This window comes from Trematomus bernacchii, unplaced genomic scaffold (genome assembly GCF_902827165.1).
Source record: "Trematomus bernacchii unplaced genomic scaffold, fTreBer1.1, whole genome shotgun sequence".
Lineage (NCBI taxonomy): Eukaryota > Metazoa > Chordata > Actinopteri > Perciformes > Nototheniidae > Trematomus > Trematomus bernacchii.
Genome location: NW_022987619.1, coordinates 3545 through 67738, shown reverse-complemented (window position 1 = coordinate 67738; position 64194 = coordinate 3545). Strand labels below are relative to the sequence as shown.

The window sequence follows — 64194 nt, the reverse complement described above, 5'->3', positions numbered from 1 at the left end:
ACGTCATAAGCTTCTCACGTATCTGTAAACACTACGATCAACTAGACCTTCATTTAATATTCAGCAGTAATAATATCTTAACGTCTATCGATGTAGTGTTAAAGTCCGTACGTTTGTGTGTAACACTCCAAGTCATTTTCACTTTACATTCAGAAAACGCAACATTAGTCACAAGCTAACCGGATAAAGGATTTTTCAAAATAAAAGCTTGGCATTGATTTCCTGAGAACTTCCGGGCTTTTCCACAATAAAACAGCTTTAAACTAACGATATGTTTTAGACTGAATTATGCTGTTTAACATTGATTTTAATTTCTAACAATCCCTCCTTTCACACTATTTAAGGTGTGAACACAATACTAAAAGTAATAAGTTCTTCATCTGACTGCTTTTAAACTGACGGTATGTTTTAGACTAAATCATGCCATAAAACATTGAATTTTAATTTCTAACAATCCCTCCTTTCACACCTTTTAAGGTGTGAACACAATACTGAAATCAATGAGTTCTTCATCTGAACTTTGCATAGTACATAACTCATATCAAAAACATACTATCAAAATGGAATGGTTCAAATAACCGTCATCAAAAATACAAACAATACATTGGTTGGTCTTCTGGTGTAAAAGTTTTCCATTGTGCATAACTTTTAGTTTTAACATTCAATATCACTTTTTAAAATAGCAGCGACTTGTGGTATTAGAACATTTCTTACTCCCTCCTTTCACAGAAACCGTTCCCATACCACATTCAGTGTTAAGGCACTTGTTTTACAAAGTATAAAAACATACTATTTAAAAATCGCATCACTAATAACAGTATAAAACATAAAAGTTAGAAACCTTTTTTGAATAGTGCAAAGTAATACCACTTTGTAGCTGGTTCTTCATTCTAATGATTTCATCATTTGAAATATATTTCATCATTTGAAATATCACATGATTTGGACATTCTTTGAACAATCTCATCATTTATCATCCATATCATTTAACATCATTTACACACTGTCTTCATTTTCATCAATATCTGTATATGGGTTGAGTCGTCTTGTTCTGCTAGCAATTGAAACTGTTCCCTTATGAGAAATTTACCCTCCCCCCTTTCATACTTTTTAAAGTATGAAAGTAATATGTTCTCTAGAAAAGGCCGTGGTGATCAATCGGTATGTTAGGGTGCGGGTACATGGAATGCAACTCCAACATCTAGCACTCCCCTGGGCCCCCCTATGCTATCCTTGTACACTGTCGAGCCTAAACTCCCTCCTTTGACTGGTCTCTTAGCCCTACTGGTTTTGGGGCGTTTCGCCATGTTGATTAACTGCCCCACTGTCATTGGTACTGCATATAAAACATCACTGGCTGTACAAGTGCACAGGTCCTAGTCTAATCCTGTAGCAAGACTGCATACAAGGGTTTAGTTCCATGATACCATCAAACATCTACTCTGGGATACGGCATTTCAGACAGTCATTTCTGGGAGAAGATTTTGGTCAGTTACAACAATTGGAGAATTTCATCACTTATGGTTCCTACTTCAGTACCTTTGGGTGGTCCGTTCTAATGCAGTGATAAAGTTCCTTAAATGGTGTGAAAACCGGTGGAATATCAATAACTCATTTCACTAATTTATCTTCAATTCTAGTCTGTTTAAAGAACTATGCTAACCCCTTTAACAGTGTGTGGAACCTTGGGTGTCCGAGCATGTAACAGTTACTCCCTCCTCTATCAAGGATTTTAAAAACAGTAGTTATTTCATCCATGGTTTGTAGTTCAATTTAGGAATTTTCACTTATGGCGGATATGTTTCTACTTTAAATAACATCTCTAAATTCAGGTCATCCCTGATTAAATGGATGACCATCAGGAGGTGGTGGCGCTTGTCTTTTAAACTCATAATTTGGTGCCGTGCGCTCCCTGTGAAGCTACAAGTAAGATTTAAAACAACTGCTGGGTGGGTTGAGTGACCCCTTCTCTCTAAACGATATGGGTTGTCAAAAATATGCATCATTGCAATGAGTGATCCAAGGCCCCGCATGTATTACTCCCAATTATATTGCTTTTTCCAAAATTAAATTTGCAATCGCTCTTTGCCCAGTGTCCTTTAAAACTCTACATCTTGGACAAACAAATGTTATTTCCACCTTAACAGTTCTCCTATGGTAATAACTATGCTACAATGGCGAAAACAATACTTTAGATTGGGATACTATATTTGGCTTGGTATTAGCTCTCCCTTTAACATTGTCCAACTAACACAGATTTGTCTGTTCTTATAGAGTGGTCACTAAAACTATCCCTTTAGCTGGAGATCAATATTGTAACACATTAGATCTCTACCAAATTCACCCATGAATAAAATCTTTTAGGGAATAATTCATTTACATGATGGAAAGATTGAAAAATATGTTCGACTCCTAAGTCCCACAACACTCACTGCTTAAAGTGTAAAGTGTGGTGAATATTTCCATCATGTCTAGCCCTTTATCTCACAGTACCCTCAGTGTGTTTTAGGATTATTTCCTCATTTTACTTTAACAGTTTCCTCTTTATTACTATTTTAATTTACCAATTTATTAATTCATGGCTAATAAATCTTTTGTCTTACGTATTTATCAAGTCAATTCAAGTTTGTTTGTGAATAAGTGTGTTTATGTATAAACTCACTCACTCCCGTTTTCTTTTTCTCCTCCTCTTGTTGTCTCAAGCCACGACCCCCTCACATTCTGTTAGACCATGCCAACTCCTCTGGTTCCGTCTTCTCCTCAGTCCATCAGCTCTTAAATCCTTTCGCTGGTACTCTTTTCAGTGGCCCAACTGCTTTGCATTTCATCTCCTTCTTTACAGTCTCTTCGCTGTTGTATGGAGGGCGTATTCTGCTTTCATGTCCCACACTCTGCTCTTGTGCCAAATCTCGTGGCTCAGCTTGGAACTTCATGTCCTGGTTAGGGACTGATGAGAGTATGCCTCTTTATGTCAGCATGCTGTTCTGGTTCTGGATGCCGCAGGTGGAGAAGGTTCTGGATGCAGTCTTGTCGTTGTTGGTTCAGCTCTGGTTCTCTGTCTGTTCGATGGAGGAGGAGGAGGAGGAGTCTCCTGTAGTGAGGTCTTTTGTCTGATAGGGGTCGTAGCAGTCTGACAGGCAGAGAGAGAGAGAGAGTCCAGGTCTCGGGACGCATTACCTATGGAAATTCTAACACACTGAGGTAAAGTAAATCTAACCTTCTCCACTCTATCTTCTAATCATACTATCTGTTTTAAATGTTAAATGCCATCTAAACACAATTAATGTCTACTAATAAATGTACTATATCTCTAAACATTGTTTTTTCTCCCACTGTAACACATCTACTCCAAATAACTCTTTCAGGAAACCATTTTCTTCTATAAATTGAAATACTTACATGTTTCAAGCACCACATGTTTCACACACTATAAAAGGACGTCTCCATATATTCTCCAATATGTTAAATCTCACTATTACTTAGAACAATAGTAACTTTTGTGACTGGATACATCTGTGCACAGTCGCCACAATCTGTTGGGGAATTTTGTTCATAGAGTTTGTACATACAGTTGTCCTCGTGGGTTAGTACCCTGTTTCTACTGTAATAACTTTTCAATAATTTTGCTCAGGTCACCAGTCGGTTGTCCATAGTCTTAACGGGGGTGTTTCTGGTACAGACTAAAACATGGATCCAGTGTATTTGGAGATTCCCCTAAATTGTAAATTCCCATCACTTAAATATTCCGATCACTTAAACCCATCTCATCATTTGATACAAGAACTGCATATAGGGGGGGTGAATGATCTTGATTGTAACCTCCTCATCTTTGGGAACGAGTATTTCTAACTCCTCCTCTTGTTGCTCAACTGATCTTTTGGCTCTGGGGATAAGTGAAAGTCTCTGAAACACAGCTGGTGTTTTGTTAGTGATGTGGGCATTTTCTACGAGTGAACTAATGGATCCATGTCTTTCATGATATTGTACTCCCCATCCAACCAGAAAGGTGCCAAGTGTAATGAGCACAATCAACAATGCTATTCTGACTCTTATCCCTAGGGGACCCCATAATTGCTTTGGCTTTGTTCTTGACATTTTATCCATGGTTGTGTCAGTTATAAAATGTAAATGAGTACAAAAATAACGTATACGAAAATGGAAACAAAACGTTGGACTCTTTTTCAGGTGAAAAAAACAAAATAGGTTTTCACTTTAGTGTACAATCTATAAAAATCTAAAGACAATTCGTCTCTTGAGCTGTTGATCTTAATCGTATTTCTATTTATTGTTTTTGTTCCAGCTCTGCCAAATCAGTCCTAGCTTCCAATAACTTTTCTGGAAGTTGCCAGTGAAGGGTGACAATGTGTGAGGTGGTGTCAATTTGCTCCTTTTTCTTTACCTTTAAACCAGAGCGCGTGGGAAGTTCTTTACAACTTGTCACGGTTCCGACCACCGGGGATCAGCCCACTGTGTTTTGGGAACTTTCACCCTCACCCAATCACCTGGCCGAACAGGAGTCTCTTCTGATGTCTCGTCTGGTATCTGTGCAGTCTTTCCTAGCCTGTGTAGACAAAAACTTGGAAAATATTACTCAGAGCTCTGACATATTCATCCACTTCTATTTGTCTAATATCTAAAACTGGACCACTCCCTCCTTGGAGGAGGCCCAAGCTTTGGTATACCTTTTGTTGTTATGCGACCTATTGTTGACAGCATGTTAGTATTTATCAACTACAACGTTACCGAAATCCATTATCTGACTAATCATGACCTTCCCTCCTTTGAGCATAAAATGCTCAATTAATATCGCAATGATTACTCTATTATGAATAGGACATGGAAAACCCATAACGTCGTAGCAAACACATATAAATCCTCTGTGTACCCACAAGGCGTACAAAGATGTTGTGTGATGTATCGTCTTCCAATGGTATAAATGCACATTGACTAAAAATCTGTCATTAGTACAAAAATATAGTTTACTTCTTGTTAGTTCAATAATGGCTTTTGTCATGGTACTATGTATCAGTGTTGCTGCGAAAAAACCACACTGGTGTTGCTAATACGTCTTAATAGCTCTAGTATTAGAGATTGGCTGACACTGTTAAACAAACAAATCATGACAGAATAATATGTCTTTAAACTAGTGGGAAATACGAACTACTCTCACAGAGGGTTGCACGCAGAAGAACATGAAGGGCTGATGTCCCTCACTTAAAAATAGATATTGCTTTATGCACTACTTTATAAATCAACAAATTCACTTGAACATAAATAAATGAAGACTGATTCTTGAAACTGTTGTAAAAAACCCTACAACTTCTTCATCCAAGCTCAGTGTTATGTTATTTAGTTGGCAGCTCATGCCTTAAATCAGAAACTTCAGACCTATTATAAAAATGTGTTTATGAGAGAATGTAATCTGACTCCATATATACCTCAACTTAATAAATGAAGTTCCCCTTTAAACACAGCCCCGGTCTTCTGACGGGGTCTATCTATGGTGGCTGGTAAATGTTGTGCCAGTTTCTGTCACTCTGTCACTGTTCTCCCGCTAACAGTCACTCTCTAGTTCTGCTGGGTTCTTGTTGACTTCTTCACTGGTTTGAGACAAGCGATCTTATTGAAACACCTCCCTTTGTAGCCAGACTTCACCACAGCAGAATCGAGTTTCTGTTTTTTTTCTTAGCAGCTGCACATCAGGTGTAGCCTGTACTGCCCCTTGAACTGCAGTCGATTTAAACAGGAGGACTTGGTAAGGACCCTCCGTCTTGGGCAAGGACTAGGCTTTCATCTTCATCTTTTGGGCGAAAACCATTGTCTTGACCTCTCTAGCTGTGTGGGCACAATAGTTTTCTGTGTGGGGGAACAACATCACTCGTAATCTCTTTCTTTCTCATAATTACAAAAATAGTCTGCTAAATGTTCTACTATGTTTTAATCTTCTTATACTAATCTGTGGATGATTTATATTTAAATGCAATATGCTACTCACTATTGTTAAATAACATTCATGTTTGGAAATACTATTCTTCTTTGCCATCCCTGAGACCCCCTGCCTCTGTTATAGTCATGGAAACCTCCCCTGGGGTAACTTTGTGGAGGGCCGTTGTTTGATGCAATGTTCTGCGGACACTCTCTGGACCAATGTGTCAGCTGACCACATTTGAAGCATCCTTCACTTTGGGAACCTCTTTCTGTTGATTGAAAACGTCCTCCTCTGCCCCTTCGTTGTATGGGAGGGTATACCTGTGCTTGCGGCTGTACTTGGGTAGGCAGATATGCAGGTGTTTGCTGTTGAAGATACTGTGGTGCTTGTGGCTGTACTTGGGTAGGAAGATACACAGGTGCTTGCTGTTGCTGGAGTTGTGTGGGACATGCATTGGACCAATGTGACGTCTGACCACATGTGTAGCAGCCACCATTCTGGAAACGTCTTCCTCTGAAACTTCCTCCTCCGCTTTGTTGGTTCTGCATTTGATTCTCTGGTTCTTCCTGAGTTTGAACTGTTAGAGGTGTTCGCCCTGCCTTCTCTGGTTCTATGGCTATCTCTGAAAGCTTCTCCTCCCTTCTCCTTGTCTTCTTCCTACAAGCCTCAATGTCTTTCTCAGCTACCTGCATCTTCAAAAGTCTTAGTTTTAGTGCTTTCATCACTTCGTCATTTTCCCTCTGTGTTGCCTGGTATGTCATGTCTTGGTGAATGAGATGTTGTCTCCATTCTTCAATGGGTTTAATGTCTAATCCCACCTTGTCTTCCAGGCATGCCTGCACGGATTGGGGAAGGGCTTTAATGACCGCATTCTTCCACAACATCACGACAGCCGGAGAAACGTCATGTCGTTCTCCAGTGCTGTCCTCCCACACTCCTTCACATCTCTTCAAGAAGGCATGCATGTCTTCCTCCGTTCCTTTTTTCAGGCTGGTGAGGGCATGTAAACTGTATGCTGTCGGGTAGATGTGACGAATAGCAGCCCAATAGCTCGACCTGATTTTGTTGAATGAAATGTCATCTGCAGAGTTGGCGCATTTGGCCTCGAAATCTACTGCTCTTGCCTTTAGTCTTCCTTCTATCCGTCCTAGCAGTGCCCTCATGTCTCCCAAGCACAGGTCGTCTTGGACAGTGTACTTCTCCAGATCATCCACCCACTTCTGACCTCCTTTGGTGAGTGGAGGTAGCTTGGACACTAATGTTTCCATGTCCCTGTGAGTCCATGGTTGGTATTGAAATCCTCCTTCTCCAGCTGCTATCACCGGTAACATGTGGATTGTGCAGTTCTTGGGTCTTCCAGCTATAGCTACTGTTGTAGCGTCTTGAGATCCGTCTTCCTCTCTTCTTTTGAGTTCCTCCCTCAGCTGGTTAACTTCACCAGATAGCATCCTTACTTCATACTCCAAGTCTTTGACACGTGTAGCTGTGGGGAGTCCATCCAACTCCAATACTTCTCCTATAGGGGCTTGGTGAAAAGGGTTGTTCTCTGATATGTTGGAAAAAGACACTTCAGTTAGACTTGGATTCTGCTCTTGAGTTTGGATAACTGGAGCCTCTTCTGTTATTCCTGCTGTGTCTTCCTTCACTGGCCGATCTGCCGCTTTTAACACATGTATGCTGTTTGTCAATCCCTGGCTGGCATATTTCAGATGGAGCAGCAGACTTGTAACTGTCGTTTTTCTTTTTTCAGCTTTGTTCATAGCGCTTTGTTCAGGTCCATACCAAAAGGGGTGTCTGGTGTGGATCCATGCTTCTTGCTGGTCTAAGTATCTCTCATTCTCATAAGCAACTACAGCTTTTCTATGGGCTTTTGTTGGGCCAGGTTGATCATCTGCTGGAATCAATCCTCTCGTCTGCCATTGATCAAACAATTCCTGTATCTGTTTCCAGTTCTTTTGTCTGTCTGATGCATGTGTTGTGGCATCTGATCTGACATGTACCTTTGCCTTGATGTCTGCAGTTGACCCTGGCTCTGCGGGTGCTCCTAACTTAGTGTATTTTGGCGACATATTGCTTAAGTAGTTGGATATAGTTATTAAATGTATCCAAGATGAATCACTAATCTTCTGAATAGTACCTTCGCTCCTGATAGAAAATATCCTATGTCATCCGAACTTAACTTCAATACCTGGGTTTTTTTTTTTTTTTTTTTAAAGATTAATAAAAAGTAAAATAAAAATATGCAAAAAAGTTTTTAATTTTTAATTTTTTTTAATTTTTTTAATTTTTTTATTTTTTTATTTTTTTTTAAACCTTGTACAGTGGCTTGGCTTTGAAATATGCAAATAGAAATCTCGTAAAAATCTAGCTTTACTGTGTATAGTGTATTCCAAAGTGCATGAAATTATGCTAATGTCATAAACTATGTTTTTACTTCAATTGTGTGGTGTTTAGGTATTCTACAGTCTAGGTTGAAAGACTTGTGTAAGGTTTCTTATCTTAATATCAGGAACCACCTGTGATTCTATCTATGTGTGATGAAGTACGTGTTCATCTATAATACTTGAAAGTAAACCTTAGCATAATTATAATCAATTGGTGTTGTATTTATACGTTTGTCCTTGTACCCCTATTTCTTGTGCAACAATTCTGTACAACCAGCAGAGTGTGCTGTTGTAATTTTTCAGCTTTTTTCCACCCTTTTTTAGCTCTTCTAAAAACGGACTTCTTTTTAACAAGAAGCTTATTTTCTTAATAACTACCTTTGATATGGGAAAGAAATTGACTTTATGATTAAACAGTCAAACTTAAACCAGCGAATACACTTGCAATCACAATGTTTAGGATTAATGGACAAAGCATAAAAACAGCCATCAGCACACACAATTTTTAGGATTAATCAACAAAGCATATCCCAGCCACACCACATTGCACAGTATAAGCATAAGCAGGTAAAACTCCTTTGCAAGGACTAATATTTCAAAAATCAGATTTGAGCTTTTTAGAAAATACAATAATCTTTTTCTTCAAAAACCAAACTCCAACGGTATAGATAACCTGATTCAGCAAAATGGAATATCTAATTCCAACTTTGACTCAAGAAGAATGATTTTTTTCTACACACTATGGAGGTCATGAATATTGAATTAGCCTCATGTGAGTGAAACTGAATGGATTTCAAAAAGACAACAACTGGTCCTCTGAATTTACATTTCACAGAATGGCGACTGCCATGTCATTGTTTGTCAACATGAGGTCAAAACAAGATGGCAACTGATTTCAAATGCTGACCTGCAGAACAAAGAGTTTTTTGCAAGAAGAATGGCTGTCTCTGATGCGTTGAAATCCTGGAGGTGTTGATCTCAACAAGGAGACCTCATTCCAGGCTAAACTTCAGAGCAGTATAACAGCACGACGCTCTCAATATGCTATACAATTTAAACAAGTTAATACAAAATAGTTAGAGACCATCAAAACTATTTAGCCTATGGTCGTCTGAGCAACTCTCACGCTATTATGCGACCAAATGGGAAGCCAGTCAAACACTATTAGGAGAATATCGTCTATCTAACGCACGAATGCCGCATTTCTTTCCGTAATGCACACGCAATGATTAAAGAGTATACTTCAGACTTCCACAGACTCTTATCACCAATTAAACAAGAGACCATCTCACTTATTTGGGACAATGAAACAAGACGATTCCATCTGATCTTGAGACTAAAAACGAGACGATGCCATCAACTCTCTTTAACAAGAAGATTCCATCTTTAACTTGCTAATAACGAGAAAAGATACCATCTATTTCTCTGTCAAGAAGATACCATCTGTCTTGAGAATATACAAAACGACAAGAGTCCATCTATAAGTCGTCAAACACAATATAATAAGTAGTTGGATATAGTCCTTAAATGTATCAAAGATGAATCACTAATCTACTGAATAGTACCTTCGCTCCTGATAACAAATATCCTATGTCATCCGAACAATATCTGGGATCTATTTATTTATTTTTTATTAATTTTATTTTATTTTTATTTATTTTTTTAATTATTTTTTTTTTTAAAAAGATTATATAAATACCGGCTTAAAAGCACATTAATATATCCGGCTTGGAAAACACACACATTATAATCATGCAGTTGGTTTAAAAAAACATGCAGTTGGTTAATGAATCAAAGAAAGGAAAATAGACTCACCCTGCTTGCTGTAAAACAACGCCACGTGGTTTGGTTTAAATTTATATTTAACATTAAATTAACAGCTGTTCTCAGGATGTCCTGCTCGCCGCAAAACACACAAATCTAAATGGTTCTATATAAGCTATTGAAGAATTTGATATAACTGGCTTCTCCTTACCGTTTGTGTATGGGCCCTTTGTGTGTCTTTTGGTTGGCGGAATCTCCGTCGAAACTAGCGATTTCTCTCCCAGTGTTGATATCACACGTCTGGGTCAGCCAAATGTTGATAATTTGTGATCTTCTCGCTCCCAGGAAAGAAACTTAAAATAACGAGACTAATGGAGTCTCTGAAAAGGTTCAAATGGGTAGTTTAATTAAGTAACGTGGTTAAAGAACAAGCATGGTGAATGGAGAGACAAAGCCGGTGTTGTCTTGAGGGAGGCTGCAGCGAAGGGAAGAGACTGAGTTATCTTTCGTCCTGCCTTTTTATCCACGTCTCGTTGTCCCCCGCTGTGCAAATAGTGGGTGGCCCCCTACTCATTTGCCGGTTCGATATCGCGAGAGCACAGATGATTTCGACATTGATATTCTCTGCCTACTTCCTTAAGCATTTTCTCCTCATTATCTCTGTCATGACTTTCTATTTAATACCTTATAAACAGCTGTAATACTTAGTTTAGAAGTCCTAGTGGTTCCGCTCCGGCACAGTTCTTATTTTACGGAAATTCCCTCTGACGTCATAGCTTCTCACGTATCTGTAAACACTACGATCAACTAGACCTTCATTTAATATTCAGCAGTAATAATATCTTAACGTCTATCGATGTAGTGTTAAAGTCCGTACGTTTGTGTGTAACACTCCAAGTCATTTTCACTTTACATTCAGAAAACGCAACATTAGTCACAAGCTAACCGGATAAAGGATTTTTCAAAATAAAAGCTTGGCATTGATTTCCTGAGAACTTCCGGGCTTTTCCACAATAAAACAGCTTTAAACTGACGATATGTTTTAGACTGAATTATGCTGTTTAACATTGATTTTAATTTCTAACACTTTCCTGTTCTGTTCTGATTAAAGAGCCACAATGGTGACGGCAGCTCGGCCAGCCTCTGTAGCACTGCTGTCACTTTTTGCTTTTGGTTTTGCAGACGCCATTCGAACTTTGAGAGATGGACCAATGATCGATGCTGAAGGAAGGGAATATAAAACTGCTGCATTAGGGTTTGACAGAGAAAGTCAAATCAGTGAACCACAATTCAATGAGGGATCCACTATCAGTGTACAATGCACAGAAGTGTCCATAATCATTGCGGTAAAGGCTGACTTCTTTAAAAATGGACGCCTTTTGTCTCCATGGGATTTTCTTTTGGGAGAAGTCAAGCATTCACAGAGCAGTCAGTGTCGACCTGTTGCTGCTGGTGACTCTGAATATGTATTTGAAGCTGGACTACAAGACTGTGGCTCCAAAGTGACTGTAAGTTGTTGACGATTAATAGAAGATGCTGGATATATAACTGTGGTTGCTTAAGTAGTAGTTTTGATTTGTTGTGTTTTCAGAAGTGTCCCTGATTTTAGTTATTTTTTATTCTCTAGACATCTAAGGACTCTGTGATCTACTCAAACAAGCTGATAATCTTACTAGCTGCCGGGCAACATGGCATTAAAAGAACGACCCATGCTGTTGTTCCTGTTTCTTGTCACTATAAGAGGTGAGATGTTTTTATTGTGTTGTGCAGAGAATCTTTTTTGTGACTTCTTCTTCTCGGCTGACTTTGTTACCTTTCCGGGACAGGACAAAGTTTGATGGCAGTCACTCTCAGCAGCCGCCCCTCTCTCTTCCTGCTGTGTATTCAACAGGTGCTTTCTCTCTAAAGCTGATGACCGGTATGTGAGACCTATTCAGTGTTTCATTGAAGGTTTTTTTTTTAAGTGTGCATGTAGTATGTGGTGGATGAAGTAGTCACACACTTTACCTCAAGGACCAGTGTGTAGGATATAGTGGCATTGAGCAGTGATGTTGCAGATTTTAATTTCCAGGCATGTTGGAGAACTGGAGTTTTTTTTAAATATATAATTGATGTATCTTTTTAAAAGAATCACCCACTAAAGACAATGTGTATCGTCATTAAAGGTAGGGTATGTAAGTTTGAGAAACCGGCTCGAGATCGCTAGAATTTGAAAATACACGACCGGAGAAAATCTGCCACTTTCTTACAGAGCCCCTCCTCCAACAAACATGAACGCGCACGTGACCAATGAGGGCACGAGATAAGTTTGTGCACAGATGGCAGGCTGACAGGCAGGTAGGCCATCCAGTTATTTTAGCCGGGCTGGCTAAAATGATTGGTCGTGCTTTTTACAGTACTACGGCTTCCACAGATGACATTTTTTTAATGGATTTTTTGTCAAAGCACTTAAGATATTCATTGCTATCGGGATGTTAAGAGCATTCCATGAAATATAACAAAAAGTGTATTTCGTGCCGGTTTCTCAAACTTACATACCCTACCTTTAATTCCTTGCGTTGAATTCTCAAATAATACATAAACAGTGTAGTTTTTTTTTTTTTTTTTTTTTTTTAGTAGACTACACTACTGGACAAATGGGTCTTTGATTTTCCTGCACAAGTTTTGTAACACATTGTCAATGGATGTTTTGCTTTTCTTAAAGGTAGGGTAGGTAAGTTTGAGAAACCGGCTCGAGATACACTTTTTGTTATATTCCATGGAATGCTCTTAACATCCCGATAGCAATGAATATCTTAAGTGCTTTGACAACAAATCCATAAAAAAATGTCATCTGTGGAAGCCGTAATACTGTAAAAAGCACAACCAATCATTTTAGCCGGCCCGGCTAAAATAACTGGATGGCCTACCTGCCTGTCAGCCTTCCATCTGTGCACAAACTTATCTCGTGCCCTCATTGGTCATGTTCGTGTGTGTTGGAGGAGGGGCTCTATAAGGAAGTGGCAGATTTTCTCCGGTTGTGTATTTTCAAATTCTAGCGATCTCGAGCCGGTTTCTCAAACTTACCTACCCTACCTTTAAATGCGACCACCGGTCATTGTTTAATACAAAATGAACATTTATATGTGAAGTATTTCTTATAAGTTAGAGCATTTTTTCAACCAATAAAGAAACACTCAATCACAGTTTCAAAAGTCATTACAGAATCATCAAATTCAAAGTTACATGGTTAAATATAGTTGATTATACATTTAAATCTACCTAACTTTATGAGTTAAGTCAGGCAATTTTTGGGGGAAAACAATATATAACTGAGTATAAGCAGAAACACAGAAATATGTTGACTTCAATTACGGTAAGTGACGCTTGTGTTTAATTGTAGAGGACTGGACAGGAGAGACGCTCACCAGTGTCTTCTACACCGGAGACCTCCTGCCCCTCGAGGCCTCTTACAGCAGTCCTGATGCGGGACACAGACGCCTGTTTATCGACGGCTGTGTCGCCGCTCTGTCTCCTGACCCGAGATCAGTCCCCAGATACTACTTTATTGAAAACCATGGGTAAGAGAAGCTCAGATTAAAGTATGATACTGATAATTGGCTCTTAAATTGCATTCAAATTTAATTTGTTTCGTCAGGTGCTTCAATGATGCCAAAGAGGACGGCTCAAATGCACTTTTCAATCCCAGAACAAGATCTTCTTCTCTTCAGCTGCAGCTCGATGCCTTCCTGTTTCCCCAGGACACAAGGAACACAGTGAGCCACTTGTATAACCTGAATGATTTTGTCATGTTTGGAAATGCTTCGAGGTTGTATAATGACATTTATTTGGTCTCTCTTATATTAGATTTTTATCACTTGCCAGCTGAAAGCGACCTCTGAAAAGCAGAAGAGCAGCCCTACCAACAAGGCCTGCAATTATATAAATTCAAGGTGCTTTTATTACTTACTTTGTGAATTGTTGCTCCTTACTGTAATATTGCAAAAGGTTTGTCAGTGTATCATTTACAAAGGCTCATCAGGTTAACAATTCTTTATAAGGTAAAACTGGTTCAAATGTTTGCTATTAAAGGTGGGGTAGGTAAGTTTGAGAAACCGGCTCGAGATACACTTTTTGTTATATTCCATGGAATGCTCTTAACATCCCGATATCAATGAATATCTTAAGTGCTTTGACAAAAAATCCATAAAAAAATATCATCTGTGGAAGCCGTAGTACTGTAAAAAGCACGACCATTCATTTTAGCCGGCCCGGCTAAAATAACTGGATGTCCTACCTGCCTGTCAGCCTTCCATCTGTGCACAAACTTATCTCGTGCCCTCATTGGTCATGTGCGTGTTCGTGTGTGTTGGAGGAGGGGCTCTGTAAGGAAGTGGCAGATTTTTTTCCGGCTGTGTATTTTCAAATTCTAGCGCACTCGAGCTGGTTTCTCCACAATTACCTACCCCACCTTTAATATTTCTTGCTGCTTAAGTAATCAAGTTACTTAATTAAGGAAACATGTAAATATAAGGATAAATACTTTCTAAAATGAATGTTCCATGCTGTGTCTGTACAGCCAGATCAATGTAACAGTGATGCTTACCTCAGCATTTGGACTGAAACAGTACACATGTGAGAGGAATGTGCTAAATGTCAGCTTTAAGAATATTTTAGAATGTTGACGCTGCCCATGGAGTATATGTATACAAATAAATGGCTATTATTTCAACATTGGATTTGGGTGTAAATGCACTCAACTCAAAGCTAAAGGAAAACAATGATTGTTTCTGTATACTAATCATCAGATGGATAAATGTCGATGGCAGTGATGATGTGTGTCGATGTTGCGACGATACATGCTCCAGCAACTCTCCCACCGGTCAAACAAACCTCGGAAGTCTGATCCCTGAAGGTAAACTGTAAATCCTACAGTTGTATAACTTTCATAATCTGTGATCTGTCTGTGAAAACTGTCCCAACTAAATAGGATTTGTCTCTCTCTTTCATTTTTATTCCCGTTTCAGATTTGGTGGCACGTGAAACTGTTACTCTGGGCCCTTTGATGGTTTTGCCCTATAAGTAGGCGAAGCATAACAATCCAGACAATAAAGGATTCAATATTTGTCTATCAATCTCACCCTCCCTGACCAAACTTCAGCGTAATACTTATAGCTTAATACTAGCAAAACGATTATTTTAATGATTGTTTAGTAAGGAATGTTTATACAACATAAACATTAAAGAAACAATGTTTAGTCTTTACTGTTAATACCTAACATGGCTCTAAACAAAGCCACACAACTGGTCTGATGAAACATCCCCGTAAATAAAAACAGATTACACTGTATGAACATTAAATGTTGCTGTCAGGATAGACACGTATCAGTGTTTGAAAGAGGAAAATAAAATGTGAATTTCTCTTACCTTCAAAAAGCTGAATGAAAATAAGAATGCATGTCAAGCTCGTCTTCGTGGCCTTTTCAGTTATGAACTCACTAATAAATACTAAAGTTGACTCACATTGTACTCTTTCCTTCAGTCTTTGTGAGGTTTTGTGGACAGCCTCACTTTATTTATTGTTCTTCACCTCTGAGCAGGAAGGGGAAATCAAAGCAAGAACAGCCGTTGAAACGCTCCAGTTGGTTTTGCACACACTGATGTTTAACTGAATTTGAAATAAAACTCAGGATGTTATGCATCAGACTTTAAAACTTGTATCCACTGGATTAACACCACTAATGTGTACAGTTACACAAACAAACCCTTCTCAAAAAGTTGTTCTCAGTATTTGTTAGCAATATAAACATTGCTCCCCATGAAGTACTTTATATATATATATATATATAACACTTTTTTATAGTATCCTAGTAAGTCTTCTTATAGCGATCCTGTTATTGATATTATCAAGTGAGAAAAGAAGATCTATCACTTTCATGATGTATCACCGGATGTGTCTGCAAGATGAGTGTGAAAGTGCAGGTCAGGAGGAGAGTCATCAGCAGCAAAGGGGTGGATATATATTAGAAGTTATTGTCCTGTAAGCATGTACGCCGGCACAGTCCGATTCAGAAGCTCTCATAAATAATAATAAATATATATTTTTATTTCAAAAAAAGTGCTATTCACATACAAGACAATACAATGTGTCCAAATATAAAGGAGATAATAATAGGAAAGAGTGAAAGAGGTTAGGTCAATAACCCTTGATAAGAATGGGTTCGCCCGATATGTCAGTGGTTAGAGCTGGCAGCCCATTTGCAGTCACCGCTGCCTAGTAAACCAGTTTGAATCCTGAACCAGCCGAACATTTCTGGCATGTCCTCCCCTCTGTCTCCCCCTTTCAACTCTAACATCTCCAATAATGGCCCTCTGGACCAAAAATAACTAAAAAGTATGAACGGAAAAAACAAAATGGATCAATCTAAAATGACAAAAATATTTAGGCAACAGTACAGGGTGAACCTCTGAAATGGATAATTAAGAATAGTTTTGAACTTTATATTTTGTAAGTCATTTTAAATTAGTTGGGATGATTTTAAGTATTTGGAGGTTTTTTCAATACTTTCTTTGTTTGAACTGCATGGATTGATTTTTACATGACATGTCTTATGTTTCAAACATATAGATCAAATTGTATTTATGTAACTCAAAATCACAAGGTTTACATTTGTATGTTATTTTATTTTATTTACAGTCTATACAGATCAACAAAACATGAATGATAGTTTAAAAACATAATAAAATGACACCATAGACCACAATAATAATGTGATAGTGTGTACAAATTAAGGATCCAGGGGGATGTCAAAATGCTTCCTGCATGGTTGTCATGAACTGCAACACTAACATTTTATTTAAAATCCAAAGTAACAAGCAATGAAGCAAATATATGCACATTTTAAACATGTGAAAACGCCCTCTCTCTCAATCAGCCTCATGTCTTGAGGTCAGAGTGTGCAGCCAATTAAGCTGATGGGTGTCTGATTGGACGCAGGTGTGCTGCTCTGATGAGGATAATGATCGGCTAGAGTTTAAAAAGCTCCACCGCTCACACTGAACCATACTGAGTCAGTCAGGAAGACAGAGAGCAGCCGACCAGTTTCCTGTCATCAGTTTCACTTATGGAGGCCTTTCATTTTCAGGTTATCCTCCTTGTAGGACTCCGTGTTGGCTCCTCTTTTGCTTTCCCGCCCACACGTTACACACACGATGCTTCATTCCAGAGCCTTGCGAACACAGGCAGGTCAGAACTCGGGCAGCAGCAGCAGAAGTCTCCGGCTGAGGAACCGCAGCAGGTGAATACCATCAGAGTGACCTGTCATCCAGACTCTTTGGAGATTGTTATCAAAGCCGACATGTTTGCGGTTGGAGTTCCTGTTGATGGAGATGAGCTACGCCTTGGAGTAGAGAACAACAACCAGTACTGCAGAGCTACAGCGTCTTCAGCAGATGAGTACAGTATCAGTGTTGGACTTGTGGAGTGCGGCACCAGACACTGGGTAACTTTAAATATATTTAATTTCAAATATGATTCATTATCGCTTCTAGTTTTAAACACGTCTACTCTCCACAGGTAACTGAGGACTCTCTGATCTACACAAACCTCCTCATATACCAGGGTTGCCAACTTTGGGTACCTGGCTGGAGTGAGATTTTGATATCATGGGTTTAATTACACATATGCGCACGAAATGACTGCTATCGTGTCAGCAGTGGGACCTTAGCATATATATATATATATATAAATACACAATAATGGACACAGGCACACCGTTTCATTCACTAATGAAAGTCAAACATGTTTGTTTCCACTGTTTTATTGTGTGCCTGTCGCGATAAGCAATTAATTGACTTATCGTACGATAAATAAAAATGAACTCGATAAATTGCCATTTACATGAGGATGTGACTAGCAGTTTGAAAGGATGTACTTGAACTATTATTATATATTATCATTATGTCAGTGGTCTAAAATGGTCATACAACGGTGCCGACAATATTATCATTTATCGCAATAATTTCCGGGAAAATGTATCCAACAAAATTAATTATTGTGAGAGGCCTATGAAACACACACACACACAAACAAATCTACAGACTTACTCCAAACTGCCAAATATATTAATTAACACACTCTCACACTCATATACTCTTTGACTCTATTTTGGCCTAGTAGAACAATAAGCAGCAGACTTTTACTTTTTTATCATTTCTACTGGATCTTAGATCTGCGCATGCGCTCCAGAGTATTTTTGTTGGGTAATCTATGGTAGGGCTAACCCATACAGTGGTGGGGCTCAAGTCAGTATTTGCAATGTAATTGCATACACGCTCCCCCTTGACAGTGAAACGCCACGCGTGAGGTTTAGATTATTTCCCGGTCTCAATCCAAATTGAACTGTATGAAATAAAAAGGCACATTTGTCTTGTAGTAAATAAAAAGGGCGACCTGGAGCCAATCCTGCAATTTCCCCACAGGTGAAAGAGTTGACATGCTGAAAACCCAACCCCTGCAGGGGGGTCTGGGGGGATTCTCCCCCAGGAGATTTTTTTTAAATACTAACATAAAATACACATTCTGGTACTCTCTTGAGAAGAAAAATAAATAAATCTATTACTACACATTTAAAAAAATGAATGCCATATTAGTTTTTTGTGACTTTGTTCTGAAAGCTGAACCTGCTGCAGCAGTGCTGCTCCTCACAGAGAGAAGAGGGAAGAGGCTGTGTGAATTACTTTACATTGTGGATAAGGGTGGATAGCCCCCATTGTTCTGTGTGTCAAAATGAAAGACAGCCCACACACCTATCAATCATCAAACCGTGGGGTCTTATTTCATTATGTGTTGATTTCTATCAACACGTAATGTTGTATCGATGTATAGAGATGTACTACCGCAAAAGTATTCTCCGTCGGGACTTCCTGCAACAACACCACGCCATTATCGTGATTCTGATTGGCCAGAAGACATTATCAAAGATGTTCTATTGAGAAGACGATCACTACGTGACAAAAGTTTTAAAAACCGTTTCTAGTCTTCGTATTCTTGTTTTTGGCGTGAGAATAGTTTGGGCAGCGTGAGATTGAGAGTGAAAGCGTGTGTCACACGCCAGATGCGTGAGAGTTGGCAACCCTGATATACTCTCCTGAGGCTTCTCCATATGGTGTTGTTCGAATGGAGGCGGCTGTAATTCCAATTGAATGTCATTACGAAAGGTCTTTGTCTCTTTTTGTTTTTAAAGCTCACATTGTAAAAATCTTTGAATGATGTTTGTCTTTTTTTAAATGCATGTTTTCTGTTTCTTAGGAAGTACAGTTTGTCCAGTTCTTCACTCATGCCTACCTGGATCCCCTTCATGTCGACCCAGGCTGCAGTGGAAATGTTGGAGTTTAACTTGAGAATCATGACAAGTGGGTTTTGGTAATTTTCTCATGTTATGAGTTGTCATGTCTCTATTTGCACTTAGTACTTTTTTCTGTCCGTGTGCAGGTGACTGGCAGTACAAAAGAAGCTCTAATGTGTTTCATCTCGGTGAGCCCATCAGCATCGAGGCCTCTGTCAGACTTGGGCATCACATGGGGCTCCGAGTGTTTGTGAGCAGCTGCGTGGCTACACTGAGCCCTGACATGCACTCTCGCCCCAGGCATGCCTTCATTGAAAATGGGTAAGGCTGCAAATTGCTAAATGGCAAAAAGGAAAGTCTTTTTCTGACCCTAGAGGGAGCTGTTTAATGTGTAAGGCTCTTCAAGTGGTTTAATTCAGACGCAAGCAATGCTGACTCGAGTGACAGGTTAATAAAAGATCAGTCCTTTAGTGGCGTCTTCAAGTTAGCCATTAGCTAAGGCTAGCTGCAGTTTGCTTTTAATCTTTGGTATTCTAGTTCTTCCTTTCTGTACCACTATTGGCAAATGCACAGGTCAGATTTGTGCAGTTCTGACTCTAAATAACTACTTTCAGAACTTGCCTATATGTCTAGAAATGTTAGTGGTGCATTGTGGGTAATGTAGACTCTGGTTATTGTAGTCAATGAGTGCTAATTTAGTGTTGCTCTTTTTGTTTTTCCTCATAGGTGCTTTGTTGACTCTCAGCTTCCAGGCTCAAGGTCTCAATTCTTAGCCAGGACACAGGATGACAAGCTCCACATGTCCATTGATGCCTTCAGATTTTATAATGAGGACAGAGGGGAGGTGAGGCTCTATTCAATTGCCTTCAACATGATTGTGTGTGCATGTTTCCCAACACCTGCTTTTCTCATAGCTCTACATCACATGTCACCTGAATGCTGTGCCAATAAATAACGCAGATGCACCAAACAAGGCGTGCACTTTTGTGAATGGAAGGTAAGTGAGATCCTAAAATATTTCAAATTACACACAAAAAACAAAGTATTGGTGCTGAATGTTTTTTTTATTCATCAGATGGAGGTCCGCTGATGGTAATGACTACTTATGTGGGCAATGCAAAAGACCAATTGGAGTTGAGCAAACTCCCAGTAAGCCCAGCAGCCCGAGCAAGTTTAGGCCTCGAGGGTTTGTGAAGCTAGAAGAGCGTGAACCCCTCTGGAGGAGCGGACTGAAGACCAGTACAGGTGCGGAGCTTGTAGAAACTTGTATGATGAATATTGGCTGCAGATGTCGTCATAATGATCAATTGTTTGTGACGCATGTTTTTGCATAGGTTTTAGACATGATGATGGCTGGGTAACTGAATTAACATGCATTGTGCTGGTTTGTGTTAGTGTGGGAACATCAGGCCAGAGTGGGTCCGATGATGGTCTTGCCAGCCAAGCAGAAAAGCCGGCCCATACCTGCAGAGGAGCGTTCTTCCATTCTTGATCAAATCAGCAGATCTACAATGTATGGCAGCCAGTGGAGGAGTGGAATAAACGGAGTTGGTAAGTCAATACCGGTATTCAATTATTCTTTGTTCATTTGAAGCCTTTAACAATCTCTAAATTGAGATTAAAATGGCCCATAATGAAATCTTAATGTTGAATTGTTTTTCTGTCAAAGATCAGAGGAAAGGACTGCTTCCTGATTCATCATCGACCCAAAACCAGGTGGACTTTCTGATTTTAGCTTCTGAGCAGAATGAAGACGAAGAAGAAAAAAGTGGAACAGAAAAAGGTAAAATGTGAATAGTCTTAACCCTTTTTTTAAATGACACTCCACAATGCACCTTTTACATTAACACATTTATTCTGCAACTACAGATGAAGATGCTGAGGAAATTCCTGAACTTCTAGAAGAAACCTCTCCTGAGGCCCACCTGCAGTTGAAGGCAGTAGTGCTGAACAGTACCGACACAGCGGCGCTCGATGAAGTCTTCCAAACTGCTGCGGTTAATGTGGCTGTGCCCCCACTGTCCAACACCACTGCAACAGAATCTGACCTTTCTGAAACAATGGACTCAAAGAGATAATAAATGATTCAAATTTTTATTTGTTTGCTTTTTAATGTTGCAATACACAAGGAAAACTGATGACCTGCTTACAGCTAAAAACAATTAACAATTGTTTCCTAATTAGCCAAAGTATTCCATATAACGGTAAACATTTAGGGGGGGACCCAAAATTGCAATTTGACATTCATGTTCCATGTCTATTCTTGTGCTTGTCTGCTGCTAAAAATGGTACTACAACATGGCATTTATTTTCTGGGGTGTCATTTGCTTTGGTTGTAACAGCTGTATAAAGGTGATGTATTGGAGGTCAGCCAGTTTATATTTGAACTTCAGTTGCTGCAACAAAGCCTTTGTACATGAGTAGCCCCTTTTTTTTTTGAAAGGGGAGTTACCATGGGGGGCCCTGGCAATATAATGACCTGAACATTAAGATATAAACATGGTCTCATAACTTTGTGTCCAGGCCCATTGGGTTTTTTGACTGGAGACTGAATTCTAATAGAGTACCCAGACCTCTACTAGGGTAGTCAATATGTTTTAGAAGTACAATTTGATGGTTTACAAAGTCCTGAGTTGTTACTTTAGCTTATCAAATCTATTCACTCCAGGGGGGGGGGGGGGGGCAAGAGCTACAACGAGCCGTTTAGTGGAGAGAGTGAATACTGCTGAATACACATACTTTACAAAGATGCTGTATGCGAAACCAATGTGAGTTTGGAAAATTGCACAGTATAAATCTATTTTAGTATACCTCAACAATGGAATTATGATCAGTGGAAATGGCCATGACACCTCTCCTTTAAGTGCTTTGACAAAAAATCCATTTCATCTGTGGAAGCCGTAATACTGTAAAAAGCACGACCAATCATTTTAGCCGGCCCGGCTAAAATAACTGGATGGCCTACCTGCCTGTCAGCCTTCCATCTGTGCACAACTTATCTCGTGCCCTCATTGGTCATGTGCGCGTTCGTGTGTGTTGGAGGAGGGGCTCTATAAGGAAGTGGCAGATTTTCTCCGGTTGTGTATTTTCAAATTCTAGCGATCTCGAGCCGGTTTCTCAAACTTACCTACCCTACCTTTAAGTGGTAGTTTTGATTTGTTGTGTTTTCAGAAGTGTCCCTGATTTTAGTTATTTTTTATTCTCTAGACATCTAAGGACTCTGTGATCTACTCAAACAAGCTGATAATCTTACTAGTGAAGTAAACAGATATGGTTCTAAACTGTATTGAAGTAAACATGTATTATTTTGAATTGTATTTTAGTGAACATGTATTGTTTGAACTGTTTTAAGTAATCACATGTATACATATTGTATTCTCACTTACAACTCACTGACCCAGAGATCCTGTTACACACACATACACCTCCTCCCACCAGCACACACACACACACATATTCTTTTCAAGGTTCTTTCTGGGCATCATTATACCTGTGCACAATGTTTGGTTGTCTGGGAAAGAATAGTTTGTGTGAAATATTCCATGGGAAAGTAAGGGAGTGAATATCGGTGCAGAGATAAGATTGACTCTGCCGTTGTGAACTTCCGAATCTCAGAAGAAAACATACTTTTTCTCAGAGCTCTGATTCGCTGTGTTGGACCCGACCAGAAGTGAATCCAACCAGTAAAAACACCTGGGGGAGTGAGCAGCTCACACAGCTCCTCCACACGGACTCTCTGATTCGCTTCGGAGTAAAATGGGAAGGAAGAAGTCAACAAATCTCCGCCCCAAAATATGAATATGAATACTGTTGTTTATGCATGTAAAATGCTTCCTGTTTGCTGACTGGCTGGTCCCGATACCTGTATCGCACAGCAGTAGAAACCTGAAGTCCGGAGTACTCTGTAAAACTTGTATACGTGTTTTGTTTCTTACCAGTAAAATCAGATTATTGTTATAACCTTTAATTCCGGTGTTTTGAATTCCTTTCTTTATTAACTAGAACCAGCCTCATCTAACGAACGGCGGGTAGCGGAGGGGGGGGGGCTTTAAAGCCACCACCAAGGTGTTTGCTACAACAAATGGTGACCTGCGACGTGATGAGTGCTGATCTCTAGAAAGGAACACCGACAGCCAGCGGACGGAATTCAGTCCAGGGGAGGACACCGAGATACCGTTGACAACTACACCAAGCGCACGATATACAAAAGGTGAGCAGACACCTGTTTTGACTATCAAAAATCTGTGATTGATTATACTACAACATTTTAGAGTTGTCAGCGGCGTTCTCAGTGTTCTTAGTCACGGTAGGAAATACAATACATATTCTAGTTGGGAAAGTGCTTAGAGTCAGGTAGAGCATTCCTGTACCTAAGGCACAAAGTGTTTGTAAGAGGCGGGTAGTGCCTTAACTCACTAGAGAAAGACTGCAAGTACGTAAAAAACAGATGGGTTAAAATCCCCGTAAGTCAAGTAAAGATTGATTAATACGGTTGGCTTGTTAGTGCTTTAATGAAGACTACGAGGGCGTAAAAAACAGATGGGTTAAAGTCCCCGTAAGTCAAGTACAGACTATGCGGTTGTCTCGTAGATGAAAGGTTGTTATAAAGAACTTCCTATTGAATAACAATCGAATGGGCAATCCCTCTTTGAAAATTGCTAGAATTGTTATATTGTGGGTGATACGAGAGGAGAGAGACGCGACCTCCAACTAACCATTTGGAACGACCGAATCTCATCACAACTCTTGCTGTGGGGTTAATCAGGCTCATTAAACGTTACGATAAAGAGATTTTGTTGACTGGGTTCCGACTCCTTGCCTGAAGCCGCAATCGCCGTAAGGGGGTTGTAGAAGCTTGCTTCAGGAAGTCACGCTATCTGTTGAAATATACATCGCACAATAAAAATCTGCCTGCCTGTATGGGGATAAAATGTGTGTAAAACTGCAAACATAATTTAAGAACACCACTCTGTACACAGTACATACTTAGAAAAGAAGTAGTACACAGAGATAGAATTCATATAGTACGAAGTCTGTATAAGGGAATAAACTCTGTGTGATTTTTTAAGTCAAATCTGTGTAATAATTGAGAGAAAAGCATAGATAGGAAAGTTGTGTGGGCGAGTGTGCGGAGCTCCACCAGAGAGGGGAAGCTCATTCGTGGTCAGCTGCTGCCCTCTGGTGGCGAACAGGGTGTGTAACAATATTTGACAAGAATTGTCCAGTATATTAAATAAATACAAACAAACACATATCAACATAGTCAGATAATATAAACGAGGTCAATCATGGAAGGAGATTTTGAAAAAAATGATTAGCGTTCCAATCTCCGGAAGCTTCCGCGAGCAACTGGTCAGGTGCTACCATCTGGTGGCCAATAGGGTGTGGCACAAAACAAACAGAGACTAATGGTAAATTAAGATTTGGCTCCATCTGCTGGACATATGATATATAAGTAATAATAATATATAATATATAACTGATATATAAGGCTCGATATTTCTGAAAATGAGAACACCGTTAACGGCATTCTATTTCAGAAAAAGGGGGGATGTAGATCAGGCAATATGTATGTGAGATTATTACGTTTTTAAGAGAAATTGATAAATTTAAAATAATCTAGTTTTGGTTCTTTTTTGTTTTGTTTTGTTTTGTTTGTTTCTTTTTTGTTCGGTTTTGTTTTATTTCTTTTGTTTATTGTTTTCTGCATAGTCTTTTGTCCACACTCCAGTCTAGTTGGTGGCGGAAATGCACCTACAAGTTGGCTTGCCAACCCCCAATAAACACTAAAGAAGTAGAAGAGATGAGTTCAAAACCATATTTCCAGCAACTTAAGGGCTTGGTATGAGACTTCTCCACACAGGTTGCTGATGCCAAAGGGGGACCCGAGAAACACGAGGCCAACACAGCAGAGTTTGTCTGGCTGAAAGTCATCAGGCCTAAGTGACTCAACCCCAGGTTTTCCGGCCCCTACCGAGTGACCCAAAGGACCTCCCATGCCGTCCGCCTAGAAGGAAAGGGAGACAACTGGTAGCACTGGAGCCAGTGTGCGGTCGGGAAAACACCTGCGAGGACCCTAGACGACATCAGGACAGATCTGGCCCTCGTCAAGGAAGTCGACCCAGGAGGCGCCATCAGCGGACCGGAGGAGGAGGATCGGGACATCTCTCCAGCATCGACCCGGAAGCCACCATCAGCGTGCCGGAGGAGGAGGATCGGGACATCTCTCCAGCATCGACCCGGAAGCCGCCATCAGCGGGCCGGAGGAGGAGGATCGGGACATCTCTCCAGCATCGACCCGGAAGCCGCCATCAGCGGGCCGGAGGAGGAGGATCGGGACATCTCTCCAGCATCGACCCGGAAGCCGCCATCAGCGGGCCGGAGGAGGAGAATCCAGAAGACATCTCTCTAGCAGGCAGCCCAGAAGCCGCCGTCATCGGGCTGGGGGGACAAATACACGGCAAACCAAGACGGCACAGGGAACTCCACTTCCCGCTGAAACAGGTTGATATAGCCGGTGTGGAACTTTGTTTTAACAATCCATTTTTTGAGGAACTCTGAACTTTGTTTTTATATCCCATTGTTTAAGGGATTTGCATATTGTTTGCCCATTGTTTAAGGGATTTGTTTATTTTTATTCTACAGAACTATGTGTTAAAGGTTCCAGGAAATGTTGAAGGGTTCTTTTGGGGCAGACTACTGACATATGTGGGGACCCACATTTACCATTAAAAACCTATCGCTTAAAATCAATCACTAACCAAGGTGGGAGTAACTCCTGTTTTACTTTCCAAATAGGCCCTTTTATCATTACTCAACATCTGGACGAGGGTAGATGTCTATTTAAATACTCCTCGTACTCAAGAGGGTTTTGGCATATCTGGGTCTCAATCTCCCTCAGGGGGCACGTTTTGTATTCTGGGAAACCAAGGTACGATCGCATTGACCATTGGTAATATACGGTTTAAAGATACCAGAAGAATTGGAGCTAACAGCATAATTATGTACGGGCACTGGAGAATGGTAGCAGGCCTGGGCCTCCTACTTACCATTATGGTAACGATAATTTTCATTGTCTGTAAAACTAATGATGTTCTTTCTCCAACTCTCGCCCCAGAGGAAGAGATAGTAAGGACCAAAAGAGGGACTAGAGTAGCGAGCCTTATGTCCCCAAAAAGAACCTTCACTCTCCAAGAAGGTAGCGACGGAATAGTGGACATAGATCTGTGCGCAATCGCCCCATGTTCCAACTCTGACAAATCATACTCAGGTCTCGCTAAATATGTCTGCCTCACCCCAACAGTCTTCTAATTTCTGTGGCTACTTTTATTGCCATTTTAGTGACATGTGGTTGTTGTTGTGTGCCTTGTATCCGCTCATTGTCTGTTAGACTCATCAGTTCCACCATTGAGGGAAAAGCTGCCCCTTCCCCTTCGTACCAAATGCCCTTGTTGGCTTATGCGTCGGAGGGGGAAGAGTACGATGACTCAGCCGACAAGGACGAACTTTTTTAAACATATTTTAGTCTCCCTCCACTGTCATAAGAAGTTGTTGTAGTGGACTGTTCCTACAGGTTTAAAGTGCTCTAAATCCCAGCTTCTGATGGATTTATATAAATGTTGGGACAGACACAGTAGAAAAGAATGACAGTGGTTATATTTCAAATGCTATATGTTGATCTCGTGAGGTGAGATCAAAAGAGGGATTGAAGTAAACAGATATGGTTCTAAACTGTATTGAAGTAAACATGTATTATTTTGAATTGTATTTTAGTGAACATGTATTGTTTGAACTGTTTTAAGTAATCACATGTATACATATTGTATTCTCACTTACAACTCACTGACCCAGAGATCCTGTTACACACACATACACCTCCTCCCACCAGCACACACACACATATTCTTTTCAAGGTTCTTTCTGGGCATCATTATATCTGTGCACAATGTTTGGTTGTCTGGGAAAGAATAGTTTGTGTGAAATATTCCATGGGAAAGTAAGGGAGTGAATATTGGTGCAGAGATAAGATTGACTCTGCCGTTGTGAACTTCCGAATCTCAGAAGAAAACATACTTTTTCTCAGAGCTCTGATTCGCTGTGTTGGACCCGACCAGAAGTGAATCCAACCAGTAAAAACACCTGGGGGAGTGAGCAGCTCACACAGCTCCTCCCCACGGACTCTCTGATTCGCTTCGGAGTAAAATGGGAAGGAAGAAGTTAACACATCTCCGCCCCAAAATATGAATATGAATACTGTTGTTTATGCATGTAAAATGCTTCTTGTTTGCTGACTGGCTGGTCCCGATACCTGTATCGCACAGCAGTAGAAACCTGAAGTCCGTAGTACTCTGTAAAACTTGTATACGTGTTTTGTTTCTTACCAGTAAAATCAGATTATTGTTATAACCTTTAATTCCGGTGTTTTGAATTCCTTTCTTTATTAAATAGAACCAACCTCATCTAACGAATGGCGCGTAGCGGAGGGGGGGGGCTTTAAAGCCACCACCAAGGTGTTTGCTACAACACTAGCTGCCGGGCAACATGGCATTAAAAGAACGACCCATGCTGTTATTCTTGTTTCCTGTCACTATAAGAGGTGATGTGTTTTTATTGTGTTGTGCAGAGAATCTTTTTTGTGACTTCTTCTTCTCGACTGACTTTGTTACCTTTCCGGGACAGGACAAAGTTTGATGGCAGTCACTCGCAGCAGCAGCCCCTCTCTCTTCCTGCTGTGTATTCAACAGGTGCTTTCTCTCTAAAGCTGATGACCGGTATGTGAGACCTATTCAGTGTTTCATTGAAGGTTTTTTTTTAAGTGTGCATGTAGTATGTGGTGGATGAAGTAGTCACACGCTTTACCTCAAGGACCAGCGTGTAGGATATAGTGGCATCGAGCAGTGATGTTGCAGATTTTAACGGAAAACCCCTCCCCTCTCAATTTCCAGGCACGTTGGAGAACTGGAGTTTTTTTTAAATATATCATTTATGTATCTTTTTAAAGGAATCGCCCACTAAAGACAATGTGTACATTAATTCCTTACGTTGAATTCTCAAATAAAACATAAACAGTGTAGTATTCTTTTTTTAGTAGACTACACTACTGGATAAATGGGTCTTTGATTTTCCTGCACAAGTTTTGTAACACATTGTCAATGGATGTTTTGCTTTTCTTAAATGCGACCACCATTTGAATTAGAAAAAAACCCACCTGTCATTGTTTAATACAAAATGAACATTTATATGTGAAGTATTCCTTATTTATAAGTTAGAGCATTTTTTTAACCAATAAAGAAACACTCAATCACAGTTTCAAAACTCATTACAGAATCACCAAATTCAAAGTTACATGGTTAAATATAATTGATTATACATTGAAATCTACCTAACTTTATGAGTTAAGTCAGGCAATTTTTTGGCGGAAAACAATATATAACTGAGTATAAGCAGAAACACAGAAATATGTTGACTTCAATTACGGTAAGTGACGCTTGTGTTTAATTGTAGAGGACTGGACAGGAGAGACGCTCACCAGTGTCTTCTACACCGGAGACCTCCTGCCCCTCGAGGCCTCTTACAGCAGTCCTGATGCGGGACACAGACGCCTGTTTATCGACGGCTGTGTCGCCGCTTTGTCTCCTGACCCGAGATCAGTCCCCAGATACTACTTTATCGAAAACCATGGGTAAGAGAAGCTCAGAATACAGTATGATACTGATAATTGGCTCTTAAATTGCATTCAAATTTAATTTGTTTCGTCAGGTGCTTCAATGATGCCAAAGAGGACGGATCAAATGCACTTGTCAATCCCAGAACAAGATCTTCTTCTCTTCAGCTGCAGCTCGATGCCTTCCTGTTTCCCCAGGACACAAGGAACTCAGTGAGCCACTTCTATAACCTGAATGATTTTGTCATGTTTGGAAATGCTTCGAAGTTGTATAATGACATTTCTTTGGTCTCTCTTAAACAGCGTCCAGTAGTTTCTGGAGTCTCTTGTTCTCTTCTTTGGAAAGAGACAGCTCCTCCTCGTACTCTGCTATCGTTTTTTCAAACAAAGCAAATATATCTTCAGCAGCAGCAGTGAGTCGCTGCTTCTTCAACAACAGCAGCATTTGAACTTATTAGATTTGTATCACTTGCCAGCTGAAAGCGACCTCTGAAATGCGGAAGAGCAGCCCCGTCAACAAGGCCTGCAATTATATAAATTCAAGGTGCTTTTATTACTTATTTTGTGAATTGTTGCTCCTTACTGTAATATTGCAAAAGGTTTGTCAGTGTATCATTTACAAAGGCTCATCATGATAACAATTCTTTATAAGCTAAAACTGGTTCAAATTGTTGCTATTAATATTTCTTGCTACTTAAAGTGGACCTATCATGCTATATTTAAATGATATATTGTAGGGCCATACCTATATAAGGTATATTTATACGTTTCTGTTTTCAAAATACCAAACAGATCATGCATTTTAGCCATGCCTCATTTCACTCTATTTGCTGTTCTCCAGCACTGTTTTTGCAGGGGGCTGATTCTGTGAGCTGCAGCTGACCACGCCCCCCTGCAGGAGAGGGGAGCTGTGCTCTGATGAAGTCAGAAGAGGGGGAGAAAAATAGACCTCCGTCCTCCGTGTTTTATTATATTATTATAGGCCTATAGAGTCGTTATTCATTTGTTTTAAAGCTCAATAAATAACAAAGAAGACCTTTGACCGGCACTTTTCTAATTTTGTCCGGAAGATTTAAACTTTAACGGACATCTTGACCTGCGAAAGAAACTGAAACTGAAACTCTGCCGCCCGGTCCCCTCGTTCCTTGGACGAGGCGGAGAGGTGGGTGTTTGTCATCTGCTGGTGGACTAACCGGAGAGAATTACAGTGCTTGCCTCGACGGGGAGGGATTGCATTGAATTAAAGCAGCGAGAGCAAACGCTTGCCTCGGGGAGGGAGAAAAAAAGCCACAGCGGAGAATAAACAGAAGGGTAACCATGCGCAGGAAGTCTTCTTCGCTGCTTTTGTGGCAGACTACAGCGCCACTTACAGGCCTGGCATATGTACTACAGCGTCTCCAGCGCTTTCGAGTGGCCGGCCGTGGCCCAACCCCACATTCCCCTGATAGGTGGAGAGTTGGCCCAATAGCCGTAGCGCCACTTTCCTGACGTCAGTAAAGTGTTCAAATCTGGATCAGTTTTTATCAGATCCGTTGCAGCCCCTTTTTTAGAGATTTGGGTATGGAGGAAAATAGAGAGGGTTGTGTTTTCTGACACTTGGTGAGTTCCCTGGAACACCGGGGACACATATTCATGTATAAAAGACGTACAAAAGTGCATTTTGCATGATAGGTCCCCTTTAAGTAATCAAGTTACTTAATTAAGGAAACATATATTTGTAATGAGGTCTAACGTTTGCTGTAAATATAAGTGTAAATACTTTCTAAAATGAATTTTCCATGCTGTCTCTGTACAGCCAGATCAATGTAACCGTGATGCTTACCTCAGCATTTGGACTGAAACAGTACACATGTGAGAGGAATGTGCTAAATGTAAGCTTTAAGAATATTTTAGAATGTTGACGCTGCCCATGGAGTATATGTATACAAATAAATGGCTATTATTTCAACATTGGATTTGGGTGTAAATGCCCTCAACTCAAAGCTAAAGGAAAACAATGATTGTTTCCGTATACTAATCATCAGATGGATAAATGTCGATGGCAGTGATGATGTGTGTCGATGTTGCGACGATACATGCTCCAGCAACTCTCCCACCGGTCAAAGAAACCTTGGAAGTCTGATCCCTGAAGGTAAACTGTAAATCCTACAGTTGTATAACTTTCATAATCTGTGATCTGTCTGTGAAAACTGTCCCAACTAAATATTATTTGACTCTCACTTTCATTTTTATTCATGTTTCAGATTTGGTGGCACATGAAACTGTTACTCTGGGCCCTTTGATAGTTTTGCCATACAAATAGGCGAAGCATAACAATCCAGACACGTATCAGTGTTTGAAAGAGGAAAATAAAATGTGAATTTCTCTTACCTTCAAAAAGCTGAATGAAAATAAGAATGCATGCCAAGCTCGTCTTCATGGCCTTTTCAGTTATGAACTCACTAATAAATACTAAAGCTGACTCACATTGTACTCTTTCCTTCAGTCTTTGTGAGGTTTTGTGGACAGCCTCACTTTATTCATTGTTCTTCACCTCTGAGCAGGAAGGGGAAATCAAAGCAAGAACAGCCGTTGAAACGCTGCAGTTGGTTTTGCACACACTGATGTTTAACTGAATTTGAAATAAAACTCAGGATGTTATGCATCAGACTTTAAAACTTGTATCCACTGGATTAACACCACTAATGTGTACAGTTACGCAAACAAACCCTTCTCAAAAAGTTGTTCTCAGTATTTGTTAGAAATATAAACATTTCTCCCCACGAAGTACTTTATATATAACACTTTTTTATAGTATCCTAGTAAGTCTTCTTATAGCGATCCTGTTATTGATATTATCAAGTGAGAAAAGAATATATAATATCACTTTCATGATGTACGCCGGATATGTCTGGTGTCTGCAAGATGAGTGTGAAAGTGCAGGTCAGGAGGAGAGTCATCAGCAGCAAAGGGGTGGATATATATTAAAAGTTATTGTCCTGTAAACATGTACGCCGGCACAGTCCGATTCAGAAGCTCTCATAAATAATAATAAATATATATTTTTAAAGCTTTTTTTTTTCTTCAAAAAAAGTGCTATTCACATACAAGACAATACAATGTGTCCAAATATAAAGGAGATAATAATAGGAAAGAGTGAAAGAGGTTAGGTCAATAACCCTTGATAAGAATGGGTTCGCCCGATATGTCAGTGGTTAGAGCTGGCAGCCCATATGCAGTCACCGCTGCCTAGTAAACCAGTTTGAATCCTGAACCAGCCGAACATTTCTGGCATGTCCTCCCCTCTGTCTCCCCCTTTCATCTCTAACATCTCCAATAACGGCCCTCTGGACCAAAAATAACTAAAAAGTATGAACGGAAAAAACAAAATGGATCAATCTAAAATGAAATATTTAGAGTACAGGGTGAACCTCTGAAATGGATAATTAAGATTATAGTTTTGAACTTTATATGTTGTAAGTCATTTTAAATTAGTTGGGATGATTTTAAGTATTTGGAGGCATTTTCAATACTTTCTTAGTTTGAACTGCATGGATTGATTTTTACATGACATGTCTTATGTTTCAAACATATACTGTAGATCAAATTGTATTTATGTAGCTCAAAATCACAAGCTTTTCAATTTTTATTTGATTTGATTTGATTTAGTCTGTACAGATCAACAAAACATGAATAATAGTTTAAAAACATAATAAAATGACACCATAGACCACAATAATAATGTGATAGTGTGTACAAATTAAGGATCCAGGGGGATGTCAAAATGCTTCCTGCATGGTTTTCATGAACTGCAACACTAACATTTTATTTAAAATCCAAAGTAACAAGCAATGAAACAAATATATGCATATTTTAAACATGTGAAAACGCCCTCTCTCTCAATCAGCCTCATGTCTTGAGTTCAGAGTGTGCAGCCAATTAAGCTGATGGGTGTCTGATTGGACGCAGGTGTGCTGCTCTGATGAGGATAATGATCGGCTAGAGTTTAAAAAGCTCCACCGCTCACACTGAACCATACTGTGAGTCAGTCAGGAAGACAGAGAGCAGCCGACCAGTTTCCTGCCATCAGTTTCACTTATGGAGGCCTTTAATTTTCAGGTTATCCTCCTTGTAGGACTCTGTGTAAGCTCCTCTTTTGCTTTCCCGCCCACACACGATGCTTCATTCCAGAGCCTTGCGAACACAGGCAGGTCAGAACTCGGGCAGCAGCAGCAGAAGTCTCCGGCTGAGGAACCGCAGCAGGTGAATACCATCAGAGTGACCTGTCATCCAGACTCTTTGGAGATTGTTATCAAAGCCGACATGTTTGCGGTTGGAGTTCCTGTTGATGGAGACGAGATACGCCTTGGAGTAGAGAACAACAACCAGTACTGCAGAGCTACAGCGTCTTCAGCAGATGAGTACAGTATCAGTGTTGGACTTGTGGAGTGCGGCACCAGACACTGGGTAACTTTTAAATATATTTCATTTCAAATATGTTTCATCATAGCTTCTAGTTTTAAACACGTCTACTCTCCACAGGTAACTGAGGACTCTCTGATCTACACAAACCTCCTCATATACTCTCCTGAGGCTTCTCCATATGGTGTTGTTCGAATGGAGGAGGCTGTAATTCCAATTGAATGTCATTACGAAAGGTCTTTGTCTCTTTTTGTTTTTAAAGCTCACATTGTAAAAATCTTTGAATGATGTCTGTCTTTTTTTTTTTAAATGCATGTTTTCTGTTTCTTAGGAAGTACAGTTTGTCCAGTTCTTCACTCATGCCTTCCTGGATCCCCTTCATGTCGACCCAGGCTGCAGTGGAAATGTTGGAGTTTAACTTGAGAATCATGACAAGTGGGTTTTGGTAATTTTCTCATGTTATGAGTTGTCATGTCTCTATTTGCACTTAGTACTTTTTTCTGTCCGTGTGCAGGTGACTGGCAGTACAAAAGAAGCTCTAATGTGTTTCATCTCGGTGAGCCCATCAGCATCGAGGCTTCGGTCAGACTTGGGCATCACATGGGGCTCCGAGTGTTTGTGAGCAGCTGCGTGGCTACTCTGAGCCCTGACATGCACTCCAGCCCCAGGCATGCCTTCATTGAAAATGGGTAAGGCTGCAAATTGCTAAATGGCAAAAAGTAAAGTCTTTTTCTGACCCTAGAGGGAGCTGTTTAATGTGTAAGGCTCTTCAAGTGGTTTAATTCAGACACGAGCAATGCTGACTCGAGTGACCGGTTAATAAAAGATCAGTCCTTTAGTGGCGTCTTCAAGTTAGCCATTAGCTAAGGCTAGCTGTGGTTTGCTTTTAATCTTTGGTATTCTAGTTCTTCCTTTCTGTGCCACTATTGGCAAATGCACAGGTCAGATTTGTGCAGTTCTGACTCTAAATAACTACTTCCAGAACTTGCCTATATGACTAGAAATGTTAGTGGTGCATTGTGGGTAATGTAGACTCTGGTTATAGTAGTCAATGAGTGCTAATTTAGTGTTGCTCTTTTTGTTTTTCCTCATAGGTGCTTTGTTGACTCTCAGCTTCCAGGCTCAAGGTCTCAATTCTTAGCCAGGACACAGGATGACAAGCTCCACATGTCCATTGATGCCTTCAGATTTTATAATGAGGACAGAGGGGAGGTGAGGCTCTATTCAATTGCCTTAAACATGATTGTGTGTGCATGTTTCTAACACCTGCTTTTCTCATAGCTCTACATCACATGTCACCTGAATGCTGTGGCAATAAATAACGCAGATGCACCAAACAAGGCGTGCACTTTTGTGAATGGAAGGCAAGTGAGATCCAGCCTAAAATATTTCAAATTACACACAAAAAACAAAGTATTGATGCTGAATGTTTTTTTTATTCATCAGATGGAGGTCCGCTGATGGTAATGACTACTTATGTGGGCAATGCAAAAGACCAATTGGAGTTGAGCAAACTCCCAGTAAGCCCAGCAGCCCGAGCAAGTTTAGGCCTCGAGGGTTTGTGAAGCCAGAAGAGCGTGAACCCCTCTGGAGGAGCGGACTGAAGACCAGTCCAGGTGGGGAGCTTGTAGAAACTTGTATGATGAATATTGGCTGCAGATGTCGTCTTAATGATCAATTGTTTGTGACGCATGTTTTTGCATAGGTTTTAGACATGATGATGGCTGGGTAACTGAATTAACATGCATTGTGCTGGTTTGTGTTAGTGTGGGAACATCAGGCCAGAGTGGGTCCGATGATGGTCTTGCCAGCCAAGCAGAAAAGCCAGCCCATACCTGCAGAGGAGCGTTCTTCCATTCTTGATCAAATCGGCAGATCTACAATGTATGGCAGCCAGTGGAGGAGTGGAATAAACGGAGTTGGTAAGTCAATACCGGTATTCAATTATTCTTTGTTCATTTGAAGCCTTTAACAATCTCTAAATTGAGATTAAAATGACCCATAATGAAATCTTAATGTTGAATTGTTTATCTGTCAAAGATCAGAGGAAAGGACTGCTTCCTGATTCATCATCGACCCAAAACCAGGTGGACTTTCTGACTTTAGCTTCTGAGCAGAATGAAGACAAAAGTGGAACAGAAAAAGGTAAAATGTGAAAAGTCTTAACCCTTTTTTAAATGGCACTCTACAATGCACCTTTTACATTAACACATTTATTCTGCGACTACAGATGAAGATGCAGAGGAAATTCCTGAACTTCTAGAAGAAACCTCTCCTGAGGCCCACCTGCAGTTGAAGGCAGTAGTGCTGAACAGTACCAACACAGCGGCGCTCGATGAAGTCTTCCAAACTGCTGCGGTTAATGTGGCTGTGCCCCCACTGTCCAACACCACTGCAACAGAATCTGACCTTTCTGAAACAATGGACTCAAAGAGATAATAAATGATTCAAAATTGTATTTGTTTGCTTTTTAATGTTGCAATACACAAGGAAAACTGATGACCTGCTCACAGCTAAAAACAATTAAATGCAAACAGAATTGTTTCCTAATTAGCCAAAGTATTCCATATAACGGTAAACATTTAGTGGGGACCCACAATTGCAATTTGACATCCATGTTCCATGTCTTTTCTTGTGCTTGTCTGCTGCTAAAAATGGTACTATAACATGGCATTTATTTTCTGGGGTGTCATTTGCTTTAGTTGCAACAGCTGTATAAAGGTGATGTATTGGAGGTCAGCCAGTTTATATTTGAACTTCAGTTGTTGCAACAAAGCCTTTGTACATGAGTAGCCCCTTTTAAAAGGGGAGTTACCATGGGGGCCCTGGCAATATAATGACCTGAACATTAAGATATAAACATGGTCTCATGACTTTGTGTCCAGGCCCATTGGGTTTTTTGACTGTAGACTGAATTCTAATAGGGTACCCAGACCTCTACTAGGGTAGTCAATATGTTTTAGAGGTACAATTTGATGGTTTACAAAGTCCTGAGTTGTTACTTTAGATTAGCAAATCTATTCACTCCTGTTTTTGGGGACTGATTAAAAAAAAAAAAAGTGACAAAAAGAATTTTTAGATAAGTATAGTTAGATGCCATTATTTCAAGGCATCTGGGAAAAAAACTGAAGCAAGACTTTAAAATATTGGCTCAACGCAATGGTAGCCATGACATCACACATTTGTTTTTAGACTAAAAGGCCGTGTGGAAGATGAAACGTCCTGGGATGTTTTTTGTTCCCTGCAACAAAGTGCCTGTTGGGACTCAAAGCCAGGAACCAGTGAAGCTGTAAATGTGTCAATTTTTGTTTCACTTTACAGTGGACTGGAACTGAATCATACTCGTATACCACATTAAAACCTACATGCAAAAAAGTAAACTGATGTTGAATCAAATAAAATGGGGCTGCATTTTAAATTGCTCTCCATTAACTGTAGTATATAATATTTCAACATTGATTGATGCATAAGGAAGGAAGCATCAGTGTAACTACTAGATGTAAACCCACATGTCAGGTGTGGGCCAATCACATGCAGGTATTTCGGTGTGACTGCAGCTTTAATTCTCATCAGTTAATGAGTAATTGCTTCCAGCTGTCCTCTCCATGTGATTAGTCTGCACTGGGAAGTATTTGACATTGAGAGTTTGAACCTTCAGCATCTTATTTAAATTCAGTATGATTCAGATTTCCTAAATGATCACTTGTTTTACTGGTAGTGTTGTGTTTGCTTTGCTGTTCTGATAAAAGAGCACAATGGTGACGGCAGCTCAGCCAGCCTCTGTAGCACTGCTGTCACTTTTTGCTTTTGGTTTTGCAGACGCCATTCGAACTTTGAGAGATGGACCAATGATCGATGCTCAAGGAAGGGAATATAAAACTGCTGCATTAGGGTTTGACACAGAAAGTCAAATCAGTGAACCACTATTCAATGAGGGATCCACTATCAGTGTACAATGCACAGAAGTGTCCATAATCATTGCGGTAAAGGCTGACTTCTTTAAAAATGGACGCCTTTTGTCTCCATGGGATTTTCTTTTGGGAGAAGTCAAGCATTCACAGAGCAGTCAGTGTCGACCTGTTGCTGCTGGTGACTTTGAATATGTATTTGAAGCTGGACTACAAGACTGTGGCTCCAAAGTGACTGTAAGTTGTTGATGATTAATAGAAGATGGTGGATATATAACTGTGGTTGCTTAAGTGGTAGTTTTGATTTGTTGTGTTTTCAGAAGTGTCCCTGATTTTAGTTATTTTGTATTCTCTAGACATCTAAGGACTCTGTGATCTACTCAAACAAGCTGATAATCTTACTAGCTGCCGGGCAACATGGCATTAAAATAACGACCCATGCTGTTGTTCCCGTTTCCTGTCACTATAAGAGGTGAGATGTTTTTATTGTGTTGTGCAGGGAATCTTTTTTGTGTCTTCTCGACTGACTTTGTTACCTTTCCGGGACAGGACAAAGTTTGATGGCAGTCACTCGCAGCAGCAGCCCCTCTCTCTTCCTGCTGTGTATTCAACAGGTGCTTTCTCTCTAAAGCTGATGACCGGTATGTGAGACCTATTCAGTGTTTCATTGAAGGTTTTTTTTAAGTGTGCATGTAGTATGTGGTGGATGAAGTAGTCACACACTTTACCTCAAGGACCAGTGTGTAGGATATGTGGCATCGAGCAGTGATGTTGCAGATTTTAATTTCCAGGAATGTTGGAGAACTGGAGTTTTTTTTAAATATATAATTTATGCATCTTTTTAAAGGAATCACCCACTAAAGACAATGCGTACATTAAAGGTAGGGTATGTAAGTTTGAGAAACCGGCTCGAGATCGCTAGAATTTGAAAATACACGACCGGAGAAAATCTGCCACTTCCTTACAGAGCCCCTCCTCCAAACACACGAAAGCGCACATGACGAATGAGGGCACGAGATAAGTTTGTGCACAGATGGAAGGCGGACAGGCAGGTAGGCCATCCAGTTATTTTAGCCGGGCCGGCTAAAATGATTGGTCGTGCTTTTTACAGTACTACGGCTTCCAGAGATGACATTTGTTTATGGATTTTTTTTTGTCAAAGCACTTAAGATATTCATTGCTATCGGGATGTTAAGAGCATTCCATGGAATATAACAAAAAGTGTATCTCGAGCCGGTTTTTCAAACTTACATACCCCACCTTTAATTCCTTACGTTGAATTCTCAAATAATACATAAACAGTGTATTTTTTTTTTTTAGTAGACTACACTACTGAATAAATGGGTCTTTGATTTTCCTGCACAAGTTTTGTAACACATTGTCAATGGATGTTTTGCTTTTCTTAAAGGTAGGGTTGGTAAGTTTGAGAAACTGGCTTGAGATACACTTTTTGTTATATTCCATGGAATGCTCTTAACATCCCGATAGCAATGAATATCTGAAGTGCTTTGACAAAAAATCCATAAAAAAATGTCATCTGTGGAAGCCGTAGTACTGTAAAAAGCACGACCATTCATTTTAGCCGGCTCGGCTAAAATAACTGGATGGCCTACCTGCCTGTCAGCCTTCCATCTGTGCACAAACTTATCTCGTGCCCTCATTGGTCATGTTCGTGTGTGTTGGAGGAGGGGCTCTGTAAGGAAGTGGCAGATTTTTTTCTGGCTGTGTACTTTCAAATTCTAGCGCACTCGAGCTGGTTTCTCCAAAATTACCTACCCCACCTTTAATATTTCTTGCTGCTTAAGTAATCAAGTTACTTAATTAAGGAAACATGTAAATATAAGGATAAATACTTTCTAAAATGAATTTTCCATGCTGTCTCTGGACAGCCAGATCAATGCAACAGTGATGCTTACCTCAGCATTTGGACTGAAACAGTACACATGTGAGAGGAATGTGCTAAATGTCAGCTTTAAGAATATTTTAGAATATTGACGCTGCCCATGGAGTATATGTATACAAATGGCTATTATTTCAACATTGGATTTGGGTGTAAATGCCCTCAACTCAAAGCTAAAGGAAAACAATGATTGTTTCTGTATACTAATCATCAGATGGATAAATGTCGATGGCAGTGATGATGTGTGTCGATGTTGCGACGATACATGCTCGAGCAACTCTCCCACCGGTCAAACAAACCTCGGAAGTCTGATCCCTGAAGGTAAACTGTAAATCCTACAGTTTTATAACTTTCATAATCTGTGATCTGTCTGTGAAAACTGTCCCAACTAAATATGATTTGACTCTCACTTTCATTTTTATTCATGTTTCAGATTTGGTGGCACGTGAAACTGTTACTCTGGGCCCTTTGATGGTTTTGCCATACAAATAGGCGAAGCATAACAATCCAGACAATAAAGGATTAAATATTTGTCTATCAATCTCACCCTCCCTGACCAAACTTCAGCGTAATACTTATAGCTTAATACTAGCAAAACTATTATTTTAATGATTGTTTAGTAAGGAATGTTTATACAACATAAACATTAAAGAAACAATGATGTTTAGTCTTTACTGTTAATACCTAACATGGCTCTAAACAAAGCCACACAACTGGTCTGATGAAACATCCCCGTAAATAAAAACAGATTACACTGTATGAACATTAAATGTTGCTGTCAGGATAGACACGTATCAGTGTTTGAAAGAGGAAAATAAAATGTGAATTTCTCTTACCTTCAAAAAGCTGAATGAAAATAAGAATGCATGCCAAGCTCGTCTTCATGGCCTTTTCAGTTATGAACTCACTAATAAATACTAAAGCTGGCTCACATTGTACTCTTTCCTTCAGTCTTTGTGAGGTTTTGTGGACAGCCTCACTTTATTTATTGTTCTTCACCTCTGAGCAGGAAGGGGAAATCAAAGCAAGAACAGCCGTTGAAACGCTGCAGTTGGTTTTGCACACACTGATGTTTAACTGAATTTGAAATAAAACTCAGGATGTTATGCATCAGACTTTAAAACTTGTATCCACTGGATTAACACCACTAATGTGTACAGTTACACAAACAAACCCTTCTCAAAACGTTTTTCTCAGTATTTCTTAGCAATATAAACATTGCTCCCCATGAAGTACTTTATATATAACACTTTTTTATAGTATCCTAGTAAGTCTTCTTATAGCGATCCTGTTATTGATATTATCAAGTGAGAAAAGAAGATATATCACTTTCATGATGTATCACCGGATATGTCTGGTGTCTGCAAGATGAGTGTGAAAGTGCAGGTCAGGAGGAGAGTCATCAGCAGCAAAGGTGTGGATATATATTAGTTATTGTCCTGTAAGCATGTACGCCGGCACAGTCCGATTCAGAAGCTCTCATAAATAATAAATATATATTTTTATTTTAAAAAAGTGCTATTCACATACAGTACAAGACAATACAATGTGTCCAAATATAAAGGAGATAATAATAGGAAAGAGTGAAAGGGTCAATAACCCTTGATAAGAATGGGTTCGCCCGATATGTCAGTGGTTAGAGCCGGCAGCCCATATGCAGTCACCGCTGCCTAGTAAACCAGTTTGAATCCTGAACCAGCCGAACATTTCTGGCATGTCCTCCCCTCTGTCTCCCCCTTTCAACTCTAACATCTCCAATAACGGCCCTCTGGACCAAAAAAAACTAAAAAGTATGAACGGAAAAACAAAATGGATCAATCTAAAATAACATAAAATATTTAGGCAACAGTACAGGGTGAACCTCTGAAATGGATAATTAAGAATATAGTTTTGAACTTTATATGTTGTAAGTCATTTTAAATTAGTTGGGATGATTTTAAGTATTTGGAGGTTTTTTCAATATTTTCTTTGTTTGAACTGCATGGATTGATTTTTACATGACATGTCTTATGTTTCAAAAATATAGATCAAATTGTATTTATGTAGCTCAAAATCACAAGTTTTACATTTTTATTTGATTTGATTTGATTTAGTCTGTACCAGTGACGTGCGGTGAGGTTCATGGCTGGTGAGGCACTGACTCACTGAGTCAGATTTACAAATATTATATTTTGACCTTAATCGAAATATTCTGTTATTTTCAAAAGCTTTTTTAGTCTGATGCTTCGATTCATTTTAAACAGACCGTTCAACAAAAGGATACCCAAAATCTAAATATTGGATTGTTCTTTCTTAGTAAGATCCCATTTTCATTACAAATGTGGTCTTACCTTGACTTGAAGATGAAGTCCATGCTATCCTTCTGGACAACAATCTCTATTACTTTTTTGTAAAAGTCCTCCTTATCTTCCAGTAGTTTCAAAAGTCTAGTTTGTTGTTACGTCTACCGTCTCTGCGTAGAATTACAGTAGCAACAAGAACCTGTGGGCTCACGTGCGCCCCCTTCAGTGCGGCAGAGGTTATGGCTGCCTCCCCTGGTGCATTTTCATTGCCGTTGAGACCAGCGAGCCTAAATATCATATATACGTGAAATAAGTTATTTAGAGACTATGGATGGCGAGGATAAATGTAATAAAGGGATCTACATACATTACATTGGTGACCTACAGTGAGATGGTAACAGGCATGTGCTTAGGGCCCGCTTTCCAGCCAGTTTCTGTGGGGTGACGCATTCTGAGGTGAGGCAGATCTCATCTGTGCCTCACCTCACCCCACAGTAACTGGCTTGAGCGCGCTCACAAAATAAGTGCCCGCGCTAAATTAGTGCCCGTGCTCCAGCAAGTTACTGTGGGCTTACGAGAGGCAGAGCACGTGCCTGCCTCACTTGTCATCGCTCCCGTAGCGGAGCTCGGCAAATTTGCTGATTTTGACTATAAAAAGCGATTAGAATCATACATAAATCACACTTACAACACAGATCAGTGGAGACATTTTATTATTATTACTATTTCGTTTTTCTTTAGTTGTTTTTCCGTTACATTGGAGTATGACAGGTGAGGCTCTGCCTCCCCTGCCTCCACTGACTGCACGTCGCTGGTCTGTACAGATCAACAAAACATGAATGATAGTTTAAAAACATAATAAAATGACACCATAGACCACAATAATAATGTGATAGTGTGTACAAATTAAGGATCCAGGGGGATGTCAAAATGCTTCCTGCATGGTTTTCATGAACTGCAACACTAACATGTTATTTAAAATCCAAAGTAACAAGCAATGAAACAAATATATGCACATTTTAAACATGTGAAAACACCCTCTCTCTCCATCAGCCTCATGCCAGTAGCTTTGCCGATATCTGTGTTGATAGGTAATAGATTAAGAGCTGTAAATCAGCTTAGAAACAGGAAGTGCTCAAACGTTTGTGTGAGGTTATCAAATTTAGCAGTGATTCCATGTCAGCCACAGCTTGTCACAATTTTTTTTACTGATAGTGTATTTAACAAACTTAAACTAGCTTTATTAAATGTCAGGTCTTTGGCAGGAAAAACATTTTTAATCAATGATTTTATCACTGAGCACAATCTCGATTTTATGTTTTTAACGGAAACTTGGATTGAACAAAATAACAGTGCAGCTGTTCTTATCGAATCAACCCCTCCCAACTTTAGTTTTATGAGTCAGGAAAGAATGCATAAGAAAGGAGGTGGAGTTGCTATTTTGTTCAATGATTCCATTCAATGCAGGAAGACATCTTATGGGGACTTTGCTTCTTTTGAATATGTGGCCCTTCAGCTGAAATGCTCCTCTCGAGCTCTGTTCCTAAATATCTATAGACCACCCAAATACTGTGCAAGCTTTTTTGATGATTTTACTGAACTGCTGTCGATAGTGTGTATTGACTTTGACCGTCTAGTCATTGTTGGTGATTTTAACATCCATGTTGACAACCCCCAGGACAGAGGGGCTAAAGAACTGTTTTGTGTTCTTGATAACTATGGACTGACTCAGCATGTGGCGGAGCCCACGCACAATAAGGGGCACACTCTGGACTTAATTATCTCAAAGGGTCTGAATATCTCAAAGGTTGATGTTGCACTGTCTGATCATTCCTGTGTTTTCTTTGAGAGCTCTATTTCTGTTCACAAAAATGTTCAGAAAGAGGTAACCACAAAGCAATATTTAACTGAAAATACTAGGGAAATGTTTACTCATAATTTTTCATCCACACTTGCCCCTGCTAACATCTCAGTAAATGAGCTAGTAGATCATTTTAATTCAAAAATTAAAAATGTTATAGATACCATTGCTCCAACTAAGGTAAAGGAAGTGATTGGCAAGAAAATATCTCCATGGAGAAAGGCCATGACCGTGAGAACAGAAAAAAGAGAGTGTCAAAAAGCTGAACGTAGGTGGCGAAAAACAAATCTCCAGGTTCACTTTGAAATCTATAAAGAGAGACTTGGCCTTTATAATTTGGAATTGAAAAACGCACGACAGTCTTTCTTCTCTGACATCATTACCAAAAATAAAAACAACGCACGTGCCTTGTTTGCTACCGTCGACAGACTAACTAACCCCCCAGTGTCAGTAGCCTCTGAATTTCTATCCACCAGGGCGTGCAATGATTTTGCCTCCTTCTTCACTGACAAAATTCAGAAAATTAGACAAGCAGTCAGTGCCTCTGCATCAGGTACAGCAAATGTGTTGTCCCTATGTCCACCTAATATCAATTCAAACACCATGACACAATTCCATCAGATTAATGGTAAAAACTTAGAGGACATTATTCAACTTCTGAAATCCTCCTCCTGCTGCCTTGATATTATTCCAACAGGATTTTTCAATGATGTTTTTCCTTGCATGGCCTCAGATCTACTTCATATAGTAAACACATCTCTTCACTCAAGTATTTTTCCAGAGGCCCTGAAAACTGCAGTCATTAAACCGCTCTTAAAAAAGAATAATCTAGATGCTTCAGTAATGAACAATTACAGGCCAATATCAAACCTGCCATTTCTAGGTAAAATCATTGAAAAAGTTGTATTTCAACAGTTGAGTAACTTCTTGCATTTAAATAACTGTTTGGATGTGTTCCAGTCAGGATTTCGTCCAAACCACAGCACTGAGACTGCTCTTGTAAAGGTCTTCAATGACATCCACTTAAACACAGACAGTGGCAGAACTTCAGTGTTAGTATTATTAGATCTCAGTGCTGCGTTTGACACTGTTGACCACAACATATTACTAGACCGACTAGAAAACTGGGTGGGACTTTCGGCAACAGTTCTAAATTGGTTTGAGTCCTACTTAAAGGACAGAAAAAACTTTGTTTCTATAGGTAAATATACATCTGAGTTGACAAATATGACATGTGGGGTACCTCAAGGCTCCATCTTGGGGCCTCTTCTCTTTAACATCTACATGCTACCACTGGCTCAGATAATGAAAAACAACAAAATAAGTTACCATAGCTATGCGGATGACACACAAATTTACGTAACAATTTCACCAGGAGATTATGCTCCAATTCAAACACTGAGTAAGTGCATTGAACAAATCAATGACTGGATGTGTCAGAACTTTCTCCAATTAAACAAAGATAAAACTGAGGTAATGGTTTTTGGAGCCAAGGCAGAACGTATAAAAGTTAGCGCTGAGCTTCAGTCTGCAATGTTCAAAACAACAGATAGAGCCAGAAATCTAGGTGTAGTCATGGACTCTGACCTGAGTTTCAACAGTCACATTAAAACAGTTACTAAATCAGCCTACTATCACCTAAAGAACATATCTAGGATTAAAAGACTAATGTCACAGCAGGATTTGGAAAAACTTGTCCATGCTTTTATCTTCAGTAGACTTGACTACTGCAATGGTGTCTTTACAGGTCTCACTAAAAAATCTATTAGAAAGCTGCAGCTAATTCAGAACGCCGCTGCTCGAGTCCTCACTAACACTAAGAAAGTGGATCACATCACTCCTGTTCTGAAGTCCTTACACTGGCTTCCTGTGTGTCAAAGAATAGATTTCAAAATACTGCTGCTGGTTTATAAAGCTTTGAATGGTTTAGGCCCAAAATACATGTCTGACCTACTGCTAAATTATGAACCAACCAGAACTCTCAGGTCTTCAGGGACTGGTCAGCTTTCTGTCCCTAGAGTCAGAACTAAACATGGAGAAGCAGCATTCAGTTATTATGCTCCAAATATCTGGAACAAACTCCCAGAAACCTGCAGGTCCGCTGCAACTCTTACTACTTTTAAATCCAGGCTGAAGACTTTTCTTTTTGCCGCTGCTTTTAATTGAACTATTCACATCTTAAACTGCACTGTAACTTTTAACTTTTATTCATGTATTTTTTCTTTTAATGTTTATTTTATTATCTTTTCTTTTTAATGATTTTAAATGCCATTTTCATAATGTCTTCCATTTTTGTAAAGCACTTTGAATTGCCTTGTGTTGAAAGGTGCTATATAAATAAACTTGCCTTGCCTTGCCTTGAGTTCAGGGTGTGCAGCCAATTAAGCTGATGGGTGTCTGATTGGACGCAGGTGTGCTGCTCTGATGAGGATAATGATCGGCTAGAGTTTAAAAAGCTCCACCGCTCACACTGAACCATACTGTGAGTCAGTCAGGAAGACAGAGAGCAGCCGACCAGTTTCCTGTCATCAGTTTCACTTATGGAGGCCTTTCATTTTCAGGTTATCCTCCTTGTAGGACTCTGTGTAAGCTCCTCTTTTGCTTTCCCGCCCACACACGATGCTTCATTCCAGAGCCTTGCGAACACAGGCAGGTCAGAACTCGGGCAGCAGCAGCAGAAGTCTCCGGCTGAGGAACCGCAGCAGGTGAATACCATCAGAGTGACCTGTCATCCAGACTCTTTGGAGATTGTTATCAAAGCCGACATGTTTGCGGTTGGAGTTCCTGTTGATGGAGACGAGATACGCCTTGGAGTAGAGAACAACAACCAGTACTGCAGAGCTACAGCGTCTTCAGCAGATGAGTACAGTATCAGTGTTGGACTTGTGGAGTGCGGCACCAGACACTGGGTAACTTTTTAAATATATTTAATTTCAAATATGATTCATTATAGCTTCTAGTTTTAAACACGTCTACTCTCCACAGGTAACTGAGGACTCTCTGATCTACACAAACCTCCTCATATACTCTCCTGAGGCTTCTCCATATGGTGTTGTTCGAATGGAGGAGGCTGTAATTCCACTTGAATGTCATTACGAAAGGTTTTAGTTTTTAAAGCTCACATTGTAAAAATCTTTGAATGATGTCGGTCTTTTTTTAAATGCATGTTTTCTGTTTCTTAGGAAGTACAGTTTGTCCAGTTCTTCACTCATGCCTACCTGGATCCCCTTCATGTCGACCCAGGCTGCAGTGGAAATGTTGGAGTTTAACTTGAGAATCATGACAAGTGGGTTTTGGTAATTTTCTCATGTTATGAGTTGTCATGTCTCTATTTGCACTTAGTACTTTTTTCTGTCCGTGTGCAGGTGACTGGCAGTACAAAAGAAGCTCTAATGTGTTTCATCTCGGTGAGCCCATCAGCATCGAGGCCTCGGTCAGACTTGGGCATCACATGGGGCTCCGAGTGTTTGTGAGCAGCTGCGTGGCTACACTGAGCCCTGACATGCACTCTCGCCCCAGGCATGCCTTCATTGAAAATGGGTAAGGCTGCAAATTGCTAAATGGCAAAAAGGAAAGTCTTTTTCTGACCCTAGAGGGAGCTGTTTAATGTGTAAGGCTCTTCAAGTGGTTTAATTCAGACGCAAGCAATGCTGACTCGAGTGACCGGTTAATAAAAGATCAGTCCTTTAGTGGCGTCTTCAAGTTAGCCATTAGCTAAGGCTAGCTGCAGTTTGCTTTTAATCTTTGGTATTCTAGTTCTTCCTTTCTGTACCACTATAGGCAAATGCACAGGTCAGATTTGTGCAGTTCTGACTCTAAATAACTACTTTCAGAACTTTCCTATATGACTAGAAATGTTAGTGTTGCATTGTGGGTAATGTAGACTCTGGTTATAGTAGTCAATGAGTGCTAATTTAGTGTTGCTCTTTTTGTTTTTCCTCATAGGTGCTTTGTTGACTCTCAGCTTCCAGGCTCAAGGTCTCAATTCTTAGCCAGGACACAGGATGACAAGCTCCACATGTCCATTGATGCCTTCAGATTTTATAATGAGGACAGAGGGGAGGTGAGGCTCTATTCAATTGCCTTAAACATGATTGTGTGTGCATGTTTCCCAACACCTGCTTTTCTCATAGCTCTACATCACATGTCACCTGAATGCTGTGGCAATAAATAACGCAGATGCACCAAACAAGGCGTGCACTTTTGTGAATGGAAGGTAAGTGAGATCCTAAAATATTTCAAATTACACACAAAAAACAAACTATTGGTGCTGAATGTTTTTTTTGTATTCATCAGATGGAGGTCCGCTGATGGTAATGACTACTTATGTGGGCAATGCAAAAGACCAATTGGAGTTGAGCAAACTCCCAGTAAGCCCAGCAGCCCGAGCAAGTTTAGGCCTCGAGGGTTTGTGAAGCCAGAAGAGCGTGAACCCCTCTGGAGGAGCGGACTGAAGACCAGTCCAGGTGGGGAGCTTGTAGAAACTTGTATGATGAATATTGGCTGCAGATGTCGTCATGATCAATTGTTTGTGACTCATGTTTTTGCATAGGTTTTAGACATGATGATGGCTGGGTAACTGAATTAACATGCATTGTGCTGGTTTGTGTTAGTGTGGGAACATCAGGCCAGAGTGGGTCCGATGATGGTCTTGCCAACCAAGCAGAAAAGCCGGCCCATACCTGCAGAGGAGCGTTCTTCCATTCTTGATCAAATCGGCAGATCTACAATGTAGGGCAGCCAGTGGAGGAGTGGAATAAACGGAGTTGGTAAGTCAATACCGGTATTCAATTATTCTCTGTTCATTTGAAGCCTTTAACAATCTCTAAATTGAGATTAAAATGGCCCATAATGAAATCTTAATGTTGAATTGTTTTTCTGTCAAAGATCAGAGGAAAGGACTGCTTCCTGATTCATCATTGACCCAAAACCAGGTGGACTTTCTGATTTTAGCTTCTGAGCAGAATGAAGACAAAAGTGGAACAGAAAAATGTGAAAAGTCTTAACCCTTTTTTTAAATTTTTCTACAATGCACCTTTTACATTAACACATTTATTCTGCGACTACAGATGAAGATGCTGAGGAAGTTCCTGAACTTCTAGAAGAAACCTCTCCTGAGGCCCACCTGCAGTTGAAGGCAGTAGTGCTGAACAGTACCAACACAGCGGCGCTCGATGAAGTCTTCCAAACTGCTGCGGTTAATGTGGCTGTGCCCCCACTGTCCAACACCACTGCAACAGAATCTGACCTTTCTGAAACAATGGACTCAAAGAGATAATAAATTATTCAAATTTTAATTTGTTTGCTTTTTAATGTTGCAATACACAAGGAAAACTGATGACCTGCTCACAGCTAAAAACAATTAACAATTGTTTCCTAATTAGCCAAAGTATTCCATATAACGGTAAAGATTTAGGGGGGACCCAAAATTGCAATTTGACATCCATGTTCCATGTCTTTTCTTGTGCTTGTCTGATGCTAAAAATGGTACTACAACATGGCATTTATTTTCTGGGGTGTCATTTGCTTTAGTTGCAACAGCTGTATAAAGGTGATGTATTGGAGGTCAGCCAGTTTATATTTGAACTTCAGTTGCTGCAACAAAGCCTTTGTACATGAGTAGCCCCTTTTAAAAGGGGAGTTACCATGGGGGCCCTGGCAATATAATGACCTGAACATTAAGATATAAACATGGTCTCATAACTTTGTGTCCAGGCCCATTGGGTTTTTTGACTGGAGACTGAATTCTAATAGAGTACCCAGACCTCTACTAGGGTAGTCAATATGTTTTAGAGGTACAATTTGATGGTTTACAAAGTCCTGAGTTGTTACTTTAGCTTAGCAAATCTATTCACTCCTGTTTTTGGGGACTGATTTAAAAAAAGTGACATGAATCTTTAGATGAGTATAGTTACAGACATGGGCGTAATTCTCTCCTGGGGGACTGAGAGAGATCACGTCAACTCGGTGAGCTAAAGGACTCTGAGGGATTAGGTTGTAAACTGTAGTCTCAGTGGGTCTCAAACGGTTTGGTCATCTATGTAAACAAATATTTCCATATGTAATATTAGTTGTATATAAAATAAGTTAAGAAATCCTTCCAATGTGTACTATAGGTCAGTACAAAAATAAAAAACACAGTTTGAAAGGGGAGTGATTAGTCAAATATGCATAAATAAAAAGAAAGAATGCAGACTAGGTAAAATAAAGATATAGAGAGGAGTTTATCAATGATGTGTTATTGCTTGTGAGCATATTATAATGGTTTTTTGATTATTGAAATATATACAGTTCTGTTTCATTTGATTGTTGAGAGCTGTATCCATACATCTCTTCATGTGGCCCTCAAAGTGCACCAGATTGATGCTTTAGCTTCAATTTAAAGACAAAAATCTTCCCGGGGGTGCATGCCCCCGGACCCCCCAACAGGAGGTAAGGTCATCTCAAATAAAACAGGTTTACATGGATAGGATACTAGATAAGTGTGCACACTCATTATATACACTACACATTTTTCTTGGATTTGTTAACACTATAGTCCTTAATATATTTGTAGAAAGGCAGGAAATTGAGAAAATGTTTCATTGCGGAGGACCCCCTGTTTTGTGTCCCCCCCACTTCTCAAACCAAAGTTACACCCTTGGTTACAGATGCCATTATTTCAAGCCATCTGGGAAAAAAAACTGAAGCAAGACTTTAACCTCTTAAGGACGAAGGTCCCCCCCAGTGGACCCCCCCCCCACCGTTTTTTTTCGAGACTGTGTCTCAGGGCTTCTTAACATTAATGAAACCATTAATGTGTAGCACCAGAATAACGGGAAGAATCTCAGCTAACTGAAGATATGAACCATTTTTACCAAAACAAGGGTAATACTAAGCAGAAAAATGCTAACTCACTTAGCACAGAACTCAAGATAAAGATACCCTTATTACTTATCGTAACTGCACATACAATATCCGATTAAAGCTGAGACTCCACAGATTATATAGGTATAGTATCATCACTGAGCGATCCGAACTCGCGACAGCGGAAGCAAACACAGACATCACAAAACGTACCTTTACGGGAGATCGTCTCACCGTAGCTGTCTATCTGATCAAAGGACGTGTTCAATGGCATTAAAACGAGAAAAAAAGCGGCTGAATCGGTTGATCCATAGGTTAATAATGTATCTGTAGCTTGAAAAATGTTTTATAATCCATAATTCCATTTTTATGTAAAAAATCGGAGAAAAAAAGTTAGCTGCTAATGGTAGCCAACAGAGTGTATGCAGCTTCCGGTTTTGGCCACGCATCACTCTCACTCCTTATTTGTTAATGTGTTGGTGTGTGTAGAACTTTCCCTCAATTCCATTGGCTCTAGCGGTTATAAAGAGATTTCATTCATCAAAATCGACCAAGGGGGGCCAGAGATATGGAAAATCCACCCAAATGACCCCAGAAGTGGGTTTCTTTTGCTAAATCTCTCTAAAAAGGTCAAATTGCACTTGTTTTGCATCAATCTTGATACAGGGTACTTATTATATGTTGTACTGGATTCCTAAAGCTTTTAGTCTACTAACCCATCATCCAAGGGTAGTTTTCACTATAAGTACAAAATAATTTTTGGACGGACACTATAATTTACAGTTTTTTTAATATGTTCAATCGGAATTTTCTTTAAAATAAAAAACATCTACAGTATATTGATTCTGACTTTTCTACATCCAACTCACAGGTTTATCATTACTTTGAGAACAAAGATTATTAATTTAACCAATTTAGAAGGGAAGATATGGTCATTTGTTCTGGGAATGTCATTTTCAAGCCTGAGACCTGAAAAACAGGCTCAGGGTGGAACAGGTTAAAATATTGGCTCAATGTAATGGTAGCCATGACATCACACATTTGTTTTTAGACTAAAAGGCCATGTGGAAGATGAAACTTCCTGGGATGTTTTTTGGTCCCTGCAACAAAGTGCCTGTTGGGACTCAAAGCCAGAAACCAGTGAAGCTGTAAATGTGTAAGTTTTTGTTTCACTTTACAGTGGACTGGAACTGAATCGTACTCGTATACCACATTAAAACCTACATGCACAAAATAAACTGAATGATGTTGAATAAAATGGGGCTGCATTTTAAATTGCTCTCCATTAACTGTAGTATATAATATTTCAACATTGATTGATGCATAAGGAAGGAAGCATCAGTGTAACTACTAGATGTAAACCCACATGTCAGGTGTGGGCCAATCACATGCAGGTATTTCGGTGTGACTGCAGCTTTAATTCTCATCAGTTAATGAGTAATTGCTTCCAGCTGTCCTCTCCATGTGATTAGTCTGCACTGGGAAGTATTTGACATTGAGAGTTTGAACCTTCTGCATCTTATTTAAATTCAGTATGGTTTAGATTTCCTAAATTATCACTTGTTCTACTGGTAGTGTTGTGTTTGCTTAGGCTCTGTGGCACTGCTGTCACTTTTTGCTTTTGGTTTTGCAGACGCCATTCGAACTTTGAGAGATGGACCAATGATCGATGCTGAAGGAAGGGAATATAAAACTGCTGCATTAGGGTTTGACACAGAAAATCAAATCAGTGAACCACAATTCAATGAGGGATCCACTATCAGTGTACAATGCACAGAAGTGTCCATAATCATTGCGGTAAAGGCTGACCTCTTTAAAAATGGACGCCTTTTGTCTCCATGGGATTTTTTTTTGGGAGAAGTCAAGCATTCACAGAGCAGTCAGTGTCGACCTGTTGCTGCTGGTGACTCTGAATATGTATTTGAAGCTGGACTACAAGACTGTGGCTCCAAAGTGACTGGAAGTTGTTGATGATTAATAGAAGATGGTGGATATGTAACTGTGGTTGCAGGTTGGGTAGGTAATTTTGGAGAAACCAGCTCGAGTGCGCTAGAATTTGAAAATACACAGCCGGAAAAAATCTGCCACTTCCTTACAGAGCCCCTCCTCCAACACACACGAACGCGCACATGACCAATGAGGGCACGAGATAAGTTTGTGCACAGATGGAAGGCTGACAGGCAGGTAGGCCATCCAGTTATTTTAGCTGGGCCGGCTAAAATGATTGGTCGTGCTTTTTACAGCACCACGGCTTCCACAGATTACATTTTTTTTATGGATTTTTTGTCAAAGCACTTAAGATATTCATTGCTATCGGGATGTTAAGAGCATTCCATGGAATATAACAAAAAGTGTATCTCGAGCCGGTTTCTAAAACGTACCTACCCCAGCTTTAAAGGTAGGGTAGGTAAGTTTGAGAAACAGGCTCGAGATACACTTTTTGTTATATTCCATGGAATGCTCTTAACATCCCGATAGCAATGAATATCTTAAAGGAGAGGTGTCATGCTTTTCCGGTTATTACCCGTCCCCTTGTGTGTTATGAAGGTTTTTATGCATGTAAACGGTGTGCAGAGTCAAAACCCTCAAAGTACACCCTGTAGCGAGTAAAACTCTAACACAGAAAATACCTCTCCAAAACGCCTCGTTGGAGATACGTCATTGTCCATTTGATTCTTCCGGGTACGACATGATGTCATGCGGTACCCGGAACAAAATGGACCAATCCGGAAGAGCTATGGCCACACCCAGCGGCGCTGGCCGCACCCTCTGCCAGCCTAACATTTACTGTTGGAAGCTCTGGTTCAGTTCACAATCGATCCAGTCATGCCAATGCCAAGGACCTGTTTCCTGAAATGTGAGGGGAAATCTGAGCTGTTTGTCCTACCGACGGAAGAACCACGACGAAGTCAGTGGTTGAAATTTCTGTTTAACACTGTTCCTTCAGAGGTTCGAAGAACGTTACTGTGTGCGCGGCATTTCACAGATGAAAGCTTCCAAAACATTGCCCAGTTTGAGGCCGGATATGCACAGCATTTGAAACTGAAGGACGATGCTATTCCCAGTTTGTTTGGACCGTTTGGAGCAGGGGAAGATTCGGGTACACAACCTGTAAGTTTGCATTGTTATTTGTGTATTTATCAAACAAGGTATCTACCACGACTGTTTAAATGTGTAAACGTGTTTCGGACTGCTAAGCCATTGACACAGTGCTAACTAAGTTGCTAGCGTTTCCATATATCAACTCCAATATCAGCAGATGGCCTTGCATACATGTATCTCATAGCAGGAGAATGTCTGCATTCACACACGAAATACTCATAGACAGTATACTCCGGGTGATTTACCGTACGGTCAGTCGCGAAACGTAATTACATTATAGCTGGCGTTCCTAGCGTGTATGCTACCGAGCTAAACAACAGAGCTAGACATGAGTTTGCTCGGGAAAACATTGTTGTTATGCCAGCTACAATGAATGTAGCAGACTACCCGTATAAGATTGCAATTGTAAACATGTTCTTGATAGCCTAATATGAACCACTATCTGTTGTTCATAGTATAGTATAGTATAGTATAGTATAGTAGCCTATAGCATATTACACTGAACAACTAGCAAACGTAGGTTAGCATATTAGCTGGCAAGCTAACTGTGTTGATTAGATAGATAGATACACACTCCTACCACAACTACTACTAACGAATCTAAAACAACTAAGTTTCTCTAATATTTTGTGATTTGCATTTGATTTCGTCCAGCCAGATCAGGAAACTCCAGGCGTATCTGGCGGACAACACACACACGGGATGACCCACTCTGATGCCTCGTCCTAAAAAGCCCCGGCAGCCGCTTACAAAGCTGCGATAGGCAAGATGCCGAAAACACCTATAAGGGGAGGAATGGATGATATACAGTGTATATATGTATATTTACGCATGTTCATTTTGTACATTTCTAAAAATAAAGTTTGATGGAAATACTTAGTAGGCCTATCCTTTCTTCCCTGAATTATTTGCTCCTATAACTTATCATTCATATATAGCAAACCATGATTTGATTTCTCATCAAACAGTAGTAGTTTATTACAGGTAAAAATAACTTACTCTTCTATAACAACAGTTGTAGGTACAGTTCGGTTAGTTAGTGTATAAAATATACGGCTGTACCGAGGCCATTATAAGACTGTTGTTCCGCTGAGAGCGAGCCGAAAAAAGCGCTGTTAGACATGGGTGGAGCCTCTCTGGTGGTTGACTAATCAGAACAGAGTGGCCGAGCTGACCAATCGGAGCACACTAGGCTCACAGGGAGGGGGGGGCAAGAGACAGACATAGACGCCTGTTTATCGACGGCTGTGTCGCCGCTCTGTCTCCTGACCCGAGATCAGCCCCCAGATACTACTTTATCGAAAACCATGGGTAAGAGAAGCTCAGAATACAGTATGATACTGATAATTGGCTCTTAAATTGCATTCAAATTTTAATTTTCTTTTCGTCAGGTGCTTCAATGATGCCAAAGAGGAAGGATCAAATGCACTTTTCAATCCCAGAACAAGATCTTCTTCTCTTCAGCTGCAGCTCGATGCCTTCCTGTTTCCCCAGGACACAAGGAACTCAGTGAGCCACTTCTATAACCTGAATGATTTTGTCATATTTGGAAATGCTTCGAGGTTGTATAATGACATTTCTTTGGTCTCTCTTAAACAGCGTCCAGTAGTTTTTGGAGTCTCTTGTTCTCCTCTTTGGAAAGAGACAGCTCCTCCTCGTACTCTGCTATCGTTTTTTCAAACAAAGCAAATATATCTTCAGCAGCAGCAGTGAGTTGCTGCTTCTTCAACGACAGCAGCATTTGGATTTATTAGATTTTTATCACTTGCCAGCTGAAAGCGACCTCTGAAATGCGGAAGAGCAGCCCCGTCAACAAGGCCTGCAATTATATAAATTCAAGGTGCTTTTATTACTTATTTTGTGAATTGTTGCTCCTTACTTTAATATTGCAAAAGGTTTGTCAGTGTATCATTTACAAAGGCTCATCAGGTTAACAATTCTTTATAAGCTAAAACTGGTTCAAATGTTTGCTATTAATATTTCTTGCTGCTTAAGTAATCAAGTTACTTAATTAAGGAAACATGTAAATATAAGGATAAATACTTTCTAAAATGAATGTTCCATGCTGTCTCTGTACAGCCAGATCAATGTAACAGCGATGCTTACCTCAGCATTTGAACTGAAACAGTACACATGTGAGAGGAATGTGCTAAATGTAAGCTTTAAGAATATTTTAGAATGTTGACGCTGCCCATGGAGTATATGTATACAAATAAATGGCTATTATTTCAACATTGGATTTGGGTGTAAATGCCCTCAACTCAAAGCTAAAGGAAAACAATGATTGTTTCTGTATACTAATCATCAGATGGATAAATGTCGATGGCAGTGATGATGTGTGTCGATGTTGCGACGATACATGCTCCAGCAACTCTCCCACCGGTCAAACAAACCTCGGAAGTCTGATCCCTGAAGGTAAACTGTAAATCCTACAGTTGTATAACTTTCATAATCTGTGATCTGTCTGTGAAAACTGTCCCAACTAAATATGATTTGTCTCTCTCTTTCATTTTTATTCATGTTTCAGATTTGGTGGCACGTGAAACTGTTACTCTGGGCCCTTTGATGGTTTTGCCATACAAATAGGCGAAGCATAACAATCCAGACAATAAAGGATTAAATATTTGTCTATCAATCTCACCCTCCCTGACCAAACTTCAGCGTAATACTTATAGCTTAATACTAGCAAAACGATTATTTTAATGATTGTTTAGTAAGGAATGTTTATACAACATAAACATTAAAGAAACAATGATGTTTAGTCTTTACTGTTAATACCTAACATGGCTCTAAACAAAGCCACACAACTGGTCTGATGAAACATCCCCGTAAATAAAAACAGATTACACTGTATGAACATTAAATGTTGCTGTCAGGATAGACACGTATCAGTGTTTGAAAGAGGAAAATAAAATGTGAATTTCTCTTACCTTCAAAAAGCTGAATGAAAATAAGAATGCATGCCAAGCTCGTCTTCATGGCCTTTTCACTTATGAACTCACTAATAAATACTAAAGCTGACTCACATTGTACTCTTTCCTTCAGTCTTTGTGAGGTTTTGTGGACAGCCTCACTTTATTTATTGTTCTTCACCTCTGAGCAGGAAGGGGAAATCAAAGCAAGAACAGCCGTTGAAACGCTGCAGTTGGTTTTGCACACACTGATGTTTAACTGAATTTGAAATAAAACTCAGGATGTTATGCATCAGACTTTAAAACTTGTATCTACTAGATTAACACCACTAATGTGTACAGTTACACAAACAAACCCTTCTCAAAACGTTTTTCTCAGTATTTCTTAGCAATATAAACATTGCTCCCCATGAAGTACTTTATATATAACACTTTTTTATAGTATCCTAGTAAGTCTTCTTATAGCGATCCTGTTATTGATATTATCAAGTGAGAAAAGAAGATATATCACTTTCATGATGTATCAACGGATATGTCTGGTGTCTGCAAGATGAGTGTGAAAGTGCAGGTCAGGAGGAGAGTCATCAGCAGCAAAGGTGTGGATATATTAGTTATTGTCCTGTAAGCATGTACGCCGGCACAGTCCGATTCAGAAGCTCTCATAAATAATAAATATATATTTTTATTTTTAAAAAAGTGCTATTCACATACAAGACAATACAATGTGTCCAAATATAAAGGAGATAATAATAGGAAAGAGTGAAAGGGTCAATAACCCTTGATAAGAATGGGTTCGCCCGATATGTCAGTGATTAGAGCCGGCAGCCCATATGCAGTCACCGCTGCCTAGTAAACCAGTTTGAATCCTGAACCAGCCGAACATTTCTGGCATGTCCTCCCCTCTGTCTCCCCCTTTCAACTCTAACATCTCCAATAACGGCCCTCTGGCCCAAAAAAAACTAAAAAGTATGAACGGAAAAACAAAATGGATCAATCTAAAATAACATAAAATATTTAGGCAACAGTACAGGGTGAACCTCTGAAATGGATAATTAAGAATATAGTTTTGAACTTTATATGTTGTAAGTCATTTTAAATTAATTGGGATGATTTTAAGTATTTGGAGGTTTTTTCAATATTTTCTTTGTTTGAACTGCATGGATTGATTTTTACATGACATGTCTTATGTTTAAAAAATATAGATCAAATTGTATTTATGTAGCTCAAAATCACAAGTTTTACATTTTTATTTGATTTGATTTGATTTAGTCTGTACCAGTGACGTGCGGTGAGGTTCATGGCTGGTGAGGCACTGACTCACTGAGTCAGATTTACAAATATTATATTTTGACCTTAATCGAAATATTCTGTTATTTTCAAAAGCTTTTTTAGTCTGATGCTTCGATTCATTTTAAACAGACCGTTCAACAAAAGGATACCCAAAATCTAAATATTGGATTGTTCTTTCTTAGTAAGATCCCATTTTCATTACAAATGTGGTCTTACCTTGACTTGAAGATGAAGTCCATGCTATCCTTCTGGACAACAATCTCTATTACTTTTTTGTAAAAGTCCTCCTTATCTTCCTGTAGTTTCAAAAGTCTAGTTTGTTGTTACGTCTACCGTCTCTGCGTAGAATTACAGTAGCAACAAGAACCTGTGGGCTCACGTGCGCCCCCTTCAGTGCGGCAGAGGTTATGGCTGCCTCCCCTGGTGCATTTTCATTGCCGTTGAGACCAGCGAGCCTAAATATCATATATACGTGAAATAAGTTATTTAGAGACTATGGATGGCGAGGATAAATGTAATAAAGGGATCTACATATATTACATTGGTGACCTACAGTGAGATGGTAACAGGCATGTGCTTAGGGCCTGCTTTCCAGCCAGTTTCTGTGGGGTGACGCATTCTGAGGTGAGGCAGATCTCATCTGTGCCTCACCTCACCCCACAGTAACTGGCTTGAGCGCGCTCACAAAATAAGTGCCCGCGCTAAATTAGTGCCCGTGCTCCAGCAAGTTTGTGGGTGTTTCTCAATCGCGAGTACGCTTGCTTGGTAGCACATGAGTAGTGTTACCAATCCCGCTTCAATCACATTAGTATGCATAAAAAAGTGACAGGTCACACCTTCTAAGTCCCGCCCCCTAATTATGCTAATGAGCCCCCCTTTGATATGCTAATGAGCCCCTTTGTTCGAGGTGTTATCGCGTACAGGTGTTACATCCTCCCGGTAGCCCCCACCCCTCTCAGCCCCCACCCCCCCTTAGCCCCCACCCCTTCTCAGCCCACCCCCTCCCCCTCACATACAGGTGTTACATCCGCCCTGTAGCCCCCACCCCTCTCAGCCCCCACCCCTCTCAACCCACCCCCTCCTCTCCCCTTACAGTAGGCGTCACATCCTCCCTGTCGCCCCCCACCCCTGAAGATAGTGAGGGGGTGGAGTCAGTCATAAAAATAGAAATCTATGCAAAACTAGATAAAAGCCAGTCATTTGAGCTTTGAAACAAATTGATATGATTCGATATTAAACCAACTAATTATAGTAGATTAATTAACTATTCAAACGTGTACAGTAATTTACAATAACACGGGAATAATAAACGGGTCAGCAACAGCGGGTCTCCCCCGTCAGATTAGACTTTACTAGATTAGACTTTACTAGCGTTTATACCCATATCGATCAGATCTAGCTAGTTCTAGCTAATGATATGACTACCTGCTTATTAAAAGACACCTAAACAATAAGCGTCACTATGCAACGGGGTGAGGCCACAAAGTATAGTACAGCATTATGCATTTTGTTTACATGCCCACCGGAACCCCGAGGCATTACCAACAGATCAACGCGCAATCAACCCATACAGGACATCTCTTGCTACACATTATGTGTAGACATTATAATTGACTATTCTTGTCTGTCACATACTCTTTTGTCTGTCACACACTATTCTTGTATGTCACATAAGTGGCGCAACTGATGCGGTATTACGCTAAAGGGGGCCAGTCAAGAAACGGGTGCAGTATCTGTGCCGGGTTCAGACCCTCCGTCTGAGGCTCTTCATGAAAAATGGAGTCTGGGTGTGTGAGACTGTCTCCCCTCATACCCCCTCCCACCCCCTCCCCTCCCCCCTGCCTGTCACCTCCTGATCTTGCGATCAGCTGTTAATTCTCATTCACTAAGTCACCTAAAACTTTTATTGGAATTGGGTTTTCTTTAGAGCTGTTTTCAGTGAGACAATGCAGTTTCTGATCATTTTAAGTTTCAAGTTTCAAGGCTTTATGGCATATGCCCATTAGCTACAGTGTAGATATGTCAATGAAAAACATAGGTCACAGGCTCCTCCAACAGTGCACATAAAACAGATAAAATACTGCAATTTGTGCGTAATTCTCTCACAAAGGAACTGTAAGATACACGTTTATGTATGGAAAACTATATAACTTGGTAAAATATTCATTCATTTGTAATGAATTGAGTTTTCTTCAAGAATCAAACTCTAAATGGAGAGTTTGTGATTTTAACACTGTTTCGATGAAACAATGCAGTTTTGATAACTTGACTTGACTAACATTACTTTTTTAAATATATGTTTTTTAGATGCTTTACTTTTTGATTTCTTTCATATTATTTTAACACAACATTACTTTTTTCATATTTTTCAACATACATATATATAACATATATATATATATTTTTTTTTCTCTCCATTATATTTTTGAATATACAGTGATTTTTATCAAAATACAACATGCAACTATTACATTATACAATATTACGACTTTTTGCGATATTTTCAACACAATATACCTTTTTTTTTGTAGGGCTTCAGGATATTTGGCATGTCATGCCTAAAACCGGTGTCATCTTTCCTGAAACTGACGTGCTGTCCGTTTTACAAACAAGTTATCTTTCTGCTTCTTCCCCCTATGAATTTTCCTCCCCCGTCCCTCTTACTACAGCCATCACAACAGCAACCAAGTCAGATCTGTGAAATTAAACACCTCTTCCCAAAGCGTGACTTCCCTATTGAGGGAGTGGGGCAGTGGGGCCTAACCCGCTTTGGCCAAATATACTAACATGCAGAACATATGGTATGTGTGAAAAAAGACTAACCATCTATCCAGTTCAAGCTGTCTTTAAGATGTGACATTGCGCTCTGACTTTTCCCCGTAAAATCGTGACAAACTATTACTTATTAAATTTGACCTCATGCTGCTTGGTTGAAAATGATAGATGAGCATTTACCAACAGATCAACGCGCAATCAACCCATACAGGAGATCTCTTTCTACACATTATGTGTTATCACTATAATATCATGTCATTATTTAATGTTGTTTTGTTTGTGTGTGTGTGTACAACGAAGTCTCTTTGAGAGGAAAATTATAATTTAAAGATCTTAATACCCCCTTATTGTTTAATTACTTCACACAACTATTAAAGAATCCCTATATGAAGTTACATGAGGCTACATTTACTGGTGTGCTTCCCTAGATGATGTAAATAGTCTAAGTGTCATGTTAGGGGGGCATTACGGACCTCAGGAGTCCGCCCTTGGAGGCTTGGAGAGCGGATAAAGAGAGGTGTATTTACTGGGGTTGAGCCCTGGATGATATAAATAGTCCACGTGCCATGGAACTCAGGAGTCCGCCCTTTGAGGCGTTGTTAACATTAATGCTTTTTGCTTTTGTTTTTGTTACTAAGATACTTTTTTAGCCTTATGATAGGATGAACTTAAGCTGTAGTCAATAAAGACATGTTTAATAGAGTGTTGCTGTTAGAGAACATACCTGCGCAGCACTCCACCACGTCTTGGCTTGGCTTCATGGCCTTCACTGTCCTCTCCCTTTGAGTTTTTTCAAAGGCTGGGATACATTTTTCCAAATGATCACTTGTTACATGGTGAGAAACATATGGTTATATAACCTTAAAGAACTAACAAAAAATAATTAAGTATTTGCAATGCATAAACATAGAAGTTATCACTGTCAATATTATTCACCTGGGCATTAGTGGGCTTGAGGGTCTCAGGGAGCGTGGACAAAGTGACTTGTCTCTGTATTTGAGGATTCTCAGTGCAGGCACTAACAGGAAGCTGCTGTGCATTAGTGGAGAGTCCTCTGAAGGCAGCTGTTATTTCATTCACACACTCATCTGCTACCTGCTGACTCCTCATAGTAAGTCTAGCCAAGTTAGCTGTTAAGTTGTCCATACCATCGCTTGATAACTGGTAACTTTTGATTGACAGTCCAGCCATGGCAGCTGCCAACTCGTCCATATAATTCTTAAGAACGTGGTGACAATACTACAAAAAAAGTGTATATATTAGGTCAGTTAACCTTGAAGAGCTAAACAGTTCAAGTGGTAAGTAACTAAGTATTTGCAATGAATAAACATAGAAATGATCACTGTCATATTATATAATCCCTTAATATGGAGATAAGTAAAACTGACACAGACAGTTTAAACTGCTTGTTAAAACGCTATTGCTTATTGTGTTTTCTCAGCACACTAACATAAATAAGGATGTATAATATAAAAAACTAGAAAACGATATAGTATTTTCAAGTCTTACTTTAGTATGGTAAAATTAAGAATAAGTCACATTAAAGTGTGTCATGATTTTCCGTAAAAAAGTCAAGTATAGTTTGTCAAAAGAATATGAAAAAATCATTTTGTAGAGTAGTATGTTGAAAATCTCAGTGTTTAACTGAACACACCTACATGTGATACGCCTCGAACAAAGGGGTAATTAGCATACAAAGGGGGGTCACTAGCATCAGTGGGGGAAAGGTGCTACGGGAATGAACTTTGAGGAGGGGGAACTTGTAAGAATTTCCAGCTTCTGAAGATAATTATATGGTACCCGTCCTTACAGCTAAACAAATCCTATGCCAGGTATTCTACAGACCACAAGAAGCACAAGAAGCCCCAGAAAGTATTACATTCAGAGCTAATAATGGTGAAACCGAAGAAGAAGCAAAGCAGATTATAATCGTTGCGGGTGAAAGGATAGAGAATTTGCAAGTGATGTTAATGCACTTATCTGATATAAAAAAATGCATTCATTTACTTCCAAGAGACCCCTAAACATCTACTTGGGCAATGTGAATTGAACGATAAACCGATCACTGTAAATGAAACGCGGAGAGAAGCAGCAGTGCAAATCGTTAAGTCTATTACCTTGAATGCACTACGACATTAACTTGGTCAAATGTAATATGTCTTTCTGAAAATGTGGCGAATGGTGTGTTTTTCAATTAAGCAACCATAACAAATTAAAATGTGTTTTATTCTTGCTTTCATATATAGTAATAGTATTAACTCCTTTGACTAGACTGTACTAAAATAAGACGTTTCACTGTTAAATAAAAAAATGGAAGTAGAAAATCGAGATAATGATGAGGTTCGTTATGTATCCAGTAACTATGAACAGCAGTTGAAAATGTTATTTAACCCTTTAACTCTAATAGACAAATCTAAAATAGCCTCTAGCTTATCTATGAGTTTGTGATTTTAACACTTATTCACTGACACAAGGCAGATTTTGGCTTTTTTCTCATGCCAAGATACTTTTAGACACACTTTGAGGTATGCAAAACCTTAAAACTAGAAAATGAAGTACATTGTCTGATTAGATTTTTTCTTAAAGACTGTTTCTCTAAAAGGCAAGTTTTGTGATTTTTAACACTTATTTACTTTTTTCTCTCTTTTCTTGTGTTACCAAGATACTTTTAGATACACTTTTGATGTATGCAACACTTAACAAAAGGGTATAATATGAAGTACTTTGTAAGGAATGGGGGTTTCTTTAATATCCCGTTTTTTTATTTTTTAAAAACACTTGTACAGTTAAATAATGTAGGTTTTCTCTGATATTTTAGTTATTTTTCAGCTACCAAGATACTTTTTGATACACTTTAATGTAGGAACATTTGGCAACTGGTAGAATGTCAATTATTTTGTAATAAATGTATTTTCTTAAAGACGGTGACTCTAAAAGGGGAAGTTTTTTGTTTTTTTTCTCCCGTTGTCTTTCACTTACTTTTTTGGATACAGTTTTATGTATGACAACTTTACAACTGGTAGAAAGTTAAGTACTTTTTCTGAACAGATTTTCTTTAAGACTGTGGACTCTTAAAGGTAAGACAATCCAGTTTTATGGAAGTAACTTAAATTATTTTTTTTTTTTGTTTTTTCTCCTACAAAGATACTTATAGTTACACTTTAATGGATGCCAAACTTTATAACTTGGTAAATATTCATTATTTTGTAATGAATTGAGTTTTCTTTGTTGTTTTGTTTTTCAACATACTATTGTACACAATGACTTTTCCATATATATTATAATATATTTTTTTTTTCAGACAAACTATACTTTTGACTTTTTCCGTAAAATCGTGACAAACTATTACTTATTCTTACATTTGACCTCTTGCTGCTTGGTTGGAAATGATAGATGAAAAAGCTACAAAGCTTAAAGAACTTTTCTAAAAACTCTCAATTCTACAGATGACTCCCCCCCACTCATACGCAATAAGTCCACCCCCCACTCAGCAAACTCATCTAAAACGAAGGACCCCACTAAGACGCCCGTTGAAAACTAGCCAGGGATCTGAGAAAAACCAAGTCTCCCCCCCGCGAGATGCAGCCAGGAACAAACTTCTGGACTACTATCGTCCCCAGCATTGTGGACACCCAAATCTTGCAATACTACAGCTGCTGATGTTACTCCTGGGGCCAAGACGTCTCTGTTTTTGAACATAGTGAAATCGGAGTTGGTTATATTCTGGAGAGGGTGCTTGCATCGGTACAGAGAAGAAATCTGCAATGGATCCCGAGTCAGTCACCCCAGCCAGAGACAACACGATTGTGTGACTGACATTCCAGAATATTTCTTCAGAAACAATTACAAC

At 39.6% G+C, this 64194-nt stretch overlaps 5 protein-coding genes and 1 pseudogene across 7 annotated transcripts; all 6 read left to right on the top strand.

Annotated features, from left to right (window-relative positions):
- Window positions 1-11195: 11195 nt before the first annotated feature.
- On the top strand, window positions 11196-15482 carry LOC117484241 (zona pellucida sperm-binding protein 3-like). The gene is made up of 8 exons (XM_034132704.1): window positions 11196-11585; window positions 11705-11820; window positions 11904-11995; window positions 13460-13637; window positions 13715-13832; window positions 13924-14009; window positions 14865-14971; window positions 15084-15482. The coding sequence occupies exons 1-8, from the start codon at window positions 11196-11198 to the stop codon at window positions 15140-15142; spliced, it is 1146 nt and encodes a 381-aa protein (XP_033988595.1). The 3' UTR covers window positions 15143-15482.
- Window positions 15483-17136: 1654 nt separating this feature from the next.
- On the top strand, window positions 17137-21498 carry LOC117484238 (zona pellucida sperm-binding protein 3-like). 3 transcript variants are annotated; one of them, XR_004556095.1, is made up of 11 exons: window positions 17137-17558; window positions 17633-17670; window positions 19198-19275; window positions 19367-19470; window positions 19550-19724; window positions 20130-20247; window positions 20318-20400; window positions 20479-20648; window positions 20799-20968; window positions 21073-21186; window positions 21273-21498. XR_004556095.1 is itself a non-coding variant. In XM_034132701.1 (11 exons), exons 1-11 carry the CDS (start codon window positions 17181-17183, stop codon window positions 21479-21481), a joined length of 1623 nt encoding a protein of 540 aa, XP_033988592.1. In that variant the 5' UTR covers window positions 17137-17180; the 3' UTR covers window positions 21482-21498. The 3 variants fall into 3 exon arrangements, 2 of the variants coding, with proteins under 2 accessions (XP_033988592.1, XP_033988593.1); XM_034132701.1 differs by having other exon boundaries at window positions 20799-20954; XM_034132702.1 differs by lacking the exon at window positions 21073-21186 and having other exon boundaries at window positions 20799-20954.
- A 5069-nt stretch (window positions 21499-26567) lies between these two features.
- LOC117484244 (zona pellucida sperm-binding protein 3-like) lies at window positions 26568-31369 on the top strand. Its single transcript, XM_034132706.1, has 8 exons — window positions 26568-26601; window positions 27852-27999; window positions 28083-28174; window positions 28908-29085; window positions 29163-29280; window positions 29526-29611; window positions 31092-31198; window positions 31311-31369. Exons 1-8 carry the CDS (start codon window positions 26568-26570, stop codon window positions 31367-31369), a joined length of 822 nt encoding a protein of 273 aa, XP_033988597.1.
- A 1716-nt stretch (window positions 31370-33085) lies between these two features.
- On the top strand, window positions 33086-35924 carry LOC117484239 (zona pellucida sperm-binding protein 3-like). Its single transcript, XM_034132703.1, has 10 exons — window positions 33086-33513; window positions 33589-33704; window positions 33800-33903; window positions 33983-34157; window positions 34563-34680; window positions 34750-34832; window positions 34915-35084; window positions 35235-35390; window positions 35509-35613; window positions 35699-35924. The coding sequence occupies exons 1-10, from the start codon at window positions 33145-33147 to the stop codon at window positions 35905-35907; spliced, it is 1605 nt and encodes a 534-aa protein (XP_033988594.1). The 5' UTR covers window positions 33086-33144; the 3' UTR covers window positions 35908-35924.
- Window positions 35925-37069: 1145 nt separating this feature from the next.
- On the top strand, window positions 37070-40346 carry LOC117484242 (zona pellucida sperm-binding protein 3-like). Its single transcript, XM_034132705.1, has 5 exons — window positions 37070-37613; window positions 37733-37848; window positions 37926-38017; window positions 39491-39597; window positions 39710-40346. Exons 1-4 carry the CDS (start codon window positions 37224-37226, stop codon window positions 39496-39498), a joined length of 606 nt encoding a protein of 201 aa, XP_033988596.1. The 5' UTR covers window positions 37070-37223; the 3' UTR covers window positions 39499-39597; window positions 39710-40346.
- A 5541-nt stretch (window positions 40347-45887) lies between these two features.
- On the top strand, window positions 45888-48716 carry LOC117484240 (annotated as a pseudogene).
- Window positions 48717-64194: the final 15478 nt, after the last annotated feature.

What these genes read in the sequence shown, in the direction of transcription:
- LOC117484242 (XM_034132705.1), top strand. Translation starts at nt 37,224, where the DNA reads ATGGTGACGGCAGCTCAGCCAGCCTCTGTAGCACTGCTGTCACTTTTT. An exon ending in ACTGTGGCTCCAAAGTGACT is followed by an intron (nt 37,614 to 37,732) that starts GTAAGTTGTTGA and finishes TGTATTCTCTAG; the next exon opens with ACATCTAAGGACTCTGTGAT. An exon ending in GTTTCCTGTCACTATAAGAG is followed by an intron (nt 37,849 to 37,925) that starts GTGAGATGTTTT and finishes TTTCCGGGACAG; the next exon opens with GACAAAGTTTGATGGCAGTC.
- LOC117484239 (XM_034132703.1), top strand. Translation starts at nt 33,145, where the DNA reads ATGGAGGCCTTTAATTTTCAGGTTATCCTCCTTGTAGGACTCTGTGTA. An exon ending in CGGACTGAAGACCAGTCCAG is followed by an intron (nt 35,085 to 35,234) that starts GTGGGGAGCTTG and finishes GGTTTGTGTTAG; the next exon opens with TGTGGGAACATCAGGCCAGA. An exon ending in GAGTGGAATAAACGGAGTTG is followed by an intron (nt 35,391 to 35,508) that starts GTAAGTCAATAC and finishes TATCTGTCAAAG; the next exon opens with ATCAGAGGAAAGGACTGCTT.
- LOC117484241 (XM_034132704.1), top strand. Translation starts at nt 11,196, where the DNA reads ATGGTGACGGCAGCTCGGCCAGCCTCTGTAGCACTGCTGTCACTTTTT. An exon ending in CCCAGGACACAAGGAACACA is followed by an intron (nt 13,833 to 13,923) that starts GTGAGCCACTTG and finishes CTCTTATATTAG; the next exon opens with ATTTTTATCACTTGCCAGCT. An exon ending in CGGAAGTCTGATCCCTGAAG is followed by an intron (nt 14,972 to 15,083) that starts GTAAACTGTAAA and finishes TTCCCGTTTCAG; the next exon opens with ATTTGGTGGCACGTGAAACT.
- LOC117484244 (XM_034132706.1), top strand. Translation starts at nt 26,568, where the DNA reads ATGTCCCCAAAAAGAACCTTCACTCTCCAAGAAG. An exon ending in CTCTCTAAAGCTGATGACCG is followed by an intron (nt 28,175 to 28,907) that starts GTATGTGAGACC and finishes GTTTAATTGTAG; the next exon opens with AGGACTGGACAGGAGAGACG. An exon ending in TGGAAGTCTGATCCCTGAAG is followed by an intron (nt 31,199 to 31,310) that starts GTAAACTGTAAA and finishes TTCATGTTTCAG; the next exon opens with ATTTGGTGGCACATGAAACT.
- LOC117484238 (XM_034132701.1), top strand. Translation starts at nt 17,181, where the DNA reads ATGGAGGCCTTTCATTTTCAGGTTATCCTCCTTGTAGGACTCCGTGTT. An exon ending in ATAATGAGGACAGAGGGGAG is followed by an intron (nt 20,248 to 20,317) that starts GTGAGGCTCTAT and finishes CTTTTCTCATAG; the next exon opens with CTCTACATCACATGTCACCT. An exon ending in GAGTGGAATAAACGGAGTTG is followed by an intron (nt 20,955 to 21,072) that starts GTAAGTCAATAC and finishes TTTCTGTCAAAG; the next exon opens with ATCAGAGGAAAGGACTGCTT.